Source organism: Cheilinus undulatus, linkage group 1, assembly GCF_018320785.1.
Source record: "Cheilinus undulatus linkage group 1, ASM1832078v1, whole genome shotgun sequence".
NCBI classification, from domain to species: domain Eukaryota; kingdom Metazoa; phylum Chordata; class Actinopteri; order Labriformes; family Labridae; genus Cheilinus; species Cheilinus undulatus.
The window spans coordinates 3,907,753-3,967,535 of NC_054865.1; the positions used below are offsets into that span (position 1 = coordinate 3,907,753).

The 59,783-nt window shown below is 39.8% G+C and overlaps 1 protein-coding gene across 1 annotated transcript; it reads left to right on the forward strand.

Annotated features, from left to right (window-relative positions):
• Nucleotides 1-213: 213 nt before the first annotated feature.
• dok4 (docking protein 4) lies at nucleotides 214-52,431 on the forward strand. The gene is made up of 8 exons (XM_041792256.1): nucleotides 214-357; nucleotides 36,538-36,645; nucleotides 39,928-40,042; nucleotides 40,728-40,847; nucleotides 44,377-44,566; nucleotides 46,992-47,130; nucleotides 48,684-48,801; nucleotides 51,927-52,431. Exons 1-8 carry the CDS (start codon nucleotides 292-294, stop codon nucleotides 52,070-52,072), a joined length of 1,002 nt encoding a protein of 333 aa, XP_041648190.1. The 5' UTR covers nucleotides 214-291; the 3' UTR covers nucleotides 52,073-52,431.
• The last annotated feature ends 7,352 nt before the right edge of the window (nucleotides 52,432-59,783 follow it).

Sequence of the window (59,783 nt, forward strand, 5' to 3'; positions counted from 1 at the left end):
AGGACCAAGGAGAGCAACACATCACTCAGAGGAGAATAGAAAGAAGACAAACAGAAAAAAGGAGGCTTGGAGATGTGAGGAGATCCAGGACACAGGAGGGAAGGACTTGGAAAGAAAAAATAAATATTACATGGAGGAATAAAATAAAGTTGTGTGAGGAACACACAGGATTGTGAAAGAAAGAGGACAACGAACCTTGGAGCACTTGACAGGAGGAAGGGACAAGGAGGGAAGAAGAAACATCTGGATGGTCTCCACAAGGACGGCCACCTGGTTACCGCCCCTCCAAAGATGGCCTCCAACTTCAATGACGTCGTCAAGCAGGGCTACGTACGCATGCGCAGCCGCAAGCTGGGGGTGAGCGTTTGCATGAATCTGTAATTATATGAGCCTAAAATCAGGATTTTAAAAACTTTTGGTGGTGTGCCCAATCATGAGTAGCATTTCTACATAGATGAAAGGCTGGTTCTTAGTATATTAAATTTTGGTTTTACTCAAAGCAATACTCATCTAATGTAGGCTATTTATCACCCTTTATTTACAGAAGTCGGATTATAATTTTACTCTAAAGTACACATTATTGTCCAATAATCCTTTATAAATATTTTCAGTATCAAAGCTCATGTTTTTGTTGATGATATCCTCATCTACAGTGCTTTGACATGTGTTTAATCCTTCCTGATTTCTTCTTTTTTTAAATATTTATCACACTTAAATGTTTCAGATCATCAAACACAACTTAATATTTGACAAAGATAATCAGAGTAGATATGCAATACAGTTTTTAATTGATGATTTTATTCATTAAGAGGAAAAAGCCATCCAAACCTACCTGAATGAAAAAGTCATCACCCTCTAAACCTCATAACTGGTTGTTCCATCCTTGGCAGCAACAACTGCAGGCAGGCATTTGTGATAACAGTCAATGAGTCTTGCATCACTGTGGAGGATTTTGGCCCACTCTTCTTTGTAGAAAAGTTTTAATTCAGCCACATTGGAGGGTTTTTCCAGCATAAACAGGCAGTTTAAGGTCAGGCCACAGCATCTCAATCAGATTTAAGTCCAGACTTTGACTAGACCACTTGAAAATCTCATTTTGTTTTTGAATCCATTCAGAGGTGGACTTGCTGGTGTTATTGGGATAATTTTCCTCCTGCATAACCAAAGTGCACCTGAGTTTGAGCTCACGAACTAATGGCCAGATATTCTCCTTCGGGATTTTCTGACAGGGAGCAGTTAGGGCAAGTAGTCCAGGTCCCTAGGCAGCATAGCAGCCCCAGACCATCACACTACCACAGCCATGTTGGATTGTTGGTCTGATGTTCTTCTGGTGAAATGCTGTTTAAGTTTTACTCCAGATGTAGCAGGATGCACACCTTCCAAAAAGGTTAGCTTTTGTCTGGTCAGTCCACAGAATAATTCTCCAGAAGTCTTTGGGATCACCAAAGATCTTAGGGGGGGCGCAAGGCTTTGTCTGCTCTAAGGCTGCCAAAATTAGATTTGCAAATATTGACTAAAACCTTGATAAAGCAGTTATTAAATAGTTTATACAAAAGTCTTTTGATAAAGAAGCATGCATAGGCTTTTTTAGGGTTTTATCAGGGACACAATTAAAATCTATGTTGATTTTTGGTGGCAGTGTTTCACTTTTTCTTCTCTCTTGGGTCCTGGGGGACTCCGCTTGTCTTAGGTACAAGAAGGGGGGGCTCCAAGGAAAAATACTTGGGAAACACTGGTTTAAATGATCCTATAATGAACATAACAAGCCTTTTGAAGCATTAATACATTTTTAGGTTCATCACATCATACTAAAAAAATAATAATATAATTGAGAGACGATCAGCGTGCACCTGCCTTTGATCATAAGATCTCCAAGTTCCTGGTGCAGACACTCTTCAAACCCATATAGCCTACAAGATAACCTCAGATCATTGTTATTATTATTAGTATTTATACAAATGTCTGATCTAATAACAGGATCACTTGATCTAGCCCACAGCGTGCCATTTACAAGCATCAGGCAGACAGTGCAGTGTTTATTTACCAAGGTGAGAGGGATGAAGTTTGCTAGTCGGGACTTTATGACCAGCAGAAATCGTCTTTTATCTCCTCTGCTTTGTGTCTGTCTGTAAGAGAAGCTAAGCTAACGTGAACACTTTAAGGAGATTATAAAAGGAGATGATACTGTGGGAGCTAATGCTGTGATGGAGGGCAGAGCAGAAACATTCAGCAGCGCCACTTCAATACAAACAGCCTGCTACTTTGCGATGAGTTGAAGATGTGTTGTTTCTGAGCATTAGTGCTGTAAAATGTTTAGAAAAAAGCCCATTCTGCATTGCTTTGTGTGCTTCTCTCCCTGCAAAGCAAACAATTGACCGATCGAATGGAAGCTGTCAGCCCTAGATTTAACCCGATATTAATAACGTGTACAGCAAAATTGAACTGCTTCCAGCAAACATCAAAACATGTTTTATCACTTAAGAGAGTAGCTGTAGCGCATGAAGAAACCTTAACTGTAGTTTAGTTTAGTTTTTGAACAATTAAAATATTGTGCATCTACAATAATAGTTCATAGTGCAGGAGGAGCCAGACACTTCAGACAGCTTACTTGAGAAACTAATGTTCATTTGAATATGTTAGAGTAATAATTATACAGACTGTAAAAAGGATAGTCAAACCAAAGATGAAAAAGTGACTGTATGAGGTTTATTAATATCTGTGTGTTAGTTCATCCATCATTACTCCTTTTCCCTACACCTGAGCAAATATACTACAAAGATACATAGAATATAAGATTATTAAATTAAACAAAGATATATGAATAACAGCAGAACATGAATTAAAGAAAGTCACTTTTTATAGAGAAGCATCGTTTTGCAAGTGAGAGTAAGTAACCTTTAATTTGCTTTCCCTGTATCTTACTGAAAGGTGTTGGTACCTCATCTATTATTTTATGTTACTTATGTTATAAAAGCCGACATAATAGGATGAGGTTCTAAAACAAAATCTTGTGGGTTAATGTGTCCAACAGAAGTTTTATTGACTAATTCTTGGAGAGAAATAGCAACAAAAATGATTTGAATTTTGGGATACAACAAATGGATTATTGTGCATTTTCACCGTCATAAAAAAGAAAAGTAACTAAAGTTTTTCGGTGAGATTGTGTTCTCAGACAACAACGAAGAGTCTGTGCACACTAGCTGTGGAATGATAAGGAGAATGTTTTACTTAAGGTCACTCTAAATGTCAGTGAGATCACCTTTAATCCCCAATCAGATGATTTGGCACATCTTATCATCCATGTCCAAATGTGTTGGATGCTACGTTGTGATTGGCTAATTAGTTAATTGAATGAATGAGCAGGTACACCTTGTAAAGTTGTCAGTGAGTGCGTCTTCCAGGACTGTAAGGACCCTTTCAGTCAAATGTGAAATTATGCTGTCTCCTATTATGCTGATCAGTCTGGTAGAATTGAGACCTTTAAACTTTAACAAGTTGATCGTCCTTGTTTGTTTGTAAATTTAAATAAGGTTACAGATCCTTTAATGCAGATTGTCCCAGTCTGTTCAGTATTTATAGGCAGAATAAATGTCCCGAAGATGCATTTCTCATTTAACTTATTGTTTAACAGAGTGAAAATTTGCTCCATCTGCTCTGTGTAAATTTCAGCCTGTGGCTTGAGCTGCATAAGCTGCATTTGGGAATGCTAATTTGCGTGAGCGTGAGTCACATTCAGATTGTGTAGGCAGAGAATTTCAACTTTGCATGAGTCATAGAATGAAAGGCAAATCAATTTGAGCCAGGTTCTGTTCACCAGCTCACTTCAAATAATCGTCTGCCCCGCTATCGCTGCTCACACAGCCGACTGAGCGCTGCTGTGCAGCTCTCTGAGGTGACTGATGAAATCCCTCTCCAGCATGAGCTCAGAGCTCAGGATATTACCAAAATAAAGTTCCTGCCCTAAAGTTTTAGTCCACTTAATAACTTAGGAATGTGGGGCCTGTAAGCCGGTTTCTTCTTGTTCTTTATTGTTTGATAGTGAGCATTCGGTTTATTCCGTGTCAGGTCTCTGTGTACAGATTCAGTTAGATCCATAAGTATTTGGACAACAACACACTTTTTATTCTTTTGCTTTCTATTTGTCTGAATGTTAGCAGAGAATAAAGCTGGATACTTCTGTTGGCAGCTGTTCCACTTGCAGCAGCCATACATGACCACACCATCACAGAGACTCCTTTCTACATTTGTTAGTGAAATAAAAACATATATTTTACAAGAATGCTAGTGAATTAGCTGGACACACACACGAACACAAGGTGAAACAGCAGGTTTGTTTTCAGTCTTAGGGATCAGTCATGGTGGTTGCTGATGAAGATGAGTATCTTTACTAATAATCTCGTTTACAGCTGTACATGCTGCCATTAATCCCAGCCTAACAAACAGTTGGCTTTTTGATTGGTTTATTCCCTCAGAGCTGACCATGGACACACAACAAACAAATGCCATGGTTTTCCTCAGAGCCCCAGCACTATGGGCTTATTTTGAGTTTGTAAAAAACATTTTGGAGAGAGGTTGTGAAACTCTTGGCCTGTGGACCAGATCTGGCCCGCCACCAAGTCTCAGGGGAAGTTTTAAAAAAATTATTTAGCAATGCATACTAATGAAAATACTTCAAATACACATTTGACCCATCTATTTTGAACTGTATGTAATTATAGCAAAGGAAGAGCTGAATATTGTACTGAAATAAGTGAGTGAAATGTGGCAGGTTGATCTATCTTCTCAACAGAGTATTGCATCATAAAAAAGACTGTGAGCAAAATTTTCCATCTTTATTTATTTTGTATAGATTTGTAAATGTAAAAATGGAGAGTTACAAGAGTTTTTAAAATCAAGCTTCCACAGATCATCTGACAGCATGAAAAAATACAAGAAAAGATGTGTCGACTTTCCAAGCTTGCTCTGTGTTTGCTTTGTGTCTTTCTGAAAAGATGTACAGTGAATTGCTATCACATAGAGTTTGAGCTCAGAGGCAAATCAACAGGACCAGAGTAAATGAGTCTTTTCTTTGTCTCTTTCTGTCTTTGAGGGGTTTTGGGTGGGGGTTGTGTTTTGTTTTGAGGGAACTGCTCCAGTTTTTTTGTCCTTATATCATGTTTCCCCTCTGCTTGCTGACACTGCCCCGTCATTAATTGCTCTGTGTCTTCTCTTTCTCCCTCCATGGTTTTCTGCCCAGAGCAGAGATTCCTCTCTTCTCATTCTTCCTTTTCTGCCTCATTATCTGTGTCCTTCCTCTGTGTTTTCCCTATGTCATCTGTCTTATTCATTAACTCTGGTAATCCTTCCTCTCTGTGCCTGTTTGGTAAGCAGCCCGTCCATATGCCGGGAAGTGAAGTGTGAAGGAAAGATAGTTTGGTGTCAGTGGAGTGAAGCCAGCATGATTGTTTATGAAAGCTGGTTTAATTGTGGATATAGTCACGTTGTTTATCCTGCAGATTGATTTAAGAAAAAACGCATGCTCAGAATTTGGTTTTACCATTTGACAATAACATTCATACTTTTTCTCCACTTTTGCCATTTTTTATTTTTCAGTTCAGTCCAATACAGGCACTTTTTCTCTTGGAGACATAATCTCTACATGCAGATAGATAAAGTCAGATTATTGTGTTAATCCTTCTGAAAATGGACTTTTAAAATACTTCTAAACAAGTTACTCTTACTGAACTCATACTACATTACATTTCTTAACTCAAACACACAGATAATGTGGTGGGAGATAAATGAAAGGTTTTACCTTCAGAGGATAAATGCATACACAGGTAAGCAGCACTACCACTGTGGCTCATATCTTACTGATGTAGAACACCATAGTTTAACCTGCTTTGAGGCAGGTTATGTTTGGGATATGGGTCAAGATATCATGCACATTGACCGGTCATTTTATGGTGGGATTCTGACAGCTGATAGAGAGAGCCTCAAACACTTCCTTCTAGGGCTGAATGATTTGCAAAAATAATCTAATTGCGATATTTCCCCAAAATACTGAGTTTCCAATTTAATATGCGATTATTATTAGGTTCCTTATTTTATGTATTTTTTCAACAAATTCAAGCAATAAATCATTTTGACTTTCCAGGGAGTACATAGCTAGAAACCCCCATACGGATAGATGCATCTATGACAATGTGTACTGAAAACAATGTAGTAGCATGAATCTGAATATGAAGGCGCTACAAGCTTTAAGCTATAAAGGAGGCGGCTGGGGTGGGGGAGGTGAAGCTGGCTGTCAGCTTTTCTCAGGTGGGGGTATGACTTCTATGAACTAACGCTAAGCTTCATCAATTTTAGATAGAATGAACTAATAGTTTTTGCTAATATTGCAAATGTGATGTCATTTGCTTTCTTTGAGGGCATTATCATTTTTGTGTCACTCATTTTGATTAAGGAAAACATACATAAGGCACGAAAAGGAGGGTTTTTTATAAACCCTTATAACAAATTTAACACTTGAATGTTTGCAAAATGTGCATAAAATCTCTGCGGCTGCAAAAAATAGGATTGATCTAAGTGGTATTTTGACACATTTCAAGTTAAAGAAATATTCCAACTTGTACGATTTGTAAATTGCAGCAGGCCATATTGTGATTTAATCTAATTTGTGATTAATTGCCCAGCCCTACTTCCTTCTCCCCAGATATGAAACTTTTTAATGATTCTTTCCTGATTATATCCTTCAACCGAGACTAAAAAGCACTGGAGCCTCATTGTGACTATTGGCTGATAAATTTAAGACCATTTTCCAACTCATTTATGCTCTTTGTTCTGTTTTTACTCCTGAGGCAAATGTCTTATGGGTTAACTGCTCAGTACTTCAGTGCGGTCCAAAGCTATTAACCAGCTTAGTGTGTCTGTTATATTCTGTACATGAGATTTGTGAGAGCCCCCTGTTGCTGAAGAGTGATGAGAGCAGTGAGAGTTAATGAATACAGAGAACTTACAGCAAAGCAATAAACTAAAGATGCACAGAAATGAGTCCTCAAACCCAAGAGACCTCATATGTCAATAGATCTTACCCTCTAATGTGACCCTCGGGGGCATTTTCTAAATTAGAGCTTCCACTGATGGCACACTCTGACCTGAAGCTTTTTTATGAACTCCAGCAGTCTCTAGGAACCAAAACTATTTGAAGGAAAACATAAGTAATGGTTTGTATGCAAGCAAGAATAAAAACGGCAAACAAAAATCAATGAATTTTGATTCACTCAGCCTGTTTAATAGTCCTGTGCTCATCTGAGCCATTATGAGTGTCCCTCACTAAGGATCTACATGACTGAATCTGAGCGGTTGGATTTGGCTGATAGTCAATGAATCATCTTTTTGTTGTTTGTTTTAATTTTTGCATTAAAAAAGCAGTTTTATAGATTTAGAATTACATTATTTTAAAATAGGACTTGATCTATTCTTTCCGCCTTCAGTAATGCCCTGTTTACATTTTAAATCAACGGGCATTTGGATACCAGATGTCTACACTTTAGTTCTTATATTCAGGGCTGTTCCTATTCTGTTACCAGTATCAGAAATACGTCTGATACTGCTTCAAATGCAGGTATTGGTATCGGTGAGTACACAAATTTATATACCAATCCGATACGTTTAGTTTAGCTTTATATTTTGCTTTGTTTAGCCATGCTAAATGTTAGTGCTATAAACCAGAAATCAATTCCTCTTGCTGCCGGAAAGCACTGCGTGCACAAGCTACCGTTTTTAAGGCAGCAAAGAAGAACCAGAGGACACACTGCAGCAGCAAGCATGGTGGCTGTGTGACAGTTTTCTCTGAATGCCATTGTTAAAATGCCTTCCACTGACACCGGGAGCTAATGGCAAACTAAAAAGATTTAAAGGCTAGCTGAGATGTTGCAACTCTACTGGAGCCACAAAAGGGGGTAATCCACCTTAGATTTATCCATGCACACACTAAGGACATGAGTTATATGTACAGAAGTTAATTCCTTCCTTTTTGTACAGTGCAACTTAACTTCAGGTTCCTCACGCCGTTATTATGACCAGAAATGGTCTTAATAACAAAACATTCATATCTTAGATAAGGACAGTCTTCTTTAAAGAGGTGAAGAGAAGTGCAGCAGTCGATAATTATTGGGGGTTTTCAGAGTGCATTTCCACAACAGCACCATAACTAAAGCTCTGCTGTCCTTATGCCTTGAGACATTCATACTGAGACTGCAACAGTGTGCTATTTTATATGTTGTCTTCACTACAGCGTAGCAGCTGAAGCTATACAACCAGCTAAACTCTTCTTTGAAAAGATGACTTGAGTCATAGATAGTATTACTTTGCTCTTTACTGTAGCTCTTAACATCTTCATCCAAAGACAGAGTAAAAACTGTAACACACAAGATTAAATACTTTAACATTCACATGACCACATGAGTCCTGTTACAGTTCAAAAACATGTAAATAAAAACATTTTTAACCACATGAAATAAAATGCTTTCAAACGTGCATTACATTTTTAGCCTTATATCATAACTACAAACATAAAATATGTATTAATTTACTCACAACATTGCCTCTTTGGTGTCTACAGAATTGCATGAGGTTTCATTCAGCTGGCTTCATCACAAATGGCTGACTGGAAATGGCAAATCCCTCTAAGCATGCAAAACAGACTTCAAAATAAAAGACCTCTTTTCAAAATAAAAGTCTAAATTAGATTAAACTGTTTAGACAACACCTTATGTGTCCTGTCTGTCAATTCACACTGGCATTCAGCTTTGCTGGACATTCGGAGCATTGCATGGTGGGAGCTCTGTATAGACCAGAGCAACCCACCTGGGTACTTTACCCAAACAATGCTAGCCCCCGCGGAAACGCAACTTTAAAATGAATGGCAGTTAATGGGAAGGATTGGGTCATTAGGGTTTTAAAAGCCTAAAATATGAGAACCGTACAGTTAAATTGATTATTGGGAGCCGAAATCTAATGGCTAATGAGATAAACATATAATGTCGGCCATTTATGAAAAAAAATACTTGCATGGTACCAATATGAAATAAGTGACTGACTGGAGATGTCATAAATCTTAACACTTAAATTCGGTTAATAAGTGAGTGAATTTGTGAAAAAGCTGTTGACAGACAGATTAAAGCTCCTGGTGTCACAGAGCGAATGCTAGCATAAAACCATTAAGACCACAGCACCGGTCCAACATTTGAAGACTTTACTAGTTTCAGCCAAAGAAACAGAAGTCTTCTTTGACACTCTGTCGTCATTTGAGAATAACAAAACAGGCCTTAAATGATAGCTTTTTGATTGTTTCAGGCATGAAACACAACAAAATGGCTTTTAATCGTGTTTAACTGCAGTTTTCTAACCTTGCCATCACTCAGTCTGAGGGTTTGTTTTCCCTCAAATGGGGGCGTGGTCACGTTTGAAAGCAGGAAGTGAAGTTGCACTGCTCTGATATATACACACACAGTGCAGCGCCCCCTGCTGGTTCTACTGATGCTTTTTTTGACCTGGTAATGCCTTTATTAGTACCTGTGAAGATGGAACAGAGGGATTACCTTGTCCCCCCCCCCCCCCCGCTGCCTCTGCAGGATTCATAGTGAAGGTGCCACAGGCAGGTGAATGTCAGGGTTTTAACACTCGAACTACCAAGGCAGTCATTTTGACTGCTTTCAAAATTTGCAACATCATAACTTTGACTAAATAAAACCTTTGTACCAATAGGACCCTGACTTTTCCTAAATGTGTGTATACTTTATTCTAACATTGTTTTATCATTAAGATTTCAAAACACAACAGAGATCTGAGTATTACTACCTCGAACTACCATAGCAGTCAAATTGACTGCATGCTGTTTAGAATGGGTGTCATATCTCACTATTTGCTAAATTTTCCCCACTGTTTCTCCTGCTCTATTGTTTGTAGGGCTGCAGTAATAGATTCTTTTGTAGTCGAGTACTCTATCGATTCTTCTGACGATTAATCGAGTACACTGATAAGAAATGTTGCATTTTTTAATCAGTCACTTTGGCTTTTTTCAAGAGAAGTAGTACTAGACAAATGAGAAAAGAAGCTGGGTCTCTTAAATGAACTACTTCTAGACTAAAAATTGGTATTATTCTTTAAAGAAAATATATTTTACAAAGTGCAATGAAGTTCTTAATGACAGTTTAAATTTTTTAACGTTACAAGGAAAGGAAGTTAATGACATTAGATTATGCCATATTTGGGGTTTTAGGGATCCTCTCCCAGGAAATTTTGGGTGCCAACACTTTATTTCTTCTATTGTAGTTTATTTTCATTTTCCAATTTGTCATTAACGTAAAGGGACACAATCATTTTAACATCCTCTACTTTATACATGCGTGTAGTATTTCACATTATAGCAACAATAAAGCTCCATCATTCACACAGCGGTCTGATGATGTCTGAGAGGTGAACCTTTAGATTACAGGAAATGGTCTATTTTTCAAAGCGTGTTCACTTTTATATTAGCACATTTCTGTTTGTGAGTTCATCCACCATAAAAATATGACCTTTTAAGACCATCCACTGACATGGAGAACACATTTTAAGGGATAAAGCTGCTTCTGTGACCTATTGAATTCTGACTACATGATGATGAACTTTGACCTATTTAGTCTCAGTCAATGTCTGTGGCAATAGCGTGTTTCTATTTAATTGGTGTCAATTTATTATCAATATACGTCTTATAACATTATTTGGGATGCTGACACTTTTTGAAAAATACGCTGCAATCAAGACGTCAGTGCGCTGAGTTTTAGATAATTTATAATTTAATGTATGACGTTAGCTAACGGAAGAAGGATAGAGATAGAGGGAGAGAAGGAAAGCCCCAAAACAGGACTTGAATCGTGATACCTGACGGTGTTCCGTGAAACCGTCACGGCCAGTAAACCAGAAGTTTATGAAATTCCCTAAAGTCTGCAGACACAAACTAAGCGCTGTCTCACTCCAGCGAGTCATGCAGGCAAGCTCTACTCAGAGATCTGCGTAGGTTCACCGGCATAGTGCCATATCTGCCAGCCGCAGGCAGTGGCTGCGTAAAAACGCAGGACGCATGCCTGTAAGCATCGCTGCATCAGCTTCTCTTCCTTCGTGATTTTCACGCCTCGTATCATACATGTTACGTTACAGTAACAGCAAAAACAAGTACATTGGGCCTCAGAAATAGCCGTCCGTGTGAAACACAGCTCGCCATGCAACAAACGGCGTGATGTCCAGGCTACAGTACGGGTGAATGGATACATGACTGATTTAAGCGAAGCCTCGAGGCAGATAATTTGCTTCGAGGAATTTTTTGGCTCGAATCACCCGAATAATTCGAGGAATCGTTTCAGCCCTAATTGTTTGTTTGTTTTTTACGCCCTGTGAAGCTGCTTGGCTGTCCTCCTGCAGCATACTCTGTGAAGTTAAAATCTAGCTATACAGTGCATCCAGAAAGTATTCACAACGCTTCACTTTTTCCACATTTTGTTATGTTATAGCCTCATTCCAAAATGGAATAAATTCATTTTTTTCCTCAAAATTCTACACACAACACCCCATAATGACAACGTGAAAAAAGTTTTTTTTTTTTACATTTTTTTTAAATTTTTGCAAATTTATTAAAAATAGATAACATCACATGTACATTACATTCACAGCCTTTGCTCAATACTTTGTTGATGCACCTTTAGTAGCAATAACAGCCCCGAGTCTTTTTGAGTATGATACCACAAGCTTGGCACACCTCTCTTTGGAGAGTTTCACCCATTCCTCTTTGCAGCACCTCTCAAGCTCCATCAGGTTGGATGGGGAGCGTCGGTGCACAGCTATTCTCAGATCTCTCCAGAGATGTTCGATTGGACTCAAGTCTGGGCTCTGGCTGAGCCACTCAAGGACATTTACAGAGTTGTCCTGAAGCCACTCCTTTGATATCTTGGCTGTGTGCTTAGGGTCGTTGTCCTGCTGAAAGATGATCTGTTGCCCCAGTCCGAGGTCAAAAGCACTCTGGAGCAGGTTTTCATCCAGGATGTCTCTGTACATTGCTGCATTCATCTTTCCCTCAATCCTGACTAGTTTCCCAGTTCCTGAAAAACATCCCCACAGCATGATGCTGCCACCACCATGCTTCGCTGTAGGGATGGTATTGGCCAGGTGATGAGCGGTGCCTGGTTTCCTCCAAACATGACGCCTGACATTCACGCCAAAGAGTTCAGTCTTTGTCTCATCAGGCCAGAGAATTTTGTTTCTCATGGTCTGAGGGTCCTTCAGGTGCCTTTTGGCAAACTCCAGGCGGGCTGCCATGTGCCTTTTACTAAGGAGTGGCTTCTGTCTGGCCACTCTACCACACAGGCCTGATTGGTGGATTACTGCAGAGATGGTTGACCTTCTGGAAGGTTCTCCTCTCTCCAAAGAGGACCGCTGGAGCTCTGACAGAGTGACCATCGGGTTCTTGGTCACCTCCCTGACTAAGGCCCTTCCCCCCCGATCGCTCAGTTTAGACGGGCAGCCAGCTCTAGGGAGAGTCCTGGTGGTTCTGAACTTCTTCCATTTACGGATGATGGAAGCCACTGTGCTCACTGGGACCTTCAAAGCAGCAGAAATGTTTCTGTACCCTTCCCCAGATTTGTGCCTTGAGATAGTCCTGTCTCAGAGGTCTACAGACAGTTCCTTTGACTTCATGCTTGGTTTGTGCTCTGACATGCTCTGTCACCTGTGGGACCTTATACAGACAGGTGTGTGTCTTTCAAAATCATGTCCAATGAACTGAATTTACCACAGGTGGACTCCAATTAAGCAATAGGAACATCTAAAGGCTGATCAGTGGAAACAAGATGCTCCTGAGCTCAATTTTGAGCTTTGTGGCGAAGGCTGTGAATTCTTATGTACATGTGATGTCTTAGTTTTTTTATTTTTAATAAATTTGCAAAAAAGTTCAAACGAAATTTTTTCACATTGTCATTATGGGGTATTGTGTGTAGAATTTTGAGGAAAAAAATTAATGGTTTTACATAACAAAATGTGGAAAAAGTGAAGCGCTGTGAATACTTTTCGGATGAACTGTATGTTGGTGTCAACTAAATAAATAAAAATCTCATTCATTATAATTTTCATTTTGTGTCCTGAGGTGTTTTTTACCTTTTCCATCAATTTATCTTAGATATTTTTATTGATTATCCAAATTATATGCAAATAATGTCTGAGCAGTCAAAATGACTGCTATGGTAGGTCTAGTAGTTGCAGAATTCTGGTAGACCAAGTGTTAAATGATGCTTTGAATGGGGCTATGGTCTGTTGGTTCACCTCTACTATTAAAAGACTGCTCATTACATTTTTCTTTAAAATAAATGTTTTTATTTGACACCAAAACCTTTTCGCCCTTGTTCTTTGAACGGCTGCTGCAGTCATGTAAGGATAGATAGTATTGACGTATTCTTAATCAGCCTCAGCCTTCACATTGTGAAACTTGGCTCCCCTGGAGGATGAGCATGTTAACTCAGTGAGTTAACAAAGTAAAAAGCCAGGGGGGGACACAGAGGTAGAGAGGAGGGCAGGATTACAAAGGGAGGTAAAAAGAGGGCTATCTGAATTAGTGTCTGTCTCCTCAGGGCACAGTGAATTCGCACAGCTGAGGTCCTGCTCAAGGCTGGGCAGATAGACTACCAGAGTCATGCTTAATTTATCTCAACAGGAACAACAAAGCCAAAGGAAAAAGCCCCAGACATGCAAAGTCTCAGCTCACTCTGACTTGAACTCACCTCAGCTGTACTGATAAACCCCTGGAGCCTAACGTTTCTTTTCAACCCACTTCTGCAGAAGCACACTCGCTGACTATAATGGACCGCTGTATTGATGAGATTAATATTGATCAGCCTCTAGGCGAGGAACAAGGTTTTCTAACCCCACACCCACCTTCAACCACCTCCTAGTGATTAAGCAAACAGTGCATTCGGACGCTTAATAGTCCTCGAGTCTAAATGCATATGAGACGTGTTTGCAGCATCTGTCCATGTTTAGCTTTTCTTTGTTTATAAATGAGGGAACAAATGCTTGTGCTTTTCTTTCTCCCTGTTTTTCTGCTAGTGGCAGGGAAATGAATTTTCCATTCTTCTGATTAGCATTGTTGGATGCATTTCAAATGTGAGATTAGCAGGCTAAACACTTCTTAAGCTAGTGAGTGTTGAATATGGAGAGAGCTGCAATTAATGCATGTCAAAGGGGTCAAGAACTGAGACACCATTTCCAGTAATGATGCATTTTAAGAGGCAAGAATAATCTGAATAATGCATCCTCTCCCCATTTAGGCAAGATTTTCACCTTTATTCTACAACCCAGATTCCAAAAAAGTTGGAGAACTGTGCAAAATAGAAATAAAAACAATGATTTTAAATCTCATAAACCAATATTTAATCACAATAGAACATAAACAACATATCAGGTGTTGATAGTTAGACATTGTACCATTTCATGAAAAATATTAGCCATTTTTGAATTTGATGGCAGCAACACATCAAAGTTGGGACAGGGCCTTGTTAACTATTGTGTAGCATCCCCTCTTCTTTTAACAACAGCCTGTAAACGCTGGGAAGTGAGAAGACCGCTTGTTGTGGTTTCAGGAGAGGAATGTTGTCCCATTCTTGGCTGATAAGCCTTCTAACTGCTCGACAGTCCTGGGTCTCTTTTGCTAGTATGAATGTCTCGACCTGAGTCAGGTCAGATGGAAACTAAACTCAGCACAAAAAGTGCTAAAAGATTTGACAAATATTTCATGGGCACAACCCACATACTCAGCTCTGCTGCTCATCCCACAAATGCATTTTCCTCACAAATGTGGCACCATTTAAAAGGGTAATAAACAGGTTTTCCAAGGGTATAAAAAGTATTGCCAAGAAGTATTGTTACAACAAAGAAATAATCTACCAAACATAAATTCCTATACTTTTTGTGCTAAGTTTATTTCACCCAATGGAGAGCAGGCAAAGAGCAATGAATGCAAACTTTCAGGGTTTCTGCCTCAACAAAGAAAAACAATTTACACAGAGTCTAAGATTTTTCTGGTGTGTACTCAACAAATGTTTGAATCTTTTTTTGCTGTGTTTGGGTCTTCTGTTTTCTTTAAATTTAAACTTAAGCTGATAAATACTAAACAATATTCACCATATGAAAATTTAGTTTGACCTTTTTGGACATTTGTGCCTTTTGATCAGAGCTGTAAACACATTTAATAGCTGAACAATGAGCCAGTCAGTTCTAAACACAATCTAAAGAGGGAAGCTGATGGTTTTATGTGTTCATAACTAATGACAGCATCCACATGGCACATGGTCATTCATCCACTTTACCACACAAACACAGATCTGCTTTTACATGGATGCATTTTATTTATCCAGTCCTGATATGGAGCTAATGCGGACTACAGCAGACCGCCCTGTTGCACACAGAACTCTAGAAAAGATTCCTTGAGTTTGTTTCTCTGCTGCCACTTCCAGTTCTTTCTATTTATTCAAAAGTACTTCTAACTGTGTAAAGCTATTGTTATGTAAGCAGTCCTCTGAGACTTATAGGTCAGCCTGCTCTGTAGAGCCTGAACTGGCTGATCTGACATTCAGCTTCACCTCTCCTCCTCTTACTGCTCTGACTGCAGGCGCTCTGACCTTCCTGATTCTCTACATCTAATCTCCTCAGCTCCTTCCAAAGACTGCTACTACTATTTCTCCCTGGTGCTCCTCCTCATAGTTTTTAGAACATTGAGAGGCAAATTCAGTCAGACGTAGCTTTAGCTTCATGAATGTGAAACGGAAAAGCCCTCTCCCTATAGCATAGAGTTTAATGTGTTTTTGAAAACTGTTCAAATATTGAAGCAGAAAAGATATAACAGATGATGATTCAAACATTTAAATTGATATGTGCTAGAAATATGCCAGTCTAATCATGATATCTCATATTTGGCTGATCCTGATACAAGCTGGATCAGGTATCAGTGGTTAGAGGTTCGATTTACCAGCTGTGCCCAAGATGGGCTCAACATGGTCTGGAGACGGTCCATGCAGGAGGGGAGTCAAAGACAGCCTGTCAGACAAAGCAGCATAATTACCTCCACCTAGGAGGTTATGTGATCGGGTGGGTTTGTTAGTTTGTTAGTTTGTGAGCAACATAACTCAAAAAGTCATGGACGGATTTTCAGGAAATTTTCAGGAAATGGCAGAAATGGCAAAAGGAAGAACTGATTAGATGTTGGGACTGATCTGGATCACTGTCTGGATCCAGTAATGTTTTTAAAGGATTCTTCACTGTTGGGAGATAGGGCCAATGGCGGAGGTCTGCGCTTTCTCAGTGCTTTTCTTGTTATATTTGACTTTAGAAAGTGGCGTTTTTGTCTGTTTCTGGAAATAACTTTAGAACAACTTCCCTTGATGCAGACCCTCTGCACAATTTAAGACACATGTCCCAGAACTGGTCTCGTTTTTCAAAATAGACAGTCTTTCAATCAAAACCACTCTCCAAGTGGTCTATTTACTAAACATTGTATCAGTGCACACAGTTAAAGAAATTTAAATGTATGTTCTTGATGTAATGAGGAAGAGAAGAGAGGATTCTGAGGATTGAGGGTGAATCAATGTGGTGGAGGATGAGTGAGGAAGAGAGAGGACAGGTGAAGGGGAAAATACTTCCAGCTGATCTGTTCTAATTCCACTCAGTTCACCAATGAAGTGAAGAGCAGACATATGAGCAGACATCATCTACGTTAAGTTCCGCCCATTCAGTGTTCAGTGATGTTGCACATTTGCTCCTCATCCTCACTGTTCTGATGACCATAAACAAATCTACGTCTGTAACTTTTTCTGTTTCTTTGTTGTGCTCATTAAGATCTCATCAGAGCAGATTTCATTAAAACAACAGTTGAACTTTAATGAATCAGCTACTTACGTAAGTGTGTTGGGTTTATTCACTTGTGCTGAACGATAATGGCCGATCCATGGGGCCAGTCTATATAGTGAATTTCTCTGCTATTATTCTATGTTTGTCTACATCACTGCCATCAGTTCACTGGAAAGCTTGTGCATGCCAGAGCAGATGCCATGAAACAGATAAAGCAGATTGGAAGCAACCTCCACATATACCTGCAATATTTGCTCACCTTTTTTAAGTTTAGAACACTAAGGTAAAACAATTTAAAGAAGGCAGACCAAACGAAACAATGCATATATTTTGTTGTCTGCATTGTGAAGAGTAAAGAAACTTCCACAGGTGGTTTGAATCTATTAAAACCACTGTACAGTGTCATCACTACAGTTTTTGAAGTGACTCTGCCTGAACTACACAAGAACATCTGGAACATAAAGCAGTAGACTTACACCTCCATGCAGAGCTGGAGCTACGACATCACATGTTGTAAACTAAAAATGATACGTATAAACTTGTAAGAGCAATCCATGTAGGTATTTCCTTCCTTTTCTTGGTGAAACATGCCACTGCCACTGGGAGAAGGATAAGATGCTGCCTCGGACTCTACAGCAAAACAAATCTTATGGACTTGAATGAAACTAGTCATTGTTTTTGAGTTATATCCCAACCGAACTAAAGCCGAACTTAAAGGACGCTTGGGCTCACCGACCACGCTGTCCAGAGTGACTGGACGACAACAGCGTGCAGATGAACTAACTGAGCTAGTGTCTCCGTTACTGAAAACCAGTCCTATTTCCGTTCCCTTTTCTATAATACACTGGATGCCAGGGCTTTAGATTCCGGCATTGTTTATTTACCTTGGGTTAACACATAACAGTTTTAGTGACCTAAAGGTCACTTTGGACCTTTGATATACTTACCCTCCTCAAACAACCTACAATAACTTCTTCAAACTGGTTCTTTTCATGCCTGCTTGGCTGCTACTTTGCTGCATCTAGCCAAAGATGTGCCATTCTGGAAGTCACCTCAGCAGCAGGTCAGATTTTCCCACATCTCATTTTTGCAGCTCTTCTAATTTCTCCATGTCAGCATGAGAGACATCTACTCTTTATGAGGGGAATCGGTCCTGTGAAAATAATTCCTCGATAATGTCATGACAGCATGCTGAGTGAATACAGATCAGATATTGAACTGTGCATACATAATGAGCTTCACAGTTCCTTTGTTTTCCTGCTCTGGTGGTTGTGAAGTGCTTAGTGCTGTCTCCTCACAGCTAGAGGTTGAATCCCCAGATTTCTGTTCTCCTGCAGGTCTCCTTCTAGTCCTCCAACAGACCAAAGACATGTTTATGAGGTTCAATAGTGACACTAAATTGTTTGTATGTTCGCCTGTGAGTGTGACTGTTTTTTTGTCTCATTGTGTCGGCTCTGTGATGGTTTGCCAACCAGTCCAGGTTGTACCCTGACTCATGTCTATTAACAGCAGGGATTGTCCAGCCCCTCACAACCCCTAGCAGGAGGAGGGTTATAGATAATGGATGGATGAAAAAGTACTGATCTCACTCGTCTCTCCTCCCCAACTGTCAACCTCATTTTCACCAGCATTAAATCGGGGGGGGGGCTTATCACTGGTGATAAATTATTTTGAGATTTTAAAAAGTAAAATTGGTAAGTTTAAAAGGCATTTAAAGGCAAAATCATGTTTTTAAGAAGGCAAACATATAAGAAAGAAAGTTTAACCCTCAGGCTTCACTTTAATTTAGTACCCTTTAAAGCCATTAAGGACTAAAAGTCCACTTCCAAAAAACTGCTTTAAAAACTTAACAGATTCATATTTTTTTTCTGCTTTTTTTTGCATAAATCTCTTAAACAACTTCAGCTGTGCTCAAAACTACCAAACATTCAATCATTTTGAGGATTTTAACACTTTAAATGCCAGTTTGATCACTTAAAGATCAGAAAAACTTGGTTTGAATGGGAGTCAATGGGACGTTTTTGTCCACAAACGACTCGAAAGGGTAGTAAATTTTAAATCAGATGTCAGATTTTAAATCAGATTTTAGATTGAGGGTACAAAATGACAAATTATGAAATAAAAGTCAAAGTAAGGAGGCCAAAATGTTGAAACAAAAGAAAAAAAAATCAGAATCTGTTTAAAAGGTCAAAATATTCTTAAATTTTTTTGAGAATCTTAAAGGTAAAAATAAGATACAAAGTAAAAACTGTGAATTGAAAAGGACAAAATATAAAATTAAAAATCAAAACCATAACTTTGGGTGATAACCATGAGATGCAAAATCAAGAATATGAAACACACATTGCTGACTTTTTATGTAATTATTTTAACTTTTTACTTTCTTATTTTGACGACAGAACAAGGATGTTGTTATACGTTTTAAACTGGAGGAAATCTGCAGACCTCAAACCAGTGGGCCAATTATAATAAAAACATGATATGACCTGGCAAGCCAGGTATAACTGTACCGTGGGCCGGATTAGGCCCCCTGACCTGCTGGTCTGATACCTCTCTCTACTGCACATGAATGAATTAATGAATATCCGTTTAAAACAGTGAGTGTTCTGCTTTCAACTCTGATATTTTTTTGATAAATAAGATTTCTGTGCATTGATGACCAACACATCATCTTTCGATGATTACCCAGATCCCATAATGCACCGCTCTGCAGACACGTCTGTAAACCATGCATTAGCAGTCAGTCAGTGATGCACAGGATGATATAGACATGGGAGGTATTGAAATGACTCTGAATGGCTTTTCCACCTCCACATTGATAAGAGAAGTGCCCAGATGATCACTCAAATCATTATCTTGCAAGCTGTTAGCGCTGACCTTGCCATCTGAAATGAGGAGGCCAAAGTCATTGCTCAAAACAGCAGCCAGACCATCAGAAAGCCATTGTTGCTGAACGGAGTCAAACACTGTCATTAGTGAGGAGGCGTTAGGATGAAGCAGCGGAGGTGTCAGTCTAAAGGTTACTGAAGCAGCTATAGGGTATGATAAGATCAGATCAAACTTAAATCAAGCCTGTGGGGACACTGGGAAGAGAAGGATGCGGATCGATCAGCCGTTCTCAAAGCTGATTGACTTGCTGGGAAAAGATTTGTCTAATCTGATAAGAATAGGTCGCCCTTGTTTGTGCAGCTCGCCTTGCTGTCTGGGCATTGAACCCCAGTGTCCCGGAGGATTGACAGACATGAGGAGGAAGATGCTTAGTGGGCTGCTTCAAAAACAACCAGAGAGATGCAGCAGACAAAGGCACTGAGAGAGAAATCAGTCGGGGGTCCGAGATTAGACAAAGTAGTTTCAGTGGTCAGCAGTTAGGGGGTCAGAGCATCAATGCAAAACTTCATTTTGGTTGTTCTGAGCAAACTGGTCTTCTTTCTGAGTCGTCAAATATCAGCTTAGTCCATGACCCCACATGTTAAACTGGGCTAGTAGTACTTCTCTAGTCTTGTATCCAGAAACTGTCCTCTCATTTTTTCTGGCTTGACAATCAACCATGAGTGAGTGGCATCATAACTAATTCAGTTTTATTACCAGACTACACTCTTTGAATATTTAAACTTGGGTTATGATCTGTTTTTGGGGCCTTTACCTGACCCAGCCCTGGGCTTGTCAGACTGTCATTGCAGTGGTGCTGACATGGTTTGGATTGAGGATGTGTCATCATGGCATAAAGATAAAGATGTGCTTTGAAGAGCTGCTTAACTGTTCAGACTGTTTTAAATGGAACAACTTAATCGTCATGTTAGATGAGCTCTCTCATTATAATTTAATCAGGCATCTGCAAAGTCATCGGTATTTTCTTTATTCTATTCTATATTATTCTATTTCTTTATTTCTACTTATCCTCAACCCCAATTCCAAAAAAGTTGGTGTGCTGTGTAAAAAGTAAATAAAGGCAGAATACAATGATTTTAAAATCTCACAAACCAAATTTTATTCACAATAGAACATAAACAAACATTCCAGAAGTGAAAACTGAGACATTTTACCATTTAATTAATATAAGATCTATCAGTTTTGTACATTTTTGGTGCTCTTCATATTTGTGAATATGACTCCTTATTGGTGCAAACTGGAGTGATCCATTGTCCCTCATTTTTTATTTAAATGGTATCAATAATTAAATGCTGAAAGTAAAAGTTTCACAGCAGACCTCCAATGTCAGGATGAAGTGGGTCGTGAAAAATCTGAGGTGTCAGATTTAGTGGTCCGGTCTGCCCAGTGCCAGATGCATATTTAATCCTCACCACATACCTGTTTGTTTTTCTGTATGTTTTTATGCCTCTGTCTCAGTGATAGCCAGGGGCTGGGTTATCCACCTGTCTGTGCATCCATCTGCAGGCATGCACATGTGGCCAGGCCATACTTGTAAACCCAACATGTCGGGGAGGCTTCAGAGGGTTTTCTGTTTTCCCTAGTTTTCCTCCTACATCACTTTTTCACTGAGCTGCCAACAAGGCTTGGACTTTGTGCTCTATGTCTTGGTTCATTTACTGAAGGAAAAAGAAGAAAGACAAAAACAGAAGTAAAAAGAGGAATGCACATAGCATACACATACATCCATACATACGCTTCTGTACAAACACATTTACACCATATAATAAAATCCTACAGTGCAAAAAGTGCTGTGTGCAAACAGATCTTTCTGTAATAAAGTGATAAAAATGGTCAAGAGACAGAGCTAAACTCTTTGAGAAATGACAATCCTAAAAACTCCTTAAAAACCATGTATACAACAATTATAGTAGCACATAGAAAGAAAGCAATCGCACATTAAAAAGTCTTTTTGGCTGCTGGCAGAAAAGACTTCCGTTTGCGTTCAGTCTTTCACCTTGGGGTGATCTGCCTGTGACTGAAGGTGCTCTGTGGAAACACCCCCAGAGTGTGAAGTGGGTGTGACGGGTTATTTTTTACTGAGTTCAGTTTATTGAGCATTTGCACCTCAGCCACCTGCTCAATTTTGTCCTGCTGGGCTCCGATGATGGAGCCTGATTTTCTTACCAATTTGTGGACTCTGTTCTTATCAGCTGAGCAAGAAGCCTGCCCCCAGCAGACCATCCCAAAGAAAAGAGCACTGGCCACAACAGTCTTGTAAAAAGTGCACAACAGAGGTTTTGAGATATTGAAAAAGCGTAGCCTCCTCAGGAAGAACAACCTGCTCTGACCCTTCTTCTACAGAGTGTTCATGTAGCTGGACCAGTCCAGCTTGTTGTCCATCTGTACTCCCAGAAAGAGCTGATCCACTGTCCTATGACCAGACCCAGTCTGCATTGTTCTTTCTGAATCTAAGGTTTGACTATCAGCCAGAGCCTCCTTTCAGCACCCTAGAGTAAACTTTCCCTGGGTGGCTGAGTTGTGTGCTACCGCGATAATGTAAGCACACTCTCCAGTCTTCTTTTTCAAAAGGTCCAACATTGCAGCCCAAAATCTTTTGATAGTCTCCAGATTTCATGATTTCTTCCACACAGTCAAGGCACCCAGTGCCAGAGGCAGCAAAACAATCCCAAACATCTTTGAACCTCCACCATGTTTGACTGTAGGTACTGTGCTCTTTTCTTTGTAGGCCTCATTCCGTTTTCTGTAAACAGTGGAATGATGTGCTTTTCCAAAAAGCTTTACTTTAGTCTCATCTGTCCACAAAAAGTGCCCCCAGAAGGATCGAGGCGTACTCAGGTACATTTCTGCAAACTCCAGTCTGGCTTTTTTATGTCTCTTTGTCATGGTGGGGGTCCTCCAGTTTTGGCTTTTTTCTCCTAATTTTTTGTGTTGTTCGCACATAAAGGAAATAAACATGTGTATACCAAAAACATTTGTATTTGCAACAATTTCTGGGAGAAATGGTGTATTTTCTGGAAAAATTCCAGGGGTGCCAATACTTTGGTCCATGACTGCGCATGTTGCTTCTTGCCACTATTGAGCTGTTTAACTACATTTATGACCTCTGCCAAGGATCTAGCTGAGACCACCCCCAGATCCTCAGACTCTGTCTCCTCCTCAGAGAACATGTTAGACAGGTTCAGGAGCTCCTCAAAGTGTTCCTTCCACTGCTCAGTGATGTCCCCAGTCCAGCTTAGTCCAATCCTCCTTTTCTTTTACTGTACTTGATGTGTTAACTATGTTCTATCTAAAAAACTATAAATAAAATGTTAAAAAAAAGTTAACTGTTGTCATTCAGAGAAGGCTGGATCCTAAGGATGCTCCGCTGATCCTGTCCAGGTTCCATCTCACTTTAACAACCTTGCACCCCCTACTACAGTACTGTCATCCTGATTATGTTATCATTCTGTCATTTCAGTACAAATTCAAATAACTTTAAAAAACTGACTGCAGGGATGGGAGAACGTTTGATCCCAGAGAAGCACAGACATACACATACAGCACACACTCCCTCACCTCTGCTCTGTTAGTCCATGTCAGATGGACTGATGAAGAAATGCACGCTCAGCAGGACGCTGATGCTGTGGCAGCAGAAGGTGTGTATGTGTCTGGGATGAGTTATAGCTCTCCTAGGATCAGGAGCCACTCAGGAGTGCACTACCTGACCCTGATTTTTGAGTCCTCTTTCTTTTTCTCTAACTCGGTCTGTAAAGGGGGACACAACAAAACCTCTCTAGTGTTTTTGTCCAATATTTGGATATTTGACGTCCCTACCAACCCATAAAATGTCAGATAAATCACAGTAAGTAGCTCGTCTGTGTATGAAAACATAAAATCTGACTTAGCCTTTGTGAACTGTTTAGCCTGTGGAATATTAATAATAATGTTTTAGTCTGTTAGGGATTTTGCTAATCAATGCCATGAATGAACACATACAGTGAATGAATTATCACACTGTAATTCAATTCATAACTTGTTACTCTCAACATTAGAGCAGAAAAGTTTTCTGATTAATGAAGAAGGTAAATCTCAATCACAAAAATAGGGTCCTGTAATTGTGAGAAGTCATCACACTTAGGTCTGAGACATCCCTAGAAAAAGTTTCCATTCGTCAATGAATGATTCTTTCCGGTCAGCTTTTTATTTTAACCTACATACATCCATGGTTTCCTCAGGCCTACTGTATATGAGTGTAGCATTTATTTCCAAGTGTTTTTGTCTTATGATGTGTACTATCTGCCTCTGTTTGAAAGCAGCTCTGACCCGTCTCCTGGATCAACCAGTTGCTGTTCAGTCATTTATCATCCCACTCTGTTGAATTCCTCTTGTTATAGCTTCATTATCTCTGAATTGTTCTCCGTCTGCTCCTTGATCCCTCCTGCAGTCGTCTGCTTTCATTGGACAAAATGTAATGAGCTTTTTAATTGTGTCAGTTTACTCCAGCTGCTGAGCCTGTTACCTTCTCTCTCTCTTAGTTTGTGTGTCTTTGTGTTTAGATTGAAATTAAAGCTTATTTAGGATTCTGAGAATGACTAGTAAGCTGCTAAATTAATTTCATGTGGTTCCCTCTTGTTTTGTTATCCAGATAATATCATGGACAGGGTGAGGAGAGAAATTTTGATGAAAAGCAGAGATTTGTTTCAGGAGAGTCAGATGTCTGACGCCAGAGTGCCACCTGGCGATTAGGATCGGATAGAATCCATAAAACCTTTAAATCCTCCCTGTGGTTTACAGAATTACAATCCTGGTCAAGTCATGGAGGCTTTTACTTTGAAACGCTCACCTTTCCCAGTGGTCACATGACCTTTTCCTCGAGAATTCCATTAAATAAAGAAAACAAAATAAAGGGATTGAAACAAACAAAAAATAGACCCTGTTTTTTAAAATGTTGTTACTGGTTTTCCATTTTTGTGACCAAAACAGAAAAACGGCTCGCTTTTTCCATTTTTTCCATTTTTGTGACTGAAACAAAAAACAAAAAAACAAAAAAACGAAAAATGGCTTGTTTTTTCCGTTTTTCTATCTTTGTTCAAAAACGGAAACAAAAAAAAAAAAACGGAATAACAAGAGTTTCTCCCATTTTTTGAGTCTGGTTTTTATCTGGAAATGGATCTGCCAGAAAATACACTGACCAGTCACATTATAAGGCACAGCTCAGACCAAGCTCATGCTGACATACATCCTGAGCTCTCAGTAAGTATAGCGTACCTTCACATGCATTTCTTTGATTCTTTAAGAAATGCAGCTTTAACTTTTAACCCACCATTAGTACACTCAGTGATGACTACAGGGATGCTGGAAGTGATTCTTATTGGCTCAAAAACTTCCCTGGTAAACAGTCATGTTAGGATAGAGACATCCTAACAGGAGACAACATGCTAGTATCTATCTGAGCTCCATGGCAGAAACGTTTTATGCTGCTCTGTTTGAAAAGATATGAAACATGTTCAGGGATCTGACCATGAAAAAGCTTCATGCATGTGCTATGATGGAAACCTCTGACCTGTTTAGCTGAAAGCATTTCAGTCCCCAGGATGTAAAATTCTTCTGCCAGGAGCTCTCATTCAAAACAACAGCACAATATAAGGAGGACAGACCAGCGCTGCTTAGCTCCGCCCATCAGCTCCGCCCATCTCTCCTGTTTATTTCTTGAATTGAGGAATGTGCTCAATAAAACCAGCACCTTATAAGGTGTGTTCACTAAGCAGAAAAACCACTTATGACTTAAGGTCTTTGCTCACTGAGTGCAAAAACCCTTTAATGCAACAGTTCATACCCAATTTGGAATACAAGTCAAAATAATCAGATTCAATATTTTTAAAGAATTGTTCAGCCCTTGTTTAGGAATAAAACAAAGTTAATTAATAATCACATATCAAATCACAATCACAATATTGAGGGGAAACAATCACAATTGGATTATTTTCCAGAATTGTTCAGACCCAGTGCCAAGTTGGAGAGATGGAGAGAAGCTTTAAATTCAGTCTCTGTTTGGTAGCTGTGAGACCAACCTTTGCCTATCTCTCTTCTATACTTTGGTTGATATCTGCATAATACACAGACATATCGGTGGGTTTAAAGTGAGGTTTCAGTGTGAGAGAGGGAGAGGGAAAGGTTTAGTGAGTGAGAGAGAAGGAAGCAGGAGGTGCAGCTCTGAATCATCACCATCAAATCACACCTGTTCTGAAATAAATAACAGACAAAAGTTTTGGTGTCACTGTCAGAGGTGTCAAAAGTATTCACATTCATTACTCAGGTAGAAGTATAGATACTAGGGTTTAAAAAGACTTGGGTAGAAGTTGAAGTATCAACTCAAGCTTTTTACTCAAGTAAAAGTATAAAAGTACTGGTTTCAAAACTTCTTAAATTATAGAAGTAAAAGTAATGTAAAGGGGAAAAATGCCATTAAGGACAAAAGCTTAAAGGTCATAATGACTATAATGTTATATCAAAATGTTTACTGTTGAAAAATTTGGGATGCACCTGTTTCAGCCGCATTTACGCCCACTGAAAATGAACACATTTTAGTACAATACAAATACATTCAAGGACCATATATGTGTTCTACTGAGCATTAACATGTGTTTCATGGAGCAGAAGATATAATGACTAGTTCCCTCTAAGTTTTGAACTTCCTGGCTACCAACCTCCTCGCTGGTGCTTGGTTGGGACATTTCGCTCCAGTTCTCTTGAGTCTCTGCCACAGACATCTTCGTACTAGGCTACATACGTCTGCTGTTTCTTTGCTGGAGTGTGATGTGATTTGTATCATGTGCGCAGGTGCGATGGATCACGTACAAACCAATAGGGTGTCAGAATGGTATTATGTTTAAACTTCTCATCCAACCACAATCAAATTCACTCTATCCGGATGGCGTGATTTATCTGGATAGGTTTTAGGGTTTTTATTTGTGTTTTTTTTTTTTCAACAATGCCAAGCCGGAATGAAAACAAACTGAAATGAAATAGGAGGAATGAGGTCATTTTTAAAATGTAAGGAGTAGAAAGTTTAGATAATTGCTTGAAAATGTAAGGAGTAGAAGTAAAAAGTCGGCTGAAAAATAGTTACTCCAGTAAAGTATAGATACCCAAAATTTCTACTTAAGTACTTGACACCCTTGGTCGTTGTGCAAACATGATTAGAACAACATGAGATCAACAGAAGAATTTTCTTTTTAAGCATGTGAAAAATTCAGATGAAATAAACAGACTCTGTGTGCAAAGTCTTCTTGACTCTCTGCATGCTTTTGTTTAGTTCCAGTTACCACTCCCCCCGTGCTCCCTGCCTTTGTCGTCATGATATTTGTGCATGAAGGCAGCCTTCAAACCTTCACTTTAAATGATCATCTTTGTCAGTGCAGACTACATTTTCCAAAGGTGCAGTGATCAATATTTCTGTATTAACAATGGCTGAATGAAAACATGGAGGATGAAAAACCATTCAGCCCTGCTGCTCTCCTCAGAGGGACTGTTTCACCATCCTCTATCTCGTTTTTTTCACCCTCCTGGCTGATTTGTTTCCAGCCGCAGTCAGATGTTTACAGGAAAAAGGAGATCTGAAATGCTGCTGTTCATTACCTCCTCACCAGAAAACAGCAGAGAGACAAATCTGAAGAATTGCAGGTGAACACCGGGGAGCAGTTAGCAGCTAAAGAGGAGATATTTCCCCGAGGAGCTCAAGGAGACCAAAATAAATCCAGGCTTCATGCAGAGAAAGCCACATCCATCAGTTTTACAGAAACACAGTTTTATATGGATGTTGTCTGTTGGTTGTGGATTAAGGCTCTATCAGGTCTCACTCATTAGTCAAGTTTAGGGCTGGGAAATTAATCACAAATTAGATTAAAACGCAATATGGCATGCTGCAATTTTCAAATCGCAGCGCCACAATCTAAGTGGTGAAAAGTGGCAAAAACAGCTTGAAGTAGCAATAAAAATAAGTTAAAGGTGGCAAAAATGGTCAAAATGCAGCAAAAATGGGTGAAAAAGGGACATAAAGGGTCAGAAAGTAGCAAAAATGGGTGAGAAGTGACAAAAAATGAGTAACAGTTGGCATAAAATGGTCCAAAAGTGGCAAAAAAAAAAGAGTGAAAAATGACTAAAATGGGCAAAAAGCAGTCAACATTGGCTAAAATGGGCAAAAACTAGTAAAAAGGTGGTATTTAATGATATTAGGTAGCTTAAAATGGTAAAAATGTGGAGACAAAAGGGTGAGAAAGGACAAAAATGGGATGAAAGTGTCAAAAAATGGGTAAAAAGTTGCAAAAAAAGTGTCAAAATGGGAAAAAAAACTAGGGGAAAAGTGGTATTAAAAGGCATAAGATAGCCTTAGAAGGGAAAAACAGGATAAAAGTGGCAAAAAAGTGGTTTTCAATGTCAAAAGGCAGCTTAAATGTGTGAAAAGTGGAAAAAAAGGTGAAAAAGTGCAAAAAAAAAGCTTCCCTTTTTTAAGGTTTTCTGGGAAATAATATTTCAAATGAAGACATAAAAGAGTCACATGTGGCTCTTGAGCCAAGTGTTGAGTATCACTGCTTTATTATTCAAACCTTTAAGTATCTTTTTTATTTTTTATTTATTTATTTTTTAAAAATCTTACTTTTCTTGCTCATTAATTTATTTTTCTTCATCAAAATGAGAATAATATGAGAAATGATCATCCCCTTCAATAAAACAACTGATATCAAATTTGCTATATGAGCCAAAATCACAGAAAGATATTTTTTCTAAACTTTGACCTATCTTAATTTATCTATTATTGTACTTGTTATAAATAGAATGATTTCTTGCTCACGTTTGTTAAACAACAGAAAAAATGAGGAACCTAAATAATCCCATTTTAAATCACAATTGCAATACTGCAGGAAAAAATTGCAATTAGATTATTTTTGCAAATCGTTCAGCCCTAGTCAAGTTGGCTTTGTATCATCTGAAGGAGTCTGGCTGCTCTGGTCTGCTTACAAACTAGAATGTGGAAACGCTGCTGAGGTGGAATGGTCCTCTGATATGACCAAGAACTACGTTTTTAAACTGGAGAACAGAAAAACTGAACTTTTAAAGCCAAAAATGACAACGTTAAAATCATACAGTCATGGACGAAAATGTTGGCACCCCTGGAATTTTTCCAGAAAATACACCATTTCTCCCAGAAATTGTTGCAGTTACAAATGTTTTTGGCATACACATTTATTGCCTTTTTGTGCATTAGAGCAATACTGTGGAAAAATATGAACAATCTCAAGGTTTCAAGACCATCTCCAGAGATCTAGAAATTCCTTTGTCCACTGTGCGTAATATTATCAAGAAGTTTATAACCCATGGCACTGTGGCTAATCTCCCTGGACCTGGACAAAAGAGAAAAACTGACAAAAGAATGTAACGCAGGATAGTTGGAATGGTGGATAAACATCCTCAGTCAACTTCCACACAAATTCAGGCTGTCCTGCAGACTCAGGGTGCAAAAGTGTCAGCTGGGACCATACGTCGTAATCTGAATGAGATGAAGCATTATAGCAGGAGACTGAGGAGAACCCCACTGCTGACAAAGAGACATAAAAAAGCCAGACTGGAGTTTGCAAAAATGTACCTGAGTAAGCCTCAATCCTTCTGGGAGAACATTTTGAGGACAGATGAGACTAAGGTAGAGCTTTTTGGAAAAGCACGTCATTCTACTGTTTACAGAAAACAGAATGAGGCCTACAAAGAAAAGAGCACAGTACCTACAGTCAAACATGGTGGAGGTTCAAGGATGCTTTGGGATTGTTTTGCTGCCTCTGGCACTGGATGCCTTGACTGTCTGCAAGGAATCATGAAATCTGAGACTATCAAAAGATTTTGGGCCGCAATGTAGGGCCTAGTGTCAGAAAGTTGGGTCTGTGTCAGAGGTCATGGGTGTTCCAGCAGGACAATGACCCCAAACAAACCTCAAAAAGCACCAAGAAATGGTTGGAGACAAAGCGCTGGAGAGTTCTGAAGTGGCCATTAATGAGTCTGGATCTAAATCCCATTGAACACCTATGAAGAGATCTCAAAACTGCTGTTGCAAGAAGGAACCCTTCAAATCTGAGAGACCTGGAGCAGTTTGCAAAAGAAGAGTGGTCCAAAATTTCAGTTGAGAGGTGTGAGAAGCTTGTTGATGGTTATAGGAAGAGATTGGTTTCAGTTATTATTTCCCAAGGGTGTGCAACCAAATATTAAGTTGCGAACAATTTTGTCCGGCCTATTTTTTGAGTTTTGTGTAAAATTATGCCAATGTTGTCTTTTTCCTTCGGATTTTTTGTGTCGTTCCAATGCACATAAAGGCAATAAACACATGTATACCAAAACATTTGTTGATTGCAACAATCTCTGGGAGAAATGATGTATTTTATGGAAAACATTTTGTCCATGACTGTATTAGGTACCAACAGGTAGAATGACAGAATGCTAAGCTCTCAATACTAAAGCCAAACATGGAGGCATGAGTCATAGCCCCTTTGACCCCATCATACCCTCCTCTTTGAAACCTGAATGTTGGCAGGTATGAGTTTAAGGTAGGAGCTACAGCCCTGGGGGCAGAAGTACGGCTCATGTTTTACCAGCCTTTGGGGGCTGAGTCCATCACAATATTAACACTTACTCCAACCAATTTTAGGGCTGACTATAGAGTGTGATGATACTTAATTGTTTTGTCTCATCCCTTTCTCTAGTTGACAGTGGGCACAATCCCTGCTGCGGTTTAGAGGATGCTGGTGAAGCTCCTGCTAGGGATGTAACGATAACCGTAACTATAAACCGTGGTAAAATTCGAGACGGTTAGTATTACCGTTTCAAATTTTAATTACCGTTAAAATTGTGTTTGATTACTGCACTTTGCAAGCTCACGGTGATACTGCTCAGTTCCTGGAGAAGCCACAGCGCTCTGTGGCAGTAATGCAACTTCATGGATGCCAGCTGCCGTTAAACACCATTGAAGAAGAAGGAGCAGCGCTCTCTGAGACTCTGGTGTGCATGCGCAGCTTGAAAACATGGCGAGAGAGAGCACGAGAGAGAGAGCGAAAGAGAGAGAGAGAGCGAAAGAGCGAGAGAGAGCGAAAGAGCGAGATTGTACACAAAGGTACATGAAACAGTGAAAGTGTTCTTTCTGTACCAGTTTTTCTTAGATCTGTAAGACTAGATCTAGTCTTGAGCACTGAATGCAAAGAAAAGTATTCTTGGATCTTATCTACAGTTTGCACAAAGTGCAGCTACCTCTTATGGCCATATGGTGCCATCTTTAATGCACATTTATATGTTTGATGTTAATATTTTAATGTTCTGCCAACAAAGTACATTGTATGTGTTATTTTATTTTATTTTTAAAAAACTTGGTTAAATGATTTCAGTGTGTGTATAAGTACTTTTTGAACATTTTGAGCACATTTCAGCAATACCGTGATAATAATGATAACCGTGATAATTTTGGTCACAATAACATTATATGAAATTTTCATATCGTTACATCCCTAGCTCCTGCTCTACCAGCCGAGCTAAACTGGCGCCCTGTCAAAGTATTTTTTAAGGAGAAAAACGGAGTATAAAAAACAACAGTTCTAAAATAGTTCCTCATTACTAAACTCTGATGGAAGTTCTACATTCTGTTTCTGCTTTGATGTTGACTTTATCTTTTTAGTCTCACTTCCACCTCCCTCCTCTCATTCATCTCCCTCCTCACTGTGTCTTCTCCTGATGCGCTGTTTGAAGCGAGCAGGCCTCGGCAGACGTGCTGCGAGGAGAGCTGAGTGAAGTAAAAGAGACGAGACAGAGGAGGGGGAAAGAAACTGCTAATTGCTCCCTTCGTACAGCTTCAAAGATGAAGCTGATGTGAAACACTTTGGAGTAACTCTTATTCCAGAGGGGTTTGCTCACATGAAAGTCTGAGAAAATGATGTTACAGTAAGCGCTGCCTCAGTGTAACCTTGCAGTACGGCTCATTCAGAACATTTAAATGGGTCTGTGGGCGTTTTGAATAATAGGTAGCTGTTTTTCTTTTACTTCACACATTTTCCCTTCAGCTCGCCGAGGATAAATCAATGTTTTTCTTTTACTCATCCATTCATACCAGATCTAAAAATGTGATTTCCACCATCAGACCACAGTTGAAAAGAGTAGAATGTCATACCGCAGATTGATGGAATAATATTTCAGTGGATGAAATATGCTTCATTAGTTCCGCTGTGTTATTTATATTTTTTATTTTAGATCTTTTATTTTAGATGTTTTAGATTGATGGAATAATATTTCAGTGGATGAAATTTGCTTCATTAGTTCCGCTGTGTTGTTTATATTTTTTATTTTAGATCCCTCCAGCCTGCACATTCGGTGTCTGCTCCATCACAGAGTGACAAATTTAAACAGAATTATTTATTAGGGAGTGTCACATCTGATTAGATGCTCTAGAAATTTCTGGATCTGTCAGCCAGCATGTTCAAAATGTGTTCACCTTGTTTCATTTTTTATCACTAGTCCATAGTTTTTAGGATTCTTCAGCGCCCCTTTTTTAGGTAAACCCTATATGAATTAGGGCTGAACAATTTGCAAAAATAATCTAATTGCGATTTTACCCCCAATATTGTAATTGCGATTTAATATGCAATTATTATTAGGTTCCTCAACCTATGCATTTTTCAACATATTCAAGCAATAAATCATTCTATATTATAACCTACATTCAGTCAGGAACACTCGCCATACATTTAACCAGTTTATTGAAAAAATGTATTTGCAGTTTTATTTGGCAGAGAAGGCTCTGCTCTAAAAAGGCTCTCTGGGTTTGTCAAGCAGCTGACTTTGACTTTCCAGGAAAGCATATGGATAGAAACCCTCATATGGATGGATACATAAATGACCATGTGTTTTGAAAACAATTAGATTATTTTAGAAGCAATTAATTATAGTAGCTAAATATGAGAGTGCAACAAGCTTTAAGCTATTATGGAGGTGGCTGGGGTGGGGGAGGTGAAGCTGGCTCGCCCGCTGCTATAACAGAATGACATCACACTTACCCATTCAGACCCATCAGTGATGGTGAAGGCAGCTCTGTAGAGTGACCATCAGTTTTAACTGATTCCATCCATACATATTCTCATATGTTGTTTGAATGTTAACATTTGTCCATCCTTGTCCAAGTCTTCATGTCTGCACACAGGTTACTATCTTAATGAGCTTTGAACAGGTATGCCTAATAAAGTGATCACTGGCTGTGGACTTGTGTGTGCAGACCCCTGAAAACCTCAGAGAATGGGCCCTCCCACTTTTGATTTATTGATAATATAATTGTATGTGTGTTGGATCAGTAGCATTGGTGCTAGCATTCTGCTAACACTTCATTTTGGAGCTTGAAATGATTTTTGTAACCACTTTCACCACTTTTGCCATCCATTATTGCCATATCTTTTGCTGCCTTTAACCAATTTTTGCTGCTTTTTGCCCATTTTTCCCTTTTATTTTGTCAGTTTTGCGTATTTTCTGCCACTTTTATCCCAATTTTCCCCTGTTTTAATTCATTTCTGTAGTTTTTTAACCACTTCTTACCCATATTAGCATTTTTGGCCTCAGATTCCCCCTTTTTTTGCCAATTTTAGCCCATTTCTGCAACATCTTTCTGCTCACTTTAGCTGCCTGTTGCCATCTTTCCCCTTTTATCTATTTTTTGCCATTTTTTGCTGCTTTTTAAAATTTTCAACCCATTTCTGTCACTGTTTGCACCACTTTTTGCCCTGTTTTTGCCCACTTCTGCGGCATCTTTCACACGTTTTTCCCACACAACTTAACTTTACATGAGCTTGATCTTTTCAGATTTCCATTTGTCTAATAAAGATAGACAGAATTATTAAATTAAGACTTTCATGACCAGTTGATTATTCCCTGTGATGATTGTAGTCTGATGAAAATATTAAGTACAACAAAGGTCTTTTTTTTTTAAACATCATGTCCAGCCAATGAGAGAGCTGCTTGGGCATCCAGGTATGTTTAAAGCCTCACTGTTTGCTCCATTATTAATAATATCTGTTCTCAGGCTGCCTTTGACTCACCCGTTCATTTAGAACAGATCTCTTTGAATTCAACGACCAGCTGAACACCAGAGCTGCAATTACAGAAGATAGAAAAATCATTTTTATGGATCGATGTCCAGGTGGAAATGAGCGTGTACTCGGTTTAACTCCCCTCCGTCCATTCTAATTTAGACAGGCAGAATCTGTGGCTCATTGTGCAGACTTCTCCTCCATACAGGTGGAGTTGTATTGGTATTCCATATGTGTTCAATAGAGATCAGCCTCCACTTCTCTCTCCTCCATCCTGGAGACCAAACTACACTCTTGTAAACAACTGAGAGACTTAAAGAGAGAGACGGGAGCAGGCAGATAGACGAAATGCATACAAATGCATGTGTACATGTGCAGTTCTGTCCTGAAAAAGCTCCACCATTCACATGCTTTGTGAGGTTTAACCATGATAGCTAAAGATGAAGCTCTGAATAAAGGACAAAAGAAACCTGAATTAGTACATCAGGTATGAAATCTGACTTTGAATATTAAATGTAGCATGCTATTATAGCTGCACAGAAACTGCAAACAAACACTGTGCATTAAAGTCAAACGCAGTGGTGGTAGTCATGAAAAGTCAGGCTTAAAAACAGAAACAAAGGTAAAAAGATTTCTATAAAGCATATACAAAAAAGCTCTTATTTGTCACAGGAATGCTGCATGGAAAAGGTTATGTATATTTCTCCCTGTGCATTTGTTTTCTTCTTACACCTCACTGCATAAAGGGGTTTGTGGTTTTTATGGACATGGTGTCCTGGGGCAGCCAGGGGAGCAGGGTTGGCAGTTTACACCTCAAAATTGTGTCTTTGATATTTGCTGATGATGTGTCATTGGCTTCTTCGGGCTGGGGCCTCCAGCAGGCACTTGGGAGGTTTGCAGCCGGGTTCTAAGTGGTTAGGATGAAGGTCAGCACCTCCGAGTCAGGGGCTGTGGTTCTCTGCCAGGAAACGGCAGATTGGCCTCTCTGGGTGGGGAGTGAGGTTTTGCCCGAAGTGAAGGAGTTCTGGTATCTCAGGATCTCATTCACACTGAGGGTGAACGGGACCGTGGCATTGAGAGACAGATTGGTGCAGCATCTGCAGGATTGTAAGAGTCCTGTACAGTGAGAGAAACTAGTCAGTCTTTGCTTCAATCCTCACCCATGGACATCAGCTTATGGAAGTGGCTGAAAATGATGGGGGTGTCTGGGCTTTGCTTTAGGGAGGGGGTGAGGAGCTCAGACCTCTGGAGGAAGTGAGTCCAACTGGGGGGTGGGGGTGGGGGGGGGACAAAACTAAAGGGATGGTATGTTCCATTTGTCCTGGAAACAGCTTAGTAGTGTGGTAGTGTGGTAGTAGTTAGTAGTGTGGAATTAGTGGGCAACTTTTAAAACTTTTCATTTATCCTGTAAAATTGTCCTTGTTTTATGTTTAAAGCTACAAAGCAGCACAAAATATTTACAACATTTTGTGAAACTTCAAATCACAACTAAAACGTCACATTACAAACTTTGGTTCATGTAAAAGAGCTCAGTGATGCTCAGATATGGATAACTATGGTACTTATTTTTTATTCTAAGATCTTCATCAGAAAAACTGAGAAAATATTTTTCTGAGAAGAGTTGGATGGAGACATTAGGGCTGAAAGAAAACAGTGTGCAGATGTTTCCAGGCTGCTGTGGTATTCTTGCTGTATTTGTGCCTCCAGCTTTGTTTCTTTTTCAGAGACAGATTATAAGAAACAGAAATGATTGAACATAAATATTTTCTGTAGTCCAGTCTTCTTATATCCTATTTAACCAACTGACTGGTACTACTTTTAGTGCATCCTCAAATCTAAGTCAGGGGTGTCAAACTCAAGGTCCGGGGGCCAAATCCGACCCCTGGTACAGTTACACCTGGCCCACAAGAATATATCATATTCTTACTATAACTGGCCCTAGAATATGAGGTTTGCAGATTTCCTTCAGTATAAAAATGTAAACTTAACCTTGATGATATAAAATATCATAAAGTCATAAAAATGTGAAAAAGATAAAGAATAAAAAAAACTAGATAAAAAGAAATGTGGGACATCAAATTTGTTTGTGTTTTCATTTCATATTTTCAATTTTGCATTGCACAATTATGACTTCAAACTATTATTTGGTCTTTCATTTCATATTTTGACCATTTTCAAATGATTATTTTGCCTTTGTGTCTCATATTTTGACCTTTTTAACTTATATTTTTGACTTTATCTCATTTTGTCATTTTCAATTTATAATTTTGACTTTTTATCTCATATTTTGACTTCGTCTTTTTTTTTTTAAGACTCGTTTTTGGCCTTTTAATGCCTTTATTGGATAGCGGAAGGACAGTAGATACAGGGAAGAGAGTGGGGAGAGACATGCGGTACGGCCACAGGCCAGATTCGAACCCAGGCCGCCCGCATACATGGGTAGTGCCTTAAACCACTTAAACCACTAAGTACGGACCCTGTTGGTCCCTCAGGTTAGACTTTAATTCAGAATCCGGCCCCTTCTGTGATTGAGTTTGAAACCCCTGATCTAAGTCATTAGTTGTTAGTTCAGTATCATCATTCCTGATATGAAGTGAAATACGGAATATGACTTTTATTGCTCTTATCCATCTGTCTCTTTCTACATGTACAACAGATCTATCGGCGTTGCTGGCTGGTTTTTAAGAAGTCTTCCAGTAAAGGACCTCGTCGTCTGGAGAAGTATCCTGATGAGAAGTCAGCCTACATCAGAGCCAGCCCTAAGGTCAGTGTGGCTGTGTCTTGAACCCCAAACGTTCATAGTATTCATGCTTTTCACACCAAATGAGGTGTCACAGTCAATTTGTATTATGTTCCAAATTCATAGCATGGAATTTTGATAATGTAAGAAATCCCTGCATGCAGATTGGCCAGAATTTTAGCTAAGTAAGGCTCTCTATTTATTTGTTAAGCTTGCCAGCCAGCCAGTAAGCTGCCTCAAAACCAGTGATGCACCGATGCATCAGTGGAACATCGGCATTGGCCGATGGTGGCCATGTGAAAGCTCACTGGCCCATGTGCAAAAATCTGATACGTACCAATGACAGTTGTTGATGTTTGTCAAACTAGAAAATAGACTAATCATGATGTGCATTGCTGCTGTGAGAGAAAATGCCAAAAGTAATGATAGACAGCCGTCTGATAAGTTTTTGCTGTGTGCACCCTTCAGCTGACCGTTGACTTGTTCGCAAAAAAAAATAGCTTTCAACAGATATCTTCATTATGAAAAGAGTGAGCCAGAAAAGCATTTTTGTGTTTATATGTGCCGTTAAACTGTGCTGCCATGCTGCGAACCTCTGCCTAGACTCCTGTCTCCTCCAGCAGCAGCTGCATCAGGCTTCAATGCAGCTGACAGGCTGAAGGTTCTGTGTAACAACAGACAGAAAAAGAGGATTGATGTGATCATTTCCAAGAGGCAAATAATGCAGTAAATAAATAAATTAGGTTAATAGATTATGTTGATAGATCGTTTGGAAAGGATCTCTCTTTTCAGCTGCGCACGGACAGGACGCACAGCGCTCTATGAGCTAATCCATGAGATTTTAACAGGCTGAATGAGCTAAATCTGTCCTTGGGGGAAAAAAAAATTCTCAGCGAATATGTTCACAATGACATGGGCATTTTTGTGTTTATATGCACCGTTAAACTGCGCTGCTGTGCTGTGAAACTTCTGCCTTGAAACTCCTGCCTCCTCAGGCTTGCAGACAAAATAAAGTATCTGTGCAACAACAACAACAAAAAGGATCTAGGAGATCACAACAGGCAAGTAATATAAACGTATTACTTGTATTGATATAAACGTAGGCACGTTGTACCAGAGTCATCCCACGTTAACCCTGTTGTGACATTCCCACTGGAGCCGATCGGAGGCGAGCCGATAAAAACCCCTGTCCATTGCAGGGTCAGTTGAAGCAGGTCCGAATGACGATTAGAGCCTTTCCCACTGCCGACAGGAGCCGATTGTTAGCGGGTTTAAACTGGTTTTTCGGCCAGTGGGAAAGGGGTATAACAGAGGCAAAACAGGATCAGCATAGCCACCACAGAGGGTGCACTCTATGTTGTTGTTTATGTGGATCTCCCACTGTTTTGTGCCCTCTTGCACTTTTTGAAAGTCAAAATCAATTGTGAATTAACAAACATAAACATACTGTATAAAAAGTAATTCATAATATCACACTGCTGCATTATCAATAAGAATTCTCAAGGAGCTACGACAGCCAATCTTCGTCACGGCAGCGTTTTACTAGGAAAGCACCAAAAATGAACATTTGTTTATTGCTGACCAGTGGTCACAGTAGCTTTTTGGTAGCTTAACCATCAGAGTTTGGCATGGAAATAATCTTCAGAAATGATAAAGTCACATGATATGGAGACAACAGGCTTTTAGGTATGTTTAAAAGCATACTGATGGAGTATGAGGTGTATGTTTGAGTTTGTAGTAGTAATAGTATATAGCCTGCAGGGAAAAGCACAGCTAAAGAGCTGACAGACACTCACACCATCAGGGATGAAAGCAGTCAGCCTCCACATGAAAGTCTGACTCCTCCTGAGCTCAGAGAAAACCAACAGTCCTTGTTCTCTCTATCATCTTTTATTCCACATCATCATTACCTCTCCTTCACCTGACCCTCTCTGTCTGCTTTCACACTCCTACACTCAGCTTGCCTCAGCTCAGAGGACTAAAGTGAAGTTGTAGAGTCTTTGTTCTGTTTTTTTTTCTAACCTTGTTTCTGCTCTTTAACTGCGAGCTAAAAGATAACATTTTAGAGATGTTTCACTGTGTTGTCTTTTTCTGTACTTTTGTACTAAATAAATGTAACCCAATAAAAACATGAATCAGTCATCTCAAAACAAATAATGGCAATTATATCACACCTGCATGTGGTCCTGCAAGGAACACATCATGTAAAACTATTTTGCTATTGCTATATTGACATTAAAATGATTATTTTTGCTGTTCTACACAAAAACGTTAAGTAAACCATTCATTCTTTATTGTCTGTCATTGTTGAGTTTTGAGTTTTATTTCTTTTTCACGTTCTTTCTGGAAAAGTCTGTATCTACAGCAGTGTTGTTAGCGACTTTAACTTCGCTACATTACAGGATTAATGTTACAAAAAAAAAAAAGACTTGTTACTGTTTCTGTGTCACTAACTGAATTTTTGGTGTCACAAAAGATACGAGGCACTTTTCTCAAACACTTTTTCCGACTTGCAAACAGGATGGTGGTATTTCCCGGATCACTGTCTGAACATCTGCCCATTAACTTTGCATGCAAACCCTTATGTACAGCCTAAAATGTGTGACTGTGCAGCCAAATAACGGAATAACTGAATACAGCCCTAATAGTCCTTCAGTATGCTCACATTCTGACAGTGACCTGTAGTAGTGATATTTCCTCCTCCTCAGAAAGTTTAAGTCAAGATTTGCCATTTCTTAACAGATTCATTGTGTGTTGCTCTGGCTGTTCCCACATTGCTCAACACTGCCCCCATGATTACTAGTGGTATTGCAACATTTGGTCAATATCCATTAGTTTTCAGAGAAAATGCAGAAATAATAAGAAATGAACAGAGACAGAACGTAGAGAGCATAAATGACCCTTTTTACCTAGAAGCTGGAGTCTGTTTGGACCCTAATACTCCTGATTTTTTCTTTTTTTCCCCAAGAATCTCTTAAATTCTTAAACTGTTGACACCTTAAACAATGTTGTCGTATAAATGTTAAAGCAGACCTGAAGCTGTAAAAACTTTTGTCAACAGTGTCATGTACCATTGTCCACTTAAAGATGGATGAGCAGATGAATGTGGTGATTTGAAAAACAAAACTCTACTTTGAGGAAACTTTAGAAATAAACGGTCTGCCTTCTTTAGTGAACAATAAAATCCCTTCTTCCTCTTCAGTTTGATAAACGTCTCCGTTTGATCACATTAAGAGGTTTTTCTGAGGTTTTTCACTTCATTTAGACAATACCAATTAACCACTTTTACCTCAATCTGTTGCCTAGGTGACAGAGATTAGCAACGTCAAGAATGTCACACGGTTGCCAAGAGATACCAAGAGACAGGCAGTGGCCATTGTCTTCACGGATGACACCTCCCGCACCTTCACCTGTGAATCAGGTAATGTATGCAGACGACAACACACTGAAACTTGATGTGGACATGACTACAGATCTACTATTGGAGTCCCAGACTAAGGATATATATGTAGAGCTGATTGGTCAGAGCTGAATATCTGCTGAATGTCCTTTTCATTAACTCTTACTTACAACACAGAAGACCAACCATCTAAGTAGAGAATTTGACCTCTAGACTTAAAATAACAGGGATCAGACTTTATCCATCCTCACTCACTAAGCTTCATTATGGTGACCTTAGAGTCACATCATTACAATACAGATGACTCATAGCCACAAGAAAGAAGAACACCAGAGCAGAGTAGATAAGTATTCCCAACCATTTTTCCTTAGAGCCCCCCTACATGTACATAAGAATAGCAGAGCCCCCCCCTCCAGGACCCGAGAGAGAGGAAAAAGTGGCACACTTCTGCCAAAAACAACATTGTTTTAATTTTTTTTCACTGATAAAACTATGATAAAGGCCTATGCATGCTTTCGTTATCAAAAGACCTTAGTACAAAGAGCATAAATCCCTGCAGTAAAGAGTTATCGGGACAGATACCTTCAGATTATTGACCACAGACTGGGTATCACAGATTAAATCAAAGTCTCTCTGCCAGTTATAGGCCCTCATTTATTCTCCATATATCTTCTTTCTCTCATCTCTCTCTCTTTTCTCTGTACAGAGCTGGAGGCGGAGGACTGGTTCAAGACTCTGTCCATCGAGTGTCTGGGCACACGGCTCAACGACATCAGTATGGGAGAGCCTGACCTCCTGGCAGCTGGAGTGCAGTGTGAACATACAGGTGATCCACATACAGAAACACAGAAGAGGAAGTGTGGAAATCTCAGCAGGTTGTTTTTTTTTCTGGGTTTAGTCTGCAGCTTTAGTCTGCAGAGACTGTTTCCCTCTCACTCATGAAGCTCTGCTGTGTTGCAAAGGGACATTTCCAGATCAGAGGATAATACAGAGAATACAGATGTGTTTCCATCACTCAGTGGATCGTTCTTACATGAACCATTTGTGGAGGTTCTGGTGGACTGTTAGCTACCTGCTACACCCACTGGGGTAGTAAGTTTGGTCCAGCTCCTTCTCTTGTCAGTTTGATTATGGTGTTTTTTACGGTAAATTTTAATAAACGCTGGTGTTGCTCCTCCATTTCTGATATCCATCTAACTTTCTGCCCCACATTTACTTCCATTGCAATGGCTGTTTTCATTGTCCTCTCCTTTTCACTCAGCTTGCTTCCTAATTTGCTGTTGATCCGTTCAAAGTAACAATTCTGCCTGGGCTTGCTTGGCTGTTCTTGGTGTTCTCCACACACAACAGGATTTCTGATTGTGGATAATGAGGATGTTAAAATTTGTGATCTCAAGTCAGAGCTCTGAGAAGTTCAGAGAGAGAAAAAATGTACTTTAGTGTACTACACACCACAGGATGATCTGGAAAAATAATCTTTGGAACCATCAAATAATTAGACTGTTGCTGACTTTGGTTGGGATGGGGGAATCTGGACAAAAATCGGCACAGTTGTCTTTGTAGTGTGTGCCTTAAGCAATAGAGGAGGATGGTGAGGCAAAACTGTAAGGGCAGGAAAAATAGGATGGAGTGAACATCCCTGCATGTATTATTTTTAAAAGATTTAGTCATCTAATGTTAAGGACGTTACCAGACACAGTCAGGTTATATCTGGACACATTACATACAAATAACTAGAAAAGCACTCGGAGAGCGCAGACCTCAGCCATTTGCCCTATTCTCCAATAGTACAGAATCCTTTAAAAAATTCCTGGATCCAGACGGCGATCCAAATCACTCCCAAAATCTAATCAGTTCTTCCTTATGCCATTTCTGACATTTTCTGAAAATTTCATCAAAATCCGTCCACAACTTTTTATGTTGCAAACAAACAAACTAACAAATGAACAAACCCACCCGATCACATAACCTCCTTGGCGGAGGTAACTAAATAATTCACAAAAGGTTAACCTTTCCTGTCCAAGTTGCCTTTTATAAACCTATCTAAACTTGCAGTAATAAATAAGCCTCTCCACTGTAGTGATTAGACCATGCCTTAAGACAATGGTTCCGAACCTGGGGTCCAAAGATCTTTGCCCCCCTAAGATCTTTGGTGCCGAGGCTTTGTCTGTCCTGAGTGTACCAAACTCAGATTTGCAAATATTGACTAAAACCATGATAAAGCAGTTATTCAGTTGTTTATGCAAAGGTCTTTTGATAAGAAAATAATGCATAGGCCTCTTTTTAGGGTTTTATCAGTGAGACAATTAAAATCTATGTTGATTTTTGACAGCAGTGTGTCACTTTTCCTTCTTTCTGGGGTCCTGGGGGGGCTCCGCTTTTCTTAGGTACATGTAGGGGAGGGGCCAAGGAAAAATGGAAGGGAAACACTGCCTTCAGACAGCATGGCAACAGCTGAATACACATACCCATACTTTAAACCAGTGGTTTTCAATTTTTTTTTTTGCCCAGGGCACACCAAAAATCAAGCTAAAGTCTCAAGGCACACCATATTTATGTCCTTGCAATATAGCCTCTTTTACATGTGTCGATACATGTCCCTACTGCATGGGAGAAAACACCAGCCACAAAATCACTTTGGTTACGGAGTTTCCTTTTGTAGTATCCTGACACTCAGTTAGCAACGCAGTGCAATGCAGCTCAGTAACGTAAGGTTTATCCCCAGCCACCCTGTTCCTATTTCCTCACTGTAGTTCACATCGAGATTGACAAGTAACAAAGGAAGAGGTAGCACAGAGGATGACAAGGCACCAGGAGTGTTCTACCAGAAGATTTTCTTAATTTTGTTCTACTTTTCTCTCGTCAAACTTATTTGCTTGTTTTACAAAGTGGATCTGGTGATGCTGACATGCAGACAAAACTATGTAGCTCACAGCCATTAGAGGCAAGTCAATATAAGGCACCACACCTCAAATTCTCCACCTTCTAAGTCACGGGTGTCAAACTCAAGGCCCAGGGGCCAAATCCGGCCTGTGGTCCAGCTACACCTGGCCCACAAGATCATATCATATTTCTATTAAAACTGGTCCAGCAGTGTAAGGTCTGCATTCATTATTTCCTCCAGTATAAAATTGTAAACTTTACCCGGATGAATCAAATATCATTGTTAAGTCATAAAAGCTTTAAAGTGTAAAGAGCACAAATAATTAGAAAAAGTTGGAAATATGGCAAACAAAATTGTTTTGTGTTTGCATGTCATATTTTCATTTTTGTATCTCACTTAAGCATGACTTAAGCATGTGATGGGAACTTTTAAATAAATATTTTGACCTTTCAATTGATGATTTTGACTTTATATCAAATTTCCAACCTTAAAGATTCACAATTTTAAAATTTAGGTCATATTTTGACCTTTTAAACCCATGATGTTGACTTTTATTTTATTTTTTGACCTCTAAAAGTCATGATTTCAACTTTCTCTCTCATACAGTTGACTTTAAAAAGCATTTTGACTTCTCAACAAATAAGTTAGACTTTTTTTATCTCAGAATTTGAGCTTTTAAACTTATCATTTTCACTTCTTCTTTTATCTCAAAATTGTTTATCATCAGTGCCAATGATGAGGATGACAGTTTATGGTTAAATGTTGATCCTGTCAGGTTCAACCTCAATTCAGAATCCGGCCCCTGCTGTGATTGAGTTTGACACCCCTGTTCTAAGTAAAAGCATGAGGTGTCATATTTTTACATGTGGAAAACAGTCAGTCTACAGGGCAGAGAATTGCATGTTTAACACATAACAGACAGTGAGCATGCAATGCTGCATGATGCAGTGCTATGTCTGATGTTCACATGCAGTAAGGACACTGGTTACAGTGTCTTTGGTTGTTGCATAGTTGTAGTAATAATGTATAGTTAAACAAATTCCCAATGCACATCTAAACTTTCCTCCAGGCACACAAGTGTGCCTCTGCACACCATTTGAGAACCACTGCTTTACACACACCAACAGTTTGCCACTAACGGGCTGTAGACACTAGCAGGGTCAAATTTGCACAAAATCATGTAACATTACTGCACTCTGTCAGTCAACATGGTTCTTTGGCTTCTCACATCTTAGCCAGCTCTGCCACCAGTTGTTCCTACTTTTGTCAGTAAAAGTATTTTTACTGACACTTCACTAGTGAAGTCTTTGGGGGGCGAGGGGGGCAGCTCAGCTCTGTACTGGTTCTGCCAAACCCTGTGTGTATTTTTGAATTCCTACATATTATTAAAGGTATTTACAGTAGTTTAGGTCCTGTGAAGAGAAAATATGACACTCCCTCTCATTGTTCCTGTCATGTGTTGTTTCTTCAGAGCGCTTCAATGTGTTCCTTCTGCCCTGTCCCAACCTGGACATCTATGGGGAGTGTATGATGCAGATCACCCATGAGAACATTTACCTGTGGGACATTCACAACCCTCGCACCAAGCTCGTCACATGGCCTCTCTGCTCCCTGCGGCGCTACGGACGAGATGCCACCCGGTTCACCTTTGAGGCTGGACGGTAAGACCGGGAGGGGGGACGTTCTATTGACACCTACAAAGCTTAGCCTGAACAGAGACAAAACATCCTGAACAGACAAGACACCAACAGGTGTTTGTGTGAGCATGTGTGTTCCGGTCAGATGAAGGATATCTCTGTCTTTCTCTCCGTCTCTCTCACTCATACACAAACATCCAGACAGCTCAGTTGTGTCGGTCTGAGCCTGGGAAGAGATTGATTGAATAGATTAGACAATAAATCAATGCAGAGCCAGACCTTCTTATCTCTTTCTCTGTGATAAAACCTGACTGCCTATGATTGGGTCAGCATGCAGATAATGGTGTGTGTCTTTGTGTGTGATGGTTGTCAGGTCAGAAACAAAGCTAAATATCCAGACAGCCTTCTGTCTGCATCTGTTACTGCATAGATCCATAGGACCATGTTTTAATGGCAGAGTCAGAATGCAGCTGAACTCCCGACAGTGAAATTAAGCTAACATTTATCACTGTTTTAAAGTTAATTGACACAGATATAGAAATTAACCTGGGAACAGACCCTTTTTAATGAGTCTGATTGGTGTTTTAATGGCAGATTAGCTAAGAGCCTGGAGGCTTGTGATTTATTTTTAAGTCTCCATTACTACCAGCTGTTAGAAGTTTGGAATGAATTTATTTTGAAGTGAAAATTATGTGCCCAGGTGTGGCAAGTCTCTTTGCCTGGAGCAAATCATCTTTTTACTGCGTAAGTTGACATTGAGATCTTGCAGTATTGTTCCCAACATTCATTTATGATGGGGCTCATAGATAATCCCACTAAAAATATTTGAGTATACATAACCAAACATCTCTTAATTTTACAAAGCCATAACATAGACTATATTGCCAAAAGTATTTACTCACCCATCCAAATAATTGAAATCAGGTGTTCCAATCACTTCCATGGCCACAAGTGTATAAAATCAAGCACCTAGGCATGCAGACTGTTTCTACAAACATTTGTGAAAGAATGGGTTACTCTCAGGGGCTCAGTGAATTCCAGCGTGGTACTGTGATAGGATGCCACCTGTGCTACAAGTCCAGTGGTGAAATTTCCTCGCTCCTAAATATTCCACAGTCAACTGTCAGTGGTATTATAACAAAGTAGAAGCCATTGGGAACGACAGCAACTCAGCCACCAAGTGGTAGGCCATGTAAAATGACAGAGCGGGGTCAGCGGATGCTGAGGCACATAGTGCACAGAGGTGGCCAACTTTCTGCAGAGTCAGTTGCTACAGACCCCCAAACTTCATGTGGCCTTCAGATTAGCTCAAGAACAGTGGTAGAGAGCTCGATGGAATGGGTTTCCATGAAGCCGAGCAGCTGCATCCAAGCCACACATCACAAAGTGCAATGCAAAGCGTCAGATGCAGTGGTTTAAAGCATGCTGCCACTGGATTCCAGAGCAGTGGAGACGCGTTCTCTGGAGTGACGAATCGCGCTTCTCCATCTGGCAATCTGATGGACCAGTCTGGGTTTGGTGATTGCCAGGAGAACAGTACTTGTCTGACTGCATTGTGCCAAGTGTAAAGTTTGGTGGAGGGGGGATTATGGTGTGGGCTTGTTTTTCAGGAGCTGGGCTTGGCCCCTTAGTTCCAGTGAAAGGAACTCTGAATGCTTCAGCATACCAAGAGCTTTTGGACAATTCCATGCTCCCAACTTTGTGGGAACAGTTTGGGGATGGCCCCTTCCTGTTCCAGTGCACAAAGCAAGGTCCATAAAGACATGGATGAGAGAGTTTGGTGTGGATGGACTTGACTGGGGCTGCACAGAGTCCTGACCTCAACCCGATAGAACACCTTTGGGATAAATTAGAGCAGAGACTGAGAGCCAGGCCTTCAGACCTCACACATGCACTTCTGGAAGAATGGTCAAAAATTCCCATAAACACACTCCTAAACCTTGTTGAAAGCCTCCTCAGAAGAGTTGAAGCTGTTATAGCAGCAAAGGGTGGACCAACATCATATTAGACCCTATGGATTAAAAATGGGATGTCACCAAAGTTCATATGCGAATCAAGGCAGGTGAGCGAATGCTTTTGGCAATATAGTGTATGTGGTGCAGTAGTTGGTGTTGTTCTATAGCAATCACAGTTTGGATCAATACCTGATGTGAATTTAGCCAGCCTCACTTTAGAACAATGGGATCTATGAACTGTTTTTAATTTTCTGATTTAATGTTTTAAACAAAATGAAGTTTCTGATATTGAGTACCTCTTACACACCAAAATAAGATTCATGAACAATTCAAATGTCATCCTAGTAAATCAGAAATATTTGAAAAATGGATCAAAATGAAAGTTGGTCAGAGTATCTACAGTCAGTTGTTCCTGCCTTTTATTGAATTGAACTAACCAGTATGAAACTACACTGCTTTTCTGTGGCTTTAATTTGAGTTTTTGTTGTGTTAAGGATGTGTGACAGCGGCGAAGGCCTCTACACCTTCCAGACCAGAGAGGGAGAGCAGATCTACCAGAGAGTTCACTCTTCTACTCTGGCCATAGCAGAGCAGCACAAGAAAGTCCTTCTGGAGATGGAGAAGAGCAGCAGGGTGAGAACCTGACAAAGATTAGAATAAGTCTACAAGTGTGGACAAACACTGAACACACAGTGAGCTGCCAGGGGGCGCTCAATCAAAGCAATAATAAAAGAAGGTACCTCCAAACTCCTGACCCCCATGATGACATTTTCAAGCCACATATAGATGCCCTGCTCAGCTCTGCCCACATGCACTGATTACTTGTTTTAAATTGAAGAGTGTTAATGGGAATGCTCTCTGTAAGACAGTTTTACTGAACAGTTATTTTACATTTTTTTCAAGCATGAATTTCGCATAATGAAGGAGAAAAGCTGTTTAACAGAGGCCTTCCTGGTTCAGGCTGTGAGCTTTTTGCAACAACCAGAGCCACATTCTGTGATCACTCACAGCAGGAAGTGATAGGTCTGTCTGCAGGCTGAGTGGGGCAGGACATGTAGCAATGACGTATGGATCACCAGAAATTGTACCATCCTACAGCCTGCAGACCGAAACCCAACTGCAGCTTGGAAATGTCTGGTGAGACCACACCAATATGGGAGGGGGGCTGGGGGCTGTGGACTGTGGACTGTGGACTGTGGGCGGAGGGCGGGGTTGCATGCAACTAGAGAAATTGGAAAAACAGAATTTTGAGCTAATGGCAGTGAAACAGTGTGGTGCTTTGCAAGAAAATGGCACAAAACATGAATGAGATGACGATCCAATTGTGGCTCTAAATACTCTGTGTAGCACTCTTTTATCAAGTATTTCCGCTGCAACAATAAACATGTGTTCACCCAGACTGTTGAAACTCAAATATAGATAGACTTTAGTCTATAATACACAAATATTACATTTTTTCTGTTTATTTTTATATTTCAGAGCTAAATTGTCTTCACAACCGGGCAACAGATTTTGTTTTTTCATTAAGCAGTCTCAAATTGACGTTTTTATCCACTGCTGACCCCTTGTGGCCTCAGGATCTCTCCGCCCTGGAAATTTGAGTATTTCCTATTTTTTTTGGAAAGAGTAATAAAATGTCAACACGTAATTGTTACACAATTCAAGAGAAAGTGGCCTATGTAAATCTAGTTTGGAAAGTCTTGATTGCTTAAGTTTGTCTAGTAAAGCATTTTTAAAATGCATCCACCGTTAAGATCATACTATGTAAAAAAAAACAGTCTTTATTTCTAACAAAGCCACTGATGAGCTGTTGGGTCAGATTCTCCTGGTCCTTCTCAGCCCCTCAAGCTTTTAGGCATCTTAACTGTTGTTGTGGTCTGTTTTACTGCCTGCAGTTAAACTCGACTGATGGTAACTGTGTGTAAAAGTGCGGAGCCGGGAAAGGTTATGTCCCTTATGAAACATTTGCACCCTCTTGCTGCAGTAGGTGGTATAAATCTCCTCCAGCTGCTGCTGCAGCACTTTACTCCTCGCCTTGTACATTAAACCACTTCTAGACTTTCAAAATGTGTCGTGGTAAAGGAGGGAAAATGACTCGGCTCAATGTTACACTAAAGAAGAGTTTGATGTAAAAAATCAATTCTGTATTTTTAATGTGCTTTATGTTGTGTGCATTTTCCTCCCAGTTGATGTCTTTAGGTTCAGAGTCTGGCTCTTACCCCTGCACCCCCACTGCCATCCTCCCCCGATCCGCCTACTGGCATCACATCACTGGAAACCAGAGCGGCATGGAGTCTGGCAGCGGTATGTTACCTGTTTATTCCTAACTTTGATAAACACAAGTATCCCAGTTTCTGAGTACCGATTCTTATCACAACACAATATGGGCCATTTAGAAAGTGTTTCTTCAGCACTTTTCAACAAGACACTGTACAGGTCAGGAAGCAGGTGTTCTGTAACCTGTTCACCACATACTTTTAGTATGTCAGCATTTTGATGCTTTCTCTCATCATAACTTTTCAGTTATATTTAATTCTTCATTACTGAAAGACAAAACACAGTATAATATTTGCTTTTCTAATATGTAACATGGCTAAAGCTGAAAATGCACCTGCACAGACATTTGGCAGCTTCCATGCAGTGGAGTCTTGCAAGAAGAGATTTTACGAGAATTGCGCGGCTCATGCCCAAAACTGCCTTCATTGGAAACACTTGTCCATCCGTCCATCCATCCATTTTCTATACCCCTTATTCCATTCCGGGTCAGGGGTGGGCTGGAGCCTATCCCAGCTGTCACTGGGCGAGAGGTGGGGTACACCTTGGACTGGTCGCCAGTCAATCACAGGGCTGACATATAGAGATAGACAACACATAGAGACAGACAACCAGGCATGCTCACATTCACACCTACGGCCAATTTAGAGTGATCAGTTAACCTAATGAGCATGTTTTTGGTGGTGGGAGGAAGCCGGAGTACCTGGAGAGATCCCACGCGTACACGGGGAGAACATGCAAACTCTGCACAGAAAGGCGCTGTTCGGGAACCAGCAACCTTCTTGCTGTGAGGCAACAGCGCTAACCACTGCGCCGCCGTGCCACCAAGTGTCATTAGTTGAAATTTACATAATATCACTTTTATTTTGCAAAGAACCACAATGGAAACCCGGCTAGTGTCCGGTTTCCATTCTGAGTTCTTTAGATGGGAAAACAAAGTTTTTCAAAACCCTGGATAGTTGGTTGTTTCAGACGGTGCGGTGGTCACATAATGGCTAGATTATCATTTCAGCATGTGTGTCACCAAGTAAGGGCTTCCAGACATCCTGCTTTAATATAAGCATGTGTTACGCACCAAGAATCCTGAGAATAGAAGGCTCGCCTGTTTTTAGCTCATGTTTTATCATGATAAATAGAGAGACATATTTACCTTGTTTTCACAGACATTTATGTCCACAGTGGTGCAGTACAGTGTCATGATAAAGTATTTGCCCCCTTTCTGATTCCTAATTTTTTTTTGCATATTTATCAAACTAAAATTTTTCAGATCATCAAAATAATTTTAGTATCTCACTACCACAACAAGTAGTCCAGGTCCTGAAGCAGCAAAGCCCTAGACCATCACACTGCCACCACCATGTCTGACTGTTGGCATGATGTTTTTTTATCAAATGCTGTGTTGTTTTTGCTCCAGATGTAACGGGCCGTACACCTTCCAGAAAGTTCAACTTTTGGCTTGTCAACCACAGAATAGTCTTGGGGTTCATCAGGATATTTTTAGTCGAATGTGAGACGAGCCTTTGTGTTCTTTTTTGTCAGCAGTGGTTTTGGCCTTGGAACTCAACCATGATGCCATCTTTGCCCAGTGTCTTTCTGATGGCTGAGCCATGAACTCTGACCTTGACTGAGACCAGTGAGGCCTGCAGGTCTTTGGATGTGGTCCTGGGTTCTTTTGTAACCTTGGATGAGTTGTCATTGCACTCTTGGAGTCACTTTGGTTGGCAGACCACTCCTGGGAAGGTTCACCACTGTTCTCAGTTTTCTCCATTTGTGGATAATGGCTCTAACTGTGGTTAGCAGGAGTCTCAAAGCCTTGGAAATGTCTTTGTAACCCTTTCCAGACTGATAGATTTCAGTCACTTTGTTTCTCATTTGTTCTTGAATTTCTCTGGATGATGGTATGATGTGTTTCTTTCTGAGATCTTGCAGCCTACTTCACTTTGTCTGACAGCTTCTATTTAAGGGATTTCTTCATTCAACAAATCTGGTGGTATTTAGGCCTGGGTGTGGCCAGTGAAACTGAACTCAGCTTTCCAAGAAGGGTTGTAAATCACAGTTAACTTATGATTTAACAAGGGGGGGCAATTACTTTTTCACACAGGGCCAGATAGGTTTAGATTTTTCCCCCCCTAAAAAAAAAAAAAATAATCATTTAGAAACCGCATTTTGTATTTACTTGGGTTGTCTCTGTGAGATTTTAAAATTGGTTTGTTGTTCCGAAACATTTAGGTGTGATAAATCTGCAAAAAAGTCAGGAATCAGAAGGGGGGGCAAATATTTTTTCACGGCGCTGTATGTTTACAGTGTTTCTTGATAACCCTGATGAAGACCACAAATAAACAGTTGTAATAAAGTTGTTCCCTAAACTTCTACTGGTTCTGGAGCTGTCTGTTTCCACATTTGTAGAGGATTTCATAAGAAAGCCAAACACAGTACGGTTACACTTCTGGTTTGGGGCTTTCAAAATAAATCCAGTTTGGCAAACTCTCCTGATTTTTCAGAATGTTTTTACTCTAAATTTCCTGGCTCATTAAATAATGAATCAGGAAACTTGTTTGAAGATTTGTTAAGGTGAAACTTAAAGTCAAGGCTGTGAAAGCACGGAGACGAGCCAACACACAGCACACATGAGCTTGCTAAGAAAGCTTTGCCTTGTGAACCAGAGCTGACAGCCACTGTCTGATGAATGTAAGGATTTATCCCAGTTTCTGAAACGGGGATGTTTCAAAATGTCCAATACTTTGTAAAAATGTGTTTATTCAGTTTAAAAGTTTTTCTTCTTTTCTCCTGTGATCCTGAATCCAGCCCTCTGCTGGGATCAGTATAATCCTGATTTTTTAATTTATAGTAATCCTAATCCTAGTCAAAGTTTAGCAGCTCAAACGGTGAGTTCTGGATTAAAACACATGACTGGGTTTGCTGGTTTTATCAGATTAAATCATCCTTGATTTACTTTTGAAGATTGTGATTTAAAAATATGATTCCATCTCCTGATAGCTTTAATCCTGATCAATTGCTTCCGACCAACCAGGCTCGGGGGCTGAAAGTTATCTTAGCTTTATCCAGAATAAAATGTCACCTTTAAAGTTCATTAATGTACACATGACACCAGATCACGCTACTGTAACAGCTGTTTGTTTCTGCTCATCTTGCAGGTAATTTGTCTGAAGAAGACCTTTTGTCCACCCGCCTCCCTCCAGACCGCCATTCCACACTGCCCCTGACAAACACACTAACGCGGTCCCAGCCGCACATACACACACACTCTCCAGCACACTACCCCACCTTCCCGGGACAGTGACGTACACATTCACAGAAGAAGAAGATGTGGATGCTGACAAAAAAAGAGACACGAAGCCACATGCATGCAGGCGCACAGTTCACATTCCCCTGTCTTATGAGTTTTACAGCCTCACAGGAGAAGTGGTGGGCGTGGCTAACACCGGCCAACGCACTGTCCTGGATCAGAGCGGGACGCAAACCACACCTCTGTGGATCTGGATTATAATGACGGCAGTCAGAGGAAATCTGATGTGTTTGCACACTGGAGGCAGAAGTTTTCCACTTTAGATGAAAGACTCGGTCTTCCTCCTGGTATCATCATCAGAGGGAGACAGAAAATGCCACATTTCAAACAACTCGTGTTTTTATTCAGTATCAGTGTATCTGGACCAGAAAGGCAGGATCTGATGTTTTAGAACACATTTCCAATCCCAAGCGTGACACCAGTCCTGATTCATAGTTTTGATGTGACATCACACTTTTGTGGAGCCGACCTCTGGTGGGCAAGAAGAGCTTCCTTTACGCACTGGAGAAGTTTGAAGTCTCAGTGTCCACCTATGTGTATTAACCAGGTTTTTTTTAATGAAAGACTGACTGATGATGAGGTGCTTAATTTATTTATTTAAGTTCATGTAACCAGGAAAACCTCATCGGGATCTCATTTACAAGATTACAAGGGTGTCCTGGCCAAGATGGGCAGCAGCATATTCAACAGAGTTACAGAACAGTCAAACCCTGGCTACAGAGCAGAAGCTCAGCAGTCAAAACATCTACAACCCAATGCATCTCACTGTAATGCCTTGAATCTACTTGTACAAAGATTTAAAGAGGCTAGCTCCACAAGACAGAAGTCCTCTGCAGTGGATTCCAGGCTGCAGGAGAAGCCTACCTGAAACTCCTTTAACCCATCTCAAGATGCACTAAAAGTTAGTCTAGTGTCTGAGTCACAGAGCGAAGACTGTTGCTCCCAGTACTTTTCAAATAAATAAAATCACTCAAGTATGATGGAGGCAGATAGAGTCAAGCCTTATAAATAAGGATATGCCTGTTTTTAAGACTATGAAGGCCAACCTGCTCAGAGAGTACAAAGATGAGATAGGTTCTTTAGATTGGTAATGAACCTGAGTGCCCCATGAAATATAGCCTCCAAAGATTTAGGGCATTGAGAAGATTCATGCAAAAAAAAAAAAATCACTCAAAGATCAAAGGCATTAAAGTGCCATGCTTGGGTTATACTTCTGTAAGTAAGTAAAAAAAGAAACAAATAACAGGGGGGAAAAGAGCAAATAGCACATGAATGCAGTTTTAATTCAGTTTATTTGACAGAGGTCATGCACAACACAGCTGCTGAGCCAGAATAAGCTCTAAAGATAATTTACATCTGTGCTCCCTGTGCAGGAAGATGTAAAAACATTCAATACATACAGGCAAGCTCAGCAACAATACATCCCACAAAACAACATATCAAAATTACATTTCCCTCTCTTTAGGAGTGGTGCATACACAGAGACGGTGATGCCCAACAGACTTCTCCTAGTCCTGCCATGAAATATTAAGTCAATGTATGACAGTCTATTTACCAACATGACCGTCCCAGAATGCACGGTAGCTAACAGTGATTGTGATACCTGTGTTAGCTGATTAGCAAATTAGGGTTTGTGTCCACAGTCGCTGATTCTCACACTGGCAACGCTCATGTTGAATTTAAAACCAGTGTAGTCAAGTGTTTTTAGTGCTCAGCCTGAGCATAAAAAACACCCTCTTAGTTGTTTCTGGTTGCAGGGCTCACAACAGTCTCTGCTGAAAACTCCTAGCCCACTCCATGCTTGTCAGTGTCACTCCTTCACTGATTTAAAGTGGTTCTGCTTTTAACAAATGTTTGCTTTGGATCCAGCACCCAGTAAGAACTGTGCATGTCTTATTTGGATTTTCTACTTCTTCATCACCGGCCAATCAAATTCAGGAAGGGGTGGGACTTCTCAAGGTTAACGTTTCTAGGGCAACAGCTGCTGTAAGCTCCAGGTCTTGATTCCTTTGCTTGTTTTTATGTGGATCTTTCTGCCAAGGTTGCAGGTCCTTACTGTGCAGTCAGCATCTTTATTGATCAGACCTCTTCTGAAATACTTAAACGATGTCCTGGTTACAAGAGTTTTACATTCTATAGATGATCAAAATGAACCCTGTCTGGTTTGAAAACATCACCGATGACTTTTAGTGATTAGAACAATAACTCCATTTAGATCGATCTCTGTTTCTCTGAAGTTGTCATGGAGTGTCCACCTGCACTATTTTGAAGAGACAGATTTTAAAATTCTGTGCAGCAGTGCCACCTGGTGGTCGGTGGTAGGTGCCACTTACTGAAGCTCTCTTTGTCCTTAAAGGCCTCTACACCAGTGGTTTTCAAACTTGTTTCACCTAAGGCACACATAAGGTTAAGCCAAAATCTCAAGGCACACCATATTTAAATCGATACAAAATAACTTATTAGATAATGTTATAGTCAAGATGGCCTATAAGGGTAGATAAAGGGGAGAGCTTTCTGGGGCCCAGCCAACTAGGGGATCATGGAGATGGCAAAAGGTGGCAAAAACTGGTTAAAAAGTGAGGAAAAAACATGGCAAAATTGGGCAAAAAGTGGCTAAACAAAGTCAGAAATGGGTGAAATTGGTAAAAAAAAAAAATAATAATAATAATAATAAATAAAATTTTAAAAAATGGCCAAACCATGGGTTGAAATTGGCAAAAACTTGTTGAAAGTGTCAAATTAGAGGCAAAAATGAGTTACAGGTTGCCTAAAGGATTAAATGTTGTAAAAAAATGTTTAAAATGGTTTAGAAGTGATGAAAATGGGCAGAATAGGGCAAAAAAGGTGGTAAAACAAATGCAAATTTGGGCAAAAATTGGCACAAAAAAAGTGGCATAAATGGGTTAAAGTGTCAGAAAGGTGGCAAATAAATCACAAGTGCCAGAAAAATGGCAAAAAAGGGTAAAGTTGCTAAAAGGTGGTAAAAAGGGTTTAAAAGTGATGGGGAAAAATGGAAAAAAATGGCCAAACAATAGCAAAATTGTACTAAAAGTGGCAAAAAGGTAGCAAAAATGGGTTAAATGTAGCAAAAAGTTCCATGAAAGTGGCAGAAATGGGTCAAAATTAGTAATAAGAAGTGACAAAAATGCTGAAAGAAGCAGGAAAATGGTTCAAGTTTTCAAAACAAGTGGCAAAATGGGTAGAAAAATAGTTAACTTGGGTAAAAATAGCATAAAGTAATCATTTAAACACCAATTTCGACCCAGTAATAGCTTACCATGCTTTTCAGCTCTTAATGAGGTAACTGTTAGCCAGGCTGCTAGCACCAATGCTACTGATCCAACACACATACACTGATATCATCAATAAATCCCAACTGGGGAGGTCTCATTCTCTGGGGGTTTTCAGGGGTCCAGACTGGTGGGCAGGCCTGGTTACAGTATTTGCCATAAAGTTGTAGTAACATAATGTACAAATCCCCATGGCACAACTAGACGTGCCTTGCCACACCCTTTGAGAACCACTGCTTCACACCAATCGTGACTGAAAAGCTATGAATTAGGGCTAGGCTGATGTCGGTAAAGCCCAGTAGACCCAGTGAGGGACTGTGCCAACACTGGTAACACCTCCAGTGTAGTAGTGGCAGCAGACGCGTTCGTATGAAGGACTTTTACTGTAAGCCTATGACCGGATCAATGCCTTTGATATCTGCTGTTTAAAGCTGGATCTGTGTCCTGTGCTGACCTCTTACCAAACTGTGACTAGAATCAGTCATATATATTTATTAGACCAGCTGCTCTATAAAAAGTCAACTTTCACCCTAAAAAAGCCAGACTTTTCCTCAGATTTGTACTCTCATAATGTCTTTACCTACGTTCTTCTAAAGGCTGAAAATGCACAATCTGTTACCCCAGCACAGGTCTCAGTGTCAAAGAGGGGCTTATAATGTAAGGTCAACCTCCACAGATTGTGAAAGTGTGCTATGATGACATCTTTATTGATTCAGGTAAATAACTTTTGTTCAGGATTTAAGTTTAAACAGCAAGAGCTGGACGGCAGATTAACACCTCATCCTGACTCAGTGGCTCCTATAGAGGCACAAGCTCCCAGCTTAAGATGTTAAAATAGAAATTAAAAACACAGAGAAAAGGACAAAGAGGGGGAATTATGGGTATGCACAGTCTCATAAAGGGTTAATTAGGGTTTATATCTGCTATAATGTCTAATGCGTTCCAGTGTAGTTAAATTCAAAAGACACACCAGAGCAGCAGTTGAGTTGATTACAAGCATCTTTGGACCATCATAAAGAGATTTTCAAAGAACTAGAGGCTGACAGTGTTTGTCCAAGAGGCCCTTACTCGATAAATTGTCCAAAAAAAAAAAGACAAAAGGACCCATGAAAATGTGCTTTACAGATAGTAGATGGTGTCTGAATCTGTTCCTGAGTTTGACTTCACCTTCTTTTAGTGGCCTACTCTAGATGATCGTTGACTCAGTCAAAGGTCGCCTGAAGAAGTAAAAGCATCACCAGATAAGGGACAGTAGTTACAGAATTTACCTCACAGTGTTATCAGACGCTCTGAAGGGCTGATCTCTGTTTAATACAACTCTGCAGGTTTAGATTATTTTACATTCAGACAACAAACTTCACACTGATGCTTCTCACAGCTGTGGCCTATCACCGGTATATATTTTTACTATTATTTTTAATTTATTGTTATTTTTTTCCTCATTCTGTTAACAGAGACGGCAGTTTCACATGTTAGATGATCAAAATTAACTTTGTTTCTTGATGCTTGACGTCTTTACCCGTCAGCACGGTGTCTCTCCAAGAGGTGGGAATCTTTAGACACCTCACCGTTCCATTAGATTCCGGTTCATAGGTTCCCAATTCGATTATTGATGCTTTTTTTTTTTTTTTTTTTTTCACATTTCAGTTGTTCTCACTTTGTCAAACATAATAAAAACATTGCAATTAAGCATAATAAAATCAAACATTATAAAAGAAGGATCAATCAAATTTCCACTATCCTCTAATGGAAGCAGTGTTAATTTCATCGACTAAAACTATGACTAAAAATGTTCGTCTACAGCCTTTTTTTCACGACAAAAACTTGACTAAAACTAAAAAAAGAAAATCTGGTATGACTAAAATGGGAAAAAACTAAGTTTTGTTTTCATCAAGATGATTAAATCTAGACTGAAATGTAATGTAGTTTTCGTCAGACATTCAAAATGCGTGATATTTCTCCACTGTGGGTAAATCTGTCAGAAACAATGTAGCTGTATCTATTCTGCCTCTCAGCTGTAGAAAGCAGGGACCACAGGTTTGACAGAGTGCAGAGAACACACTACCATGACTTGGTACCAGATTTAGGTAAAAGAATAAATGCTTACTAAAAGTAAAGACTAAAATGTGAGGACTTAAAACGGACTAAACTAAAAAGGGTAGAAATGACTAAAATGTGACTAAAACTAAAAGACATTTTATTTGCAGAATAAAACTAATACTAAAATTAAAAATAGTTGCCAAAATTAACACTGAATGGAAGATGTGTGTAAATTGGAAATTTACAATTGCACTGAACCGAAGGTGGCAGCATACTTTCCCTGTAACATTTCTAAAATTACAAACATAAAATTGTGTTTTTTTTTTCACAGATGAACATGTGGTAACCTAAATCTTGCTGTTACTGACTCTCTTAGTGTCACAGTTCCTTTTTTTGTTCCAGTTATTCCAGAGTATTCAATATTTAAAGTACTATCAATTATCAATTATTAGACATTTATCACTAGATGCAGAATCTTCCACCTCAGAATCATGATGCATCTTAGAATTACTTTTTTCCCCCACCTCTAGTTCATCCATCTGTATGAGCTGTCCCTCTCCCTCCCTCTGTCTCAGAATATTCTTGGAAGTTATTTAAAGAAGTATTGAAACTCAGAATTCCAGAGAGTGGCGAGTTATGTTGCTCTGCATTGCAAGGATGATCAGACATCTTTAAATATAATGAAAATCTCTCTGACTTTGTACGCAGAGACCTGTTTTGACTGGATTCACTCTGCAGGAATATATTAGAAACAAGATGCAGACCACTGTAAACATGCAAAAAACTAGCACACGAACTGTGGACTGTTTCTACATATCCAGCAGAAATCAGTAAATTAACAAGTCACACTTAACAAGAAAATTACCCAGCCCTTTTCCTTCTTTTCGACAGAGATTGATTTTTATTCCCCACATTCATTACCTACTAAGCATGCTGATTTAACTGTAGATTATTTAGCTGTTTGGTTTGTTTGCTATTGTGAAGTGTTGCCTGTAAATTCTTAAATGTTTGATGTAAGTTGATGGTTTTAATTGGGCCTTTAGATCCATCAGCATCCTTATTTCCTGTGCCTTTGGGGCCAACAAGAAAGAATAAGGTGGAAATTTGACAAACCTTGCTCAAGATGCAGACAGTCTTAGTTTTGACCTGGTCTGCACCTCTAAAAATCTGAGCAGCCTCATTAGCCTCTTCTCTTCTTTGTCAGAGAATCACATTTAAACTACATGAGACTCAATTGTTGATGCTAGTTTGATTTAATCTCCACATTTAATCTCAGTTTATTCACAGTACTTTAGTACCTTAAACCACAAACTTCTGTTTGTGTAGAACCTGTCTGATCATCTATGTGCTAATTATTCTGATAATCACATCCTTGAAAAGTCAAACATTCCCGAGAGACCAGAGTTGTAAAAACAGACTTCGCCCTCAGTAACGTCCTCATCACAGAATGGTGTAGCATTATCAGCATTTTAAAAGGAGAGTCTTCCCATAAATGCAATGTTGATCAGCCTTCCTGCATCACAGTCACTGAAACTGATCAGTCTCAGAGCGAGGCCTATCTGCCTACATTTAGCACTGAAACAGAGATGGCTTTGTTGCAGCCTTCGCGTCATGACCTTAAAGACTCACCCTGCCTGCCCTGCTGTCCCTCTCTGACCCCATCAGCCCAAAGCCGTCTGTTTGCTGTGTAAAGAGGATGTGACAGCACAGAGACAGCAGAGAGCTCCTGTCATCTTTCCATGAAATGGCCTTGCAGACTTTGCCTTATTCTGTTACTCTTCCTCTAAAAAAGAGCGTTTCATGGTGTTGGGACATAACGGTTGGAGAGAGCACTCGCCACAGAGGACGGTTTTTCAGAGCGTAAAGGCAGGATGGGGTTTTCCCTCACCTATGTGAGTTCATCCTTTGATTTCAGTGTTTTTAGTCTGCAGATCAGCCGGTGGAGAGTGGGCTCGCCATCACCTTTACACGGACGGAAAGCCTTGCACCTGGATTATTCTTGGATCTGCTGAAGCTTGAGGAATGCTGGAAACCTTGTTCCACTTCCTTTTATGGTTGTTTTAACATGACAGGGCTAAGCATTGTGGGTTGTTTACATGTTTGTTGTGTGTCATATGTATTGTGTTTTGTGAACTGCCATAGTATGTTTCTTTGGTTTTCAGACTTTGTGTACATATTCTTATTTATTCCAGATTAAATCTGTGTGAGTGTGTCTGTGTGTCACCAGGGATTATTTAAGACTGTTCACCTGAATGCCACAGTGTTTTTGTTTCTCTTAATGCTGATTCAGCAGAAGGTAAAGTTTGTCTGCTACATATTTTTAGAATTCAGCACTTGACCCAACCAGAGCATGTGATATAAAATCTTTGATTAAT

Excerpts from the sequence above, each read along its gene's own strand:
- dok4 (XM_041792256.1), top strand. The coding sequence starts at position 292 with ATGGCCTCCAACTTCAATGACGTCGTCAAGCAGGGCTACGTACGCATG. Across the intron at positions 40,848-44,376 it reads AGTGCAGTGTGAACATACAG|AGCGCTTCAATGTGTTCCTT; the intron begins GTGATCCACATA and ends TTGTTTCTTCAG. Across the intron at positions 47,131-48,683 it reads AGATGGAGAAGAGCAGCAGG|TTGATGTCTTTAGGTTCAGA; the intron begins GTGAGAACCTGA and ends TTTTCCTCCCAG.